Below are 72,089 nucleotides of genomic sequence, written 5' to 3'. Positions count from 1 at the left end.
CGTGTAACTACCATCACACACGAAATTATTGGTGCCGTTGGCGGTGGTGGGGGGTTGGGAGGGAGGGTAGAGGGGGGTTAGCCCCCCTCTACGCCCACCACCGCAGGCACTATAGATTCTCTGTCTTCCTGTCACCAAATTCCAAGTTCGTTCAACTTCTACGGTGCCAACGACTGAGTAAAACTATACTAAACTGCTTGGTGGACTTAAAGCACCCGCCTGTCCCACTGGAACATCAGCTGTGCCATTTGGGTCGTCATCTACCGACGTATATGATGTTGATTTCCCACCAGTAGGTCCATCACCCAACATATGCAACGGTGTTCAATGACATCGTCCGCGCAGCTCAGTTGCATCGACAGTGAGTTCACGTCTATTATCTTCCTCTGCGAGTTGTTGACTCCACTTCGTTCAAGCTCTTGGAACTGCTGTTCGTGAAAGGCTTTTCATGCACTACCTCGAATACAAGCACTTCACTATCCAACTACGTCCGGCATCCAGCACATGAAAGGCACCGAGAAGTTTCCAGAAGGCACCCTCTGCAGAATCTCTACACTGTTCTGAGTCCCTCCCAAAGACTCCCGTAACATTGCCGGTCGGCAGTTATGACGTGCAACGCTGTAGGACGTCTGCATCTGCTCTACGTCTTCAAGATGCCATCTCGCCAAAGAGCGAAGGAAGAGAAGTGTGAACTAGAGGCGCGCTCCATCTAGAAAATGCCCTCTCCTGCGACAGTTTCAGCTGAAGCCCACGACGGCACCACCTGCTCAGACAATAAACCTTTGCAACACGGCCACCACAAGGCCTGTCACGTCCTTCTATCATCCTGTTTACCTCCTGCACTATCTTCGCCCGATATTCCAACACACGCAATAGTCTTCGATTCTATCGTTAGTGCTGCTTTCCATCGACAGTGTCTTGACGTCCATGGCCTTCCTGTACAAGTCGTTCACACCACTTCGTCACGCTTGGAAATGCTACTACATGTTCGTGAATGACTTTTCATGCACTGCCTCCAAAGCAAGAATTTTACTGTCCTGGCTTTCTCGGCCACCTCCTTGTGGAAACCACTTCAGTCACCCAGTACATGAAAGACACCGAGAAGTTTCCAGGAGGCACCCTTTGCAGAATCTCTACGCTGTTCTGAGTCCCTCCCAAACACTCTCATACCATTGCCGATCGGCAGTTGTGACGTGCAACGCTGTATGACGTTTGCATCTGCTCTACGCCTTCAAGATGGCATCGTTCCGCCAAAAGAGCGAAGGAAGACGAGTGTGGACTGGAGGCGCGCTCCATCTAGAAGATGCCCTCTCCTGCGACAGTTTGAGTTGAATTCCACGACGGCACCATCTGGTCACACAATGAACCTCTGCAACATGGGCATCACAACCTTTGTAACGTGTGACACATTTTATCTTCCCAATATATTCGTGCCAAACCAAGTCAACCTTCGCGAGCAAAGCAAGGGAGCTTGTCATCAGGGAGAGAATGCACTTGCGTCTAGTATTTTGATATCACACCAGCAGCCCCACTCTCCAACATATGCTACTGTCTTCAATCCCACCGTTGGTGACTAGACGATTCATCAGACGAGATAGTGCATTTGTCGCGAGTACAGTAAGCAATTTATTGCGAAGGTACACGGCATGTATATTACAAAACACAGCAACGCCAACCACGCACTCGTTGAAATCACTTGGATGCGAGATTTTGCAAACAGCAGCGAGCACACGACACAGAGACGCGGAGAGAGAGAAAGGCCAACAGATGGCGGAGATCACTTCGCAGGTACGGAACTCGGACGTTTAAACGGAACTTCTCAAGCACTGCTGTTGTTCTTCGAAGAAAAAACAAATAATAATAAAAATAAAAAATAAAAAGTCTACTGGTAACTATTACGGCCTGAATTATTACGCTCTTCCCTATAAATGCCTATAAACGCATAAATGCAGCATTTTCGCGGTTGCCTGCATTATTATGTCGACTCTGTTGGATGGTAGCCTTTTTTAGCGTTTTCTTAGATGCCATAACAGCCTTTTGAGAGGTGCAAGTGCGAGTGCACCTTTCAGGCTAATGCTCAGTGCTGCATTTTGCTCTTCGTTTCTGTGTGTTTGCGTCTTTCGCTTCTTTTTTTTTTTTCTTTTCGTTTCCTTCAGTGTACCTTGCTTTGTTAGAATGGGTTCATGCATACTTCACCAAAATATTCGGCCTTTCAGTCGGAATCAGCGTTCCAATCGGTCTCAGTTTTTCGGAGTCAGCATTCGTGTTCCAGAAGTCAAAGCGTGTACCTTACCGTAGCCTTTGAGCCTGCCGTGCCAGCGTAGCTCATGCTGACTCAGAGCACGCTCTCTCGATGCAGGAAAATGATTTGTCGTTGGCACCAGGAAAGGCGGAACAGCTGAAAATTGCTCGCTCTGCGTGCGGGAAGACAGATTGGCAATGTCCCGTTAGCGGTGAATGGCCGAGGGCTCATCCAGTGCGAGTTCGCGGTACAACAGCGACTTACCGTAAAATGACATACGATGACGCTGCTGGAGTGCTTATACAGCTCTAATAATCTTATTTTACTATATATAAGGGGACCTCTCCAACACGCAGAGCCCACCGTGCCAGCGTAGCTCATGCTGACTGACAGGACGCTTTCTCGATGCAGAAAAATGATTTGTCGTTGGCACTAGGAAAGGCGGAACAGCTGAAAATTCAGTGGTCGCTCTGTGTGCGGGAAGACAGATTGGCAATGTCACGTTAGCGGCGAATGGCCGAGGGCTAATCCAGTGCGAGTTCGCGGTACAACAGGGACTTTACAGTAAAATGACATACGGCTCTAATCATCTTATTTTACTATATATATAACGGGACCTCTCCAACACGCAGAGCCCGCCGTGCCAGCGTAGCTCATGCTGACTGAGAGGACGCTTGCTCGATCCAGAAAAATGATTTGTCGTTGGCACCAGGAAAGGTGGAACAGCTGAAAATTCAGTGCTCGCTCAGTGTGCGGGAAGACAGGTTGGCAAAGTCCCGTTAGCGGCGAATGGCAGAGGGCTAATCCAGTGCGAGTTCGCGGTAGAACAGCGACTTTACTGTAAAATGACGTACGATGACGCTGGAGTGCTTATACAGCTCTAATCATCTTATTTTACTATACATAAGGGGACCTCTCGAACACACAGAGCCCGCCGTGCCAGCGTAGCTCATGCTGACTGAGGGGACACTCGCTCGATGCAGAAAAATGACTTGTCGTTGGCACCAGGAAAGGCGGAACAGCTGAAAATTCAGTGCTCGCTCTGTGTGCGGGAAGACAGATTGGCAAATCATTTTTCTGCATCGAGCGAGCGTCCGCTCAGTCAGCATGAGCTAATCTGTCCAATCTGTCTTCCCGCACACAGAGCGAGCACTGAATTTTCCTCTCAGTCAGCATGAGCTACGCTGGCACGGCGTGCTCTGCGTGTTCGTGCTGCCCCATTATATACAGTAAAATAAGATGATTAGAGCGGTATAAGCACTCCAGCATAATCGCATGTCATTTTACGGTAAAGTCGCTGCTGTACCGCGAACTCGCACTGGCTAAGCCTCCAGCCATTCGCCGCTAACGTGACATTGCCAATTTGTCTTCCCGCAGACAGAGCGAGCACTGAATTTTCAGTTGTTCCGCCTTTCCTTGTGCCAACGACAAATAATTTTTCTGCATCGAGCGAGCGTCCTCTCAATCAGCATGAGCCACGCTGGCACGGCGGGCTCTGCGTGCTCGCATGGTCCCCTTATATATAGTAAAATAAGATGAATAGTGCTGTATAAGCACTCCAGCGTCATCGTATGTCATTTTACGGTAAAGTAGCTGTTGTGCCGCGAACTCGCACTGGATGAGCCCCCGACCATGGGCCGCTAACGGGACATTGCCGATCTGTCTTCACGCACACAGAGCGAGCGCTTAATTTTCAGCTGTTCCGCCTTTCCTGGTGCCAACAACAAATCATTTTTCTGCATCGAGCGAGCGTCATCTCAGTCAGCATGAGCTACGCTGGCACGGCGGGATCTGCATGTCCGAGAGGTCCCCTTATATATAGTAAAATAAGATGATTAGAGCTGTATAAGCACTCCAGCGTCATGGTATGTCATTTTACGGTAAAGTAGCTGTTGTACCGCGAACTCGCACTGGATGAGCCCTCGACCATTCGCCGCTAACGGGACATTGCCAATCTGTCTTCATGCACACAGAGCGAGCACTGAATTTTCAGCTGTTCCGGCTTTCCTGGTGCCAACGACAAATCATTTTTCTGGATCGAGCGAGCGTCCTCTCAGTCAGCATGAGCTACGCTGGCACGGCGGGCTCTGCGTGTTCGAGAGGTCCCCTTATATATAGTAAAATAAGATGATTAGAGCTGTATAAGCAGTCCAGCGTCACCGTATGTAATTTTACGGTAAAGTCGCTGCTGTACCGCGAACTCGCACTGGATGAGCCCTCGACCATTCGCCGCTAACGGAACATTACCAATCTGTCTTCATGCACACAGAGCGAGCACTGAATTTTCAGCTGTTCCGGCTTTCCTGGTGCCAACGACAAATCATTTTTCTGCATCGAGCGAGCGTCCTCTCAGTCAGCATGAGCTACGCTGGCACGGCGGGCTCTGCGTGTTCGAGAGGTCCCCTTATATATAGTAAAATAAGATGATTAGAGCTGTATAAGCAGTCCAGCGTCACCGTATGTCATTTTACGGTAAAGTCGCTGTTGTACCGCGAACTCGCACTGGATGAGCCCTCGACCATTCGCCGCTAACGGAACATTACCAATCTGTCTTCATGCACACAGAGCGAGCACTGAATTTTCAGCTGTTCCGGCTTTCCTGGTGCCAACGACAAATCATTTTTCTGCATCGAGCGAGCGTCCTCTCAGTCAGCATGAGCTACGCTGGCACGGCGGGCTCTGCGTGTTCGAGAGGTCCCCTTATATATAGTAAAATAAGATGATTAGAGCTGTATAAGCACTCCAGCGTCATGGTATGTCATTTTACGGTAAAGTAGCTGTTGTACCGCGAACTCGCACTGGATGAGCCCTCGACCATTCGCCGCTAACGGAACATTGCCAATCTGTCTTCATGCACACAGAGCGAGCACTGAATTTTCAGCTGTTCCGGCTTTCCTGGTGCCAACGACAAATCATTTTTCTGCATCGAGCGAGCGTCATCTCAGTCAGCATGAGCTACGCTGGCACGGCGGGATCTGCATGTCCGAGAGGTCCCCTTATATATAGTAAAATAAGATGATTAGAGCTGTATAAGCACTCCAGCGTCATGGTATGTCATTTTACGGTAAAGTAGCTGTTGTACCGCGAACTCGCACTGGATGAGCCCTCGACCATTCGCCGCTAACGGGACATTGCCAATCTGTCTTCATGCACACAGAGCGAGCACTGAATTTTCAGCTGTTCCGGCTTTCCTGGTGCCAACGACAAATCATTTTTCTGCATCGAGCGAGCGTCCTCTCAGTCAGCATGAGCTACGCTGGCACGGCGGGCTCTGCGTGTTCGAGAGGTCCCCTGATATATAGTAAAATAAGATGATTAGAGCTGTATAAGCACTCCAGCGTCATGGTATGTCATTTTACGGTAAAGTAGCTGTTGTACCGCGAACTCGCACTGGATGAGCCCTCGACCATTCGCCGCTAACGGGACATTGCCAATCTGTCTTCATGCACACAGAGCGAGCACTGAATTTTCAGCTGTTCCGGCTTTCCTGGTGCCAACAACAAATCATTTTTCTGCATCGAGCGAGCGTCATCTCAGTCAGCATGAGCTACGCTGGCACGGCGGGATCTGCATGTCCGAGAGGTCCCCTTATATATAGTAAAATAAGATGATTAGAGCTGTATAAGCACTCCAGCGTCATGGTATGTCATTTTACGGTAAAGTAGCTGTTGTACCGCGAACTCGCACTGGATGAGCCCTCGACCATTCGCCGCTAACGGGACATTGCCAATCTGTCTTCATGCACACAGAGCGAGCACTGAATTTTCAGCTGTTCCGGCTTTCCTGGTGCCAACGACAAATCATTTTTCTGCATCGAGCGAGCGTCCTCTCAGTCAGCATGAGCTACGCTGGCACGGCGGGCTCTGCGTGTTCGAGAGGTCCCCTGATATATAGTAAAATAAGATGATTAGAGCTGTATAAGCAGTCCAGCGTCACCGTATGTAATTTTACGGTAAAGTCGCTGCTGTACCGCGAACTCGCACTGGATGAGCCCTCGACCATTCGCCGCTAACGGAACATTACCAATCTGTCTTCATGCACACAGAGCGAGCACTGAATTTTCAGCTGTTCCGGCTTTCCTGGTGCCAACGACAAATCATTTTTCTGCATCGAGCGAGCGTCCTCTCAGTCAGCATGAGCTACGCTGGCACGGCGGGCTCTGCGTGTTCGAGAGGTCCCCTTATATATAGTAAAATAAGATGATTAGAGCTGTATAAGCAGTCCAGCGTCACCGTATGTCATTTTACGGTAAAGTCGCTGTTGTACCGCGAACTCGCACTGGATGAGCCCTCGACCATTCGCCGCTAACGGAACATTACCAATCTGTCTTCATGCACACAGAGCGAGCACTGAATTTTCAGCTGTTCCGGCTTTCCTGGTGCCAACGACAAATCATTTTTCTGCATCGAGCGAGCGTCCTCTCAGTCAGCATGAGCTACGCTGGCACGGCGGGCTCTGCGTGTTCGAGAGGTCCCCTGATATATAGTAAAATAAGATGATTAGAGCTGTATAAGCAGTCCAGCGTCACCGTATGTAATTTTACGGTAAAGTCGCTGCTGTACCGCGAACTCGCACTGGATGAGCCCTCGACCATTCGCCGCTAACGGAACATTACCAATCTGTCTTCATGCACACAGAGCGAGCACTGAATTTTCAGCTGTTCCGGCTTTCCTGGTGCCAACGACAAATCATTTTTCTGCATCGAGCGAGCGTCCTCTCAGTCAGCATGAGCTACGCTGGCACGGCGGGCTCTGCGTGTTCGAGAGGTCCCCTTATATATAGTAAAATAAGATGATTAGAGCTGTATAAGCAGTCCAGCGTCACCGTATGTCATTTTACGGTAAAGTCGCTGTTGTACCGCGAACTCGCACTGGATGAGCCCTCGACCATTCGCCGCTAACGGAACATTACCAATCTGTCTTCATGCACACAGAGCGAGCACTGAATTTTCAGCTGTTCCGGCTTTCCTGGTGCCAACGACAAATCATTTTTCTGCATCGAGCGAGCGTCCTCTCAGTCAGCATGAGCTACGCTGGCACGGCGGGCTCTGCGTGTTCGAGAGGTCCCCTTATATATAGTAAAATAAGATGATTAGAGCTGTATAAGCAGTCCAGCGTCACCGTATGTAATTTTACGGTAAAGTCGCTGCTGTACCGCGAACTCGCACTGGATGAGCCCTCGACCATTCGCCGCTAACGGAACATTACCAATCTGTCTTCATGCACACAGAGCGAGCACTGAATTTTCAGCTGTTCCGGCTTTCCTGGTGCCAACGACAAATCATTTTTCTGCATCGAGCGAGCGTCCTCTCAGTCAGCATGAGCTACGCTGGCACGGCGGGCTCTGCGTGTTCGAGAGGTCCCCTTATATATAGTAAAATAAGATGATTAGAGCTGTATAAGCAGTCCAGCGTCACCGTATGTCATTTTACGGTAAAGTCGCTGTTGTACCGCGAACTCGCACTGGATGAGCCCTCGACCATTCGCCGCTAACGGAACATTACCAATCTGTCTTCATGCACACAGAGCGAGCACTGAATTTTCAGCTGTTCCGGCTTTCCTGGTGCCAACGACAAATCATTTTTCTGCATCGAGCGAGCGTCCTCTCAGTCAGCATGAGCTACGCTGGCACGGCGGGCTCTGCGTGTTCGAGAGGTCCCCTTATATATAGTAAAATAAGATGATTAGAGCTGTATAAGCAGTCCAGCGTCACCGTATGTCATTTTACGGTAAAGTCGCTGTTGTACCGCGAACTCGCACTGGATGAGCCCTCGACCATTCGCCGCTAACGGAACATTACCAATCTGTCTTCATGCACACAGAGCGAGCACTGAATTTTCAGCTGTTCCGGCTTTCCTGGTGCCAACGACAAATCATTTTTCTGCATCGAGCGAGCGTCCTCTCAGTCAGCATGAGCTACGCTGGCACGGCGGGCTCTGCGTGTTCGAGAGGTCCCCTTATATATAGTAAAATAAGATGATTAGAGCTGTATAAGCAGTCCAGCGTCACCGTATGTCATTTTACGGTAAAGTCGCTGTTGTACCGCGAACTCGCACTGGATGAGCCCTCGACCATTCGCCGCTAACGGAACATTACCAATCTGTCTTCATGCACACAGAGCGAGCACTGAATTTTCAGCTGTTCCGGCTTTCCTGGTGCCAACGACAAATCATTTTTCTGCATCGAGCGAGCGTCCTCTCAGTCAGCATGAGCTACGCTGGCACGGCGGGCTCTGCGTGTTCGAGAGGTCCCCTTATATATAGTAAAATAAGATGATTAGAGCTGTATAAGCAGTCCAGCGTCACCGTATGTCATTTTACGGTAAAGTCGCTGTTGTACCGCGAACTCGCACTGGATGAGCCCTCGACCATTCGCCGCTAACGGAACATTACCAATCTGTCTTCATGCACACAGAGCGAGCACTGAATTTTCAGCTGTTCCGGCTTTCCTGGTGCCAACGACAAATCATTTTTCTGCATCGAGCGAGCGTCCTCTCAGTCAGCATGAGCTACGCTGGCACGGCGGGCTCTGCGTGTTCGAGAGGTCCCCTTATATATAGTAAAATAAGATGATTAGAGCTGTATAAGCAGTCCAGCGTCACCGTATGTCATTTTACGGTAAAGTCGCTGTTGTACCGCGAACTCGCACTGGATGAGCCCTCGACCATTCGCCGCTAACGGAACATTACCAATCTGTCTTCATGCACACAGAGCGAGCACTGAATTTTCAGCTGTTCCGGCTTTCCTGGTGCCAACGACAAATCATTTTTCTGCATCGAGCGAGCGTCCTCTCAGTCAGCATGAGCTACGCTGGCACGGCGGGCTCTGCGTGTTCGAGAGGTCCCCTTATATATAGTAAAATAAGATGATTAGAGCTGTATAAGCAGTCCAGCGTCACCGTATGTCATTTTACGGTAAAGTCGCTGTTGTACCGCGAACTCGCACTGGATGAGCCCTCGACCATTCGCCGCTAACGGAACATTACCAATCTGTCTTCATGCACACAGAGCGAGCACTGAATTTTCAGCTGTTCCGGCTTTCCTGGTGCCAACGACAAATCATTTTTCTGCATCGAGCGAGCGTCCTCTCAGTCAGCATGAGCTACGCTGGCACGGCGGGCTCTGCGTGTTCGAGAGGTCCCCTTATATATAGTAAAATAAGATGATTAGAGCTGTATAAGCAGTCCAGCGTCACCGTATGTCATTTTACGGTAAAGTCGCTGTTGTACCGCGAACTCGCACTGGATGAGCCCTCGACCATTCGCCGCTAACGGAACATTACCAATCTGTCTTCATGCACACAGAGCGAGCACTGAATTTTCAGCTGTTCCGGCTTTCCTGGTGCCAACGACAAATCATTTTTCTGCATCGAGCGAGCGTCCTCTCAGTCAGCATGAGCTACGCTGGCACGGCGGGCTCTGCGTGTTCGAGAGGTCCCCTTATATATAGTAAAATAAGATGATTAGAGCTGTATAAGCAGTCCAGCGTCACCGTATGTCATTTTACGGTAAAGTCGCTGTTGTACCGCGAACTCGCACTGGATGAGCCCTCGACCATTCGCCGCTAACGGAACATTACCAATCTGTCTTCATGCACACAGAGCGAGCACTGAATTTTCAGCTGTTCCGGCTTTCCTGGTGCCAACGACAAATCATTTTTCTGCATCGAGCGAGCGTCCTCTCAGTCAGCATGAGCTACGCTGGCACGGCGGGCTCTGCGTGTTCGAGAGGTCCCCTTATATATAGTAAAATAAGATGATTAGAGCTGTATAAGCAGTCCAGCGTCACCGTATGTCATTTTACGGTAAAGTCGCTGTTGTACCGCGAACTCGCACTGGATGAGCCCTCGACCATTCGCCGCTAACGGAACATTACCAATCTGTCTTCATGCACACAGAGCGAGCACTGAATTTTCAGCTGTTCCGGCTTTCCTGGTGCCAACGACAAATCATTTTTCTGCATCGAGCGAGCGTCCTCTCAGTCAGCATGAGCTACGCTGGCACGGCGGGCTCTGCGTGTTCGAGAGGTCCCCTTATATATAGTAAAATAAGATGATTAGAGCTGTATAAGCAGTCCAGCGTCACCGTATGTCATTTTACGGTAAAGTCGCTGTTGTACCGCGAACTCGCACTGGATGAGCCCTCGACCATTCGCCGCTAACGGAACATTACCAATCTGTCTTCATGCACACAGAGCGAGCACTGAATTTTCAGCTGTTCCGGCTTTCCTGGTGCCAACGACAAATCATTTTTCTGCATCGAGCGAGCGTCCTCTCAGTCAGCATGAGCTACGCTGGCACGGCGGGCTCTGCGTGTTCGAGAGGTCCCCTTATATATAGTAAAATAAGATGATTAGAGCTGTATAAGCAGTCCAGCGTCACCGTATGTCATTTTACGGTAAAGTCGCTGTTGTACCGCGAACTCGCACTGGATGAGCCCTCGACCATTCGCCGCTAACGGAACATTACCAATCTGTCTTCATGCACACAGAGCGAGCACTGAATTTTCAGCTGTTCCGGCTTTCCTGGTGCCAACGACAAATCATTTTTCTGCATCGAGCGAGCGTCCTCTCAGTCAGCATGAGCTACGCTGGCACGGCGGGCTCTGCGTGTTCGAGAGGTCCCCTTATATATAGTAAAATAAGATGATTAGAGCTGTATAAGCAGTCCAGCGTCACCGTATGTCATTTTACGGTAAAGTCGCTGTTGTACCGCGAACTCGCACTGGATGAGCCCTTGGTCATTCGCCGCTAACGGGACATCGCCAATCTGTCTTCCCGCGCACAGAGCGAGCACTGAATTTTCAGCTGTTCCGCCTTTCCTGGTGCCGACGACAAATCATTTTTCTGCATCGAGCGAGCGTCCTCTCAGTCAGCATGAGCTACGCTGGCACGGCGGGCTTTGCGTGTTCGAGAGGTCCCCTTATATATAGTAAAATAATATGTCGTAGAACGTGAAGAAAAACAATCTACAAGTTTCCAGGGATGCAGAATCAAAAATTACAAAGACGGTTAAGAGCATCAACTGTTTGCTACATACATTAAAAACAAGACTTTCGTGCAGTAGGCTGCACTTCTTCATGTTTGAGGACCTGTTACACGTGGTGAAGCATATATCAAAAACGAAGTCACATGGTACAAGAGAAAAGGGTAAGGGTGAAGAGAACTACAAACGCAATACAAATATCAACAAAAAAGAAAAACAAAAATGAAAAACAAAACGTAACCAATAGGAGGTGGCTGGACAAGGTCAGACAGACACAGACGAGTCGGAGTTGTACGTGGAGGAAACCAATGAACATCACATGAATAGGCACAGCAGACAGTTGGCACAAAGAACTTTAGAATGCGTACGGAGAATTAGGGGGAATATGTTTAATCCAAAGTAAAAAAAGAGAAGGGAAAGGTTAGCCACGGTGTGGGCTTGCTATTCCCTAAAGCTTTCAAGCAAACAAAAGAAAACACAAACAGCTGGGAAAATTACGAAAAAAATCATCAGAAGAAACAGCTCCGTCACTAATCGTTGCGCATAGGACGCATCAGAGAATGGCCAGGAGTTTAGATTCCCGGAGGAATCGTGTCAGCGCAGACGTGACTTCAGCGTGCTGCGTAGGGCCAAGTAGCACCGCGAGGGAAAGCTCTCTGTAGCCTAGATGAGCAAGGCGGCGCCGGAGACTCGATCGGTGATCTTCGTACCGCTGGCAGGCAATGAGGATGTGTGGCACATCGGCTTCTACGTTGCACGTTGGGCAAAGAGGTGATGGGTGCTGATTCATCTTAAATGGGAGGAGAGGAGTTCCTGTCACATTCAGCCGCAGCCGATGAAGCAACGATTCTTCGATGCGCGGGATGCGGCCAGGTACAGCATATGTCATTAAAGGGTCAATGGATTTAAGGAAGGCATTGGTTTGTTTAGCTTCTCGCTGAAAGAGCTGTGGTAGTGAAGCGGCGGATTTCCAGCTGGCACATAGGGCGCGCAGGGGGAAATGCAGTTGGTTGCTCAGCGTCGTGGGCTTGCCGAGCAAGAGTGTCAGCACGATCATTGCCTGAAATTCCGACATGGCTCGGAATCCATTGGAACATCACTTCGTGTCCCAGTGAGACAAGTTCAGAGTGCAGGGCGATGATCGTGGTGTAGGTGTCACTGATGACTGCGGCAGAGTAAGAGGCCAGCGCCTCCAGAGCCACTTTACTGTCGGTGAGGATCGACCAGGCCCTGGGCGCACACGAGGAGACATGTCTCAAAGCGGCCAGTAGTGCGAATGCCTCGGCCTCAGCAGATGACATAAGAGGGAGCTTGAAGCCGTGCTCAGCTCCATTACAGTTTCTTTCATTCCCTCGTTTAAGGTCAATTACTCTCAGGCCCTCAACAACACGCCACTTATGCCGTGGTTGTTGTTCAAGCCAGACGAGGAAGTTTTGACAGCACACTGTACTTGTATCGCAGGCATTGGTGAAGCCTGCTTCCACATTGGTGTTGTACTGTTCTACCTAGAGGCGGCAGTGAAATGCAGGGATGGACAAACGTGTACGGACAAACCAAATGCGTGGCTCCCAACTCACATAAAAAAGTTGGAATGCAAGCCTATTTTTAGGGTTGAATTTTCATCTGCTGTGCACAAGAAGATGCGACTTGATCTTGCCGATAGCACCATATCACTGAAACTGGAAGCCAGCGCAAAGTAGCAGGGCCCAACTTACAGGAATGGAGGAAATTTCTGGAAGCCGTTGATGCAGCTGCCACGAAGCCAGCAATATTTTCTTTAATGGAACCATACTGTGAGAGATATGTACCAACAATGTCAAGATGCGAATCCGCTCTGCTGACAGGACTGCAGGACCAAGCTGTGTCCACTTGTGAGGAAGAATTGTTGACGGAATGCACGAGAATCGCAAGCACCCCTCAAGTGGATTCGGGGGTGAGTGAGGAACACTGTCAATGATATTGAACTGAGAATAATTTGTACATAATTCCAGGTTGTCGCACACATTGAAAGGGAAACCACCCATCAGACTGCCAGTGATCGATGGTTTCAGTTCAGGACAGGACGTATCACGGCATCAAATGCAAAAGCAGCTTGTAGGACATCATTAGTGGCCCCTGTAATCTCACTTGTTAAGAGGATCTGCTACCCAGGAGAATGCGAGTTTGAGACAGAAGCCACAAGGTGGGGGAAGGAAAAAGAAAAGGAGGCCCGCAAGGAATTCTTGTAGGCGACTTTTGCCCAGCACGTCTCATTCCTCTACGAGGAGTCTGGTTTGCACATCTCCACTGATTACCCATACCTTGCGGCAACGCCAGATGGCATGGTGTTTTGCAGCTGCTGTGGAAGGGGAGTGATCGAAATTAAATGCCCTTTCAGTAGCAGAGATAAAGGCATTGTGGGCATTGCTCTAGAGCACAGTGGAGTAATTGAATATGTCAATCAAGAGATCAAGCTGAAGAGGACACACGAGTACTGCTACCAAATTCAAATGCAGATGTTTGTGACTAAGACAGTCTATGGCTATTTCATCTTTTGGACACGGCGAGGCATCCACGTTGAGAAGATCCAGTTTGACAGTTGTTTCTGCACAGACATGGCAGTGAAGTGCAAAGACCTATTTCTTAATGTCATACTTCCAGAGTTGGTCTGCAAGAAATGGACACTGCACCATGTCGGGGGGGGGGGATATGTTTATTGAGAAAAAAAGCAAGGAAAGGTCAGTCAGGCAAAGGCCGACTTGCTATTCCTTTCGTAAAGAGGAACGGAAAAGGAAAGAAGGCGGCAAGAAAGAAAACGAAAGAAAATCGAAAGAAAGAAAGAAAAAAAAGAGAGAAAACGAAAAAGGGAAAAAGAAAGAAACGAAAAAAAGAAAGAAACGAAAAAGAAAGAAACGAAAAAAGGAAAGAAGCGAAAAAATGGAAAGAAAACGAAAAAAAGGAAAGAAAACGAACTACACACACAGATACACACAGACAGATACACAAAAGGGTCTTAGAGGCTGGTCGAGAGACCGGTTGCACGGAGAAAGGCTCAAGAGGGCAGTCGTAACTGCCCCCTGGTTGTGCAGGACAGGACCGAGCAGGGTGGCCAAAGAGACGTTAGGGTAGCCAAGTTGTCGGAAGTGGCGTTAGAGGACGAGTCTTTCTGGGAGGTACCGGTTACAGGATAGGAGGTAGTGCTCGATGTCGGCTTCCACATAACAAGTTGTGCAATCCGGGGAGTTCTTCTGGCGCATTTTATGCAGGAGTGAGGGTGTCCGTGCAACATTCATTCGAAGGCGGTGGAGGAGTGATTCTTCAGCTCTATTGCAGCGGCAGGCAATAGTGAAGTCCTGCATGGGGTCAATGAGACGTACGAAATGATGATATTTCATTTCATTTCATTTATTTACCTGAAAAGCCTCAGAAGAGGCACTACATCGGGGGGTAAAACATGCGCCCATAACCTATATTCGAGCACTAAACAAAAACTCTATTTCACACAAGGTAACAAATTCATCATGATTGGTAACAGTAGCAATATGAGAAGGTAAGCTATTCCATTCTCGTATACCACACTGGTAGAGGAGAGTTGAGAAAATACTCGGTAGATCCAAATGTCGACTGAAGTTTAAAAACATGATCAACACGGCCAGAGATAAAGCATGCCGGCCTTAAATATGTGGACTCTATGTGGAATAATTTATGCATGAATGACAAACATTTGATTAAGCGTCTATTCTCAAGAAGTGCTTAGAAGTGCTCAAGAAGTAATTTTGGTGTTTTAATGCTTTAATGCTTGTAGAATTATCACGAATATTAAAGATAAATCGTATAGACTTATTCTGTATACTTTCTATTTCTATATGAGGTAGAGTCCGCTCGGAACTGCCGGGTACGAACACAACGCCACCGACGAATGTGCAGGAAGCAGACAGATATCGTTAGGGGCAGAGGGGTTGCAGGAAGAACTCTCTTAGATGTTGCGTCTCTTGCTATTGTGTCTGCGCGGGTGTTACCCAGAAGGCCTACCTGTCCCGGGATCGATTGAAGTGTCACAGAATGGCCAGTTGCCGCAAGTTGTGTCAGAGCTTGTAGTATGAGCGTGTGGAGAGTGCATATGGTGCTGGGCGAAACGAGAGCAGCAAATCCAGTGAAGCCTTGCTGTCAGTCAGAACAACCCCCTGTGCAGCCGGCAGACCGAGCAGGTGCTGTAGAGCAGAGAGCATGACGAGGAGTTCCGTTTTCACAGAAGACATTGGGTATGGGAGGACAACGGCTTGCTGAAAGTCACTATCAGGGATATAAAATGCAGCACCCGAGCTGTCTGCCGTGACTGAGCCGTCCGTGTATACCTGGCGATGATTCTGATACGTGGAGTGCAAACAATGGAGAGCAAGTTGGAGGGCTACCGGTACGGGAGTGTCACGCTTGCGCTGAAGACCAGGGATGGTGAAGCAGATATCAGGACGCTCAAGGGTCTACATTGCTGGCGCATATGTGGGAGTGGTTCGGGAGGGAGGAAGATGATCCTTCAGGCGGGCGATGGTCTTGCCGAAAGCTGAGTCAGGGCATTCGTCGTCAATATGGCAAAGATAGTGGTGAGGGTGACGGGTGAGATAGCGAGAATATACTCGAAGTGTATCAGCATCCCGCAGAAGAGGGACAGGAGTCTCCCGTGCTTCAGCAAAAGTGCCGTAAGTCTCTGATGTTCGTGGTACTCCCAGACAAATGCGAAGGCCGCGGGCTTGGATGTTAAGGAGCTCGCGCTCCTGTGTCTGGCTGAGGGCATGCAAGATAGGGAGGCTGTAGCGTAGTGTCCCCAACACGAGGGCCTGATGGGCGCGATGAAGATCAGAGCAGGACGGGCCCCAGGTCGCACCAGCGATACGTCTGAGGACGTGAACTGAGGCAGCCGCCTTTGTGGTAATCATCTTCACATGGCGGGACCAAGTTGGGTCGCGATCAAGTATAACACCCAGGTATCGGCATGAAGTGGCGAAAGTCAGAGGGGAGCCGTCAAGGTAGAGCGGACACCTGCGGAAGCACTTGCGCGAGAACGCCATTGCAACAGTCTTCGCCGGCGACACTGTTAGGCCACGGGAGGCAAGATAGGTGGTAATCACATGTAGAGAGTTTTGCAGTCGGCGCTGGATCGTATCTCGACGGGTTGCAGAAGTCCAGGTGAAGATTTTGTCGGCGTCTGTTGTGATGGATGTATGAGCAGGGATCAACGGGGTAAGGGAAGCCATGATACGGTTAAAGAGGAAGGGGCTAAGAACACTGCCCTGCGGGACGTCACGGGTCACGTGGTGCTTGGTGGTGTCACCACCAGCGGTGCGCACGAAGAGATAGCGGCCTGCTAAGAAGTCTTGTATCCATCGCAGGGGGCAGCCGCCAACTTGAGCCGCAGTAAGAGCGTTAAAGCTCAGCTCCGCCGATTTTCGACTGCGACAGAATGGAGCCATGCTTGGGCTGTGCGTTCGTTTCCGCACAGGGAGCATACATGTGAAAAAATTTTACCCATTTGTTTGTAGTTTTTAAGAAAACTTTTTTTTAATTTCCCTGGCACGGCGGTCCTGTGGTCGGCAAACCCTGACCAATCCCGGCTTCGTCCTGGCTTAGCCGCGCTCGTGGCTTGGCTAACGCCAAATCGTCGATGCGATGGCGGAGATCTATGGGCGAAGGTGAATGTTTTGGGTGTGTTCCGTGATAATTGCTGTCGTTAATAGCCTCAAAGATAGTTTTGCCGGTCTTCTTTAACAAGCCTTACAGGATGGCCTCGTTGTGCAACGACGGCCTTCGTGAGCGGACATTCTGTGCCCGCACTGTGCTTCATGCTACCAACAAGACCTAACACCTAACGTGTGACGTACTCGTACGCATTCTCAATAGCTTTGGCAGCGCACTATGCGCGGACTTGCTGCGCGTGCAGAAAGCATCACCAAAGCTATTGAGAACGAGAACGAGTACGTGCTCGAAGACGCAGTATTTCTTATAAGAAACGTGATAAAACGGTGCGGTGGTCCCCGATAGCTCGTGACAGCTATTTCAGCACGATAGAGCGGCCATGACGGAGTGTAAACACAAACTGGTTGCCAGGCAGAGCTGGCTAGGTGTGGCTATCCAATCCGCGCAGTTCCAAGTATGACGTCAGAAGTGGAACCGCCGCCCGGTAGTTTTTCTCAAATTTCTCACGAAGGAGTATGGAAATTTGGAAAGCAATGTGCGTTTATGAATGAAGTTGGGACCACGGTTCTGAATATCACAACGTCTTCATACTTTCGGAACAGCAGCGGAGCTGCACTTTAAGGATGGCATGGTAAACACTGTCGTAGGCTTTCTTTACGTCGAGGAACACAGCGGCAGTCAATAATCCCTCTGCTTTGGTTTGTTGGACTTGACTGACTAGGTTGATGACACAGTCCAGCGCTAATCAGCCCGGGCGGAATCCCGCCATCACTTCCGGGAAATACTCAGCAGTCTCAAGGAACCAGCTAAGACGCGTGGAAATCATGCGTTCAAGTGTCTTTCCTATACAGCTGGTGAGGGCAATGGGACGAAAAGGGTCAATCTGATGTTGCGATTGGCCCGGTTTGAGTATAGGAACCACCAATGCCATCATCGAATTTTCTGGAGCTTGTCTGGTACACCAACTCTCATTGAGAAGCCGGAGGAGGTGCAAGCGGCCCGATAGGGGAAGGTGCCAAAGGGCCTTATAGGTAACCTGATCTGCCCTAGGTGAGGTGTGCAGGGGAACAGCTGCAAGTGCAGTTTCGAGTTCAGAGAGGGTGAAGAGCGTGTCCAGGACAGGATGACTTGGCGCATGGACTGGGACTGCAGGCGTTACTGAGCTGGGGGTGCTGGTGGTAAGTCTTACGCAGAAATCTTCGGCAATTTGTAGTTCAGGCTGTGATGTACAAAGGGACAGGGAGCGGAACGGATTCCGGTGATATACAGGGGAGGAGAGGCCTCGTAGTACTCCCCATATTCGGGAGAGGAGTGGTGTACCAGGAAATAAAGAGGACATGAACCTGCGCCAATGGTCCCGCGCAAGCTGACGCAGATGACGCCCAATAGCTTTCTGAACCCGCCGGGCTTAGAACCCGCCGGGCTCGTAGGGAACACCAGGGGGCAAGTAAAGGGAGGCAAGGAGGAAAAAAATGATGCAGAAAAACGAGCGAGCTTTCCCGGAAGGAGAATTCTGAAGCACCCAAAGAAAAAGAGAGTACGAGATTAACACGCGTATTTTTGCGTTTTATTGCCTGTTTGGGGGTTTGGGGGCCTAAACGCCTGCCTGGGACAATCAATCTGAAAATCGACCTGATAATCCGGGACCGACCCGAACCTTGTTCTTTGCGAACGTTAAAGGAACAGTCTAGAGGCACACAAGCTTGTTTCTGTTTTTGGTCGGTATGGAATGTTTGGTGGCGGAACAGAGTTTTTCCACAATTAGTGCAACGGTAGCGAAATTGGGACACCTGCAGTAGCCCCCTGGATCTCCCGTGCGTGAAACACCTCCTTCGCCTTCACGACAGACACGTGATGAGCGCCGCCACGCGCGTCACTATGTGACACAAGTGATAGGGACGCTCCTCATTGGTCGGGCCTGAAATCACATGATCGAGGTGAGCAACCCCGCTTCGGAGACGCCAGGCGTTCTCCGGCTGCGTGATGTCCGAAACGGAGGGTTTGAAGGCTGTCAACGACACGACAATGATTTCTTGGGACCGCTGACACCACGAGAAGAACGAGTGGTGCAGCTCGAAATTAACTGTGTTGTATAGCGAAGCCCCAGCGCTTCCCGACAGTGTACAGCCGTGCAGCTCTCCGACAGGTTCCACCGCACAGTTCGTTGGTTCAGTGGCTAACAGGTGGCGCCACAATACCGCAGTGGTCGATTGCTTTTTGCTAGTGTGAGTTCTGAGATTGCACGAAGCCACGGATATATTACTCTTGTGATTGCCAGCTTATTCTGTCAGGCTGCATATATGCTTTTCTTTTTTTTAGAAAACGTGATATAAATCACATAAGGAATGGAAGTCAACAAGATACAGCTCGCAATGTTCGTAGCAGACGGTTTTTCCTATCAATGAATGAGGGGGCTCTCTACCACAAACGTCACACCAGAGTGGGTGATTTGAGATAGTGGGTGGGCGATTTTGCAAATTAATTGTGCTGCGGAGAAACATCATTGGACAATAATGTTTTGTGGGAATGCTTTTCATGGATTGCTTTACAAGATGACAGTGGTTCTTGGCAATGTTAGACGCCACTTTAAAGGAACTATGAAATTTCCCGAACGCCCATACTTTTTTTCGCTGGAAACTGTTCTTCCCGCAGAGAAACTAATATGCCACAATCGCTCCACTCTGCGAGGAGCGCGCGCTGGAAATGTCTCTTCCGCGTTCCTCCTCTCCCGCCCATATTTCCCTGTCGATGGTGTAACTGTACGGACCGCACTTCGGTTCCCCGTGACGTCACCGGTGTTGCACAATGGCAAGTAATGCCGCGAGCTCGCGCTGTGGCTGCCGCCGTCCAGTCGCACATACAAGGTCACAAGGTCTCTGGTCGCGTCTGAGGGTTGAAGTTGAAGCATTACGTTTTCTTGGTTGGAGGCGTTCGGATAACACGCTATAATGAACAGCTTTTTGCATGTGCATCGTTTGCTACAGTTGAGCTGGCAAGTATGACATGTGAGCTGTACTTTGTTCGTCGAATGTATTCGTCGTCTGATCTGCGGCCGTTCACAACAAGGAACCCACGCACCTCCGTGTCTTTGATAGTTTTGCTGACGAGTTACGTGGGCCTCTAGCGATTCACCGCAACATATGTATTGGTTGTATCGCCGTCACCAATGGAAAGTGTCTGGTGGTTGCTTGGCGTTGCAGTTATATTTACGTCAGTTGCAGTTATGTTTGCATGTTAGCAATCTGACAACAAAGGAAGTGCGTTGTGAAGTGAGACTGTGATATTTGGAAGATACCCCCTTTGTTGCTCGATTTGTTTGCACGAATTATCGTAAAAGACTGGGTGACCTAATGGTCTAATGTTTTGTTTTACTTTGTTTCAACTCATTACATTTACATCATTACTGTTATTATTCAAAGGACCTTCGCGCCTTTAGGCGATTTTGATTTACTCTGCATTTATTGTTCTACAGGTAGCAGATTATGTTTCATGCAAGAAGTTTATTTATGAGCACGTCACGTATTCTGTATTAATGTTGAACACGTCGTAAATCTGAACATTTAGCGTTGAGAGACCTTTGTCAGCTCCAATAACTAATAATACTCACACCTTTGCGCCGTTTAGGTGGATGTTCTTTCCCAGGCGTGAACAGGTATTGTGATTGTGCTACACCTTGATTCAGACGACACTAAGCTCGTTATCCAGTACGTTGAAGAGGTTCAGCGTACGCTTCGTAAATTCGATCATGCAAATGTCCGCTACAAACACGAGCAGCTAGTCGATGGCACCGCATCGTCTTTCCACTCCGGCGGTCCGATTGCTTTGTGGCGTCAAAAGCTGTCCGTCTCGGCACTGATAAGCGTGAAACATTGGATACCAGGCGAATACGTGATGACGTAAATTGGGGCAACGAACTATCCAACATCGTCTCGGCATGTCGACGAAAACCACAGGATGCGACGGTCGCGCGAAAGCTGCCGTCATGGAGATTTCCACTCCCGATGAACGCATACGCGGGATCCTACGGCGCGTGCTCCTGGCGTGATTCCTCGGGTCGGCAACACGTCACGATAACGTGTTGCTGAGCCGGCCGTGGTCCCGTCAAGTTGCCCGCCGTGTCTCCGCTCGGTAGCTCGCCACGGCGCGGCGCCAGCTGTCCTCCCTTCGCGGCGCCGTTTAAATTCGCTCTCGAGAAAACCGCTTGCGCGACGAAGGTAAAATTTCGGTTCTAGACTCAGAAAAATGTCTTCTTTCGAACGAAACGAAGAAAAAAATCGTTTCATAGTCCCTTTAATGCTCCTTTAAGGGTGGCCAAGTTTCAGCTTCTAAAAGTGTTCCAAATTAATGAGTGCGATAAGTAAGTGTAAGTAAGTGAGTGCGATAAGACCTGAGAGGTGATGACATTACGTGTGCGATCACATAGCTAAGTTCTACACGATGACACCTTGAAACATTGTAGCTGTATTGGCGAAGAAATTGCATTTTGCGTTGCTCGAAACCCTACTTCACTTGTCAATCACTCAATCGAATGTACCAGTGTGCAATATTTTCGCTGTAAAGTTGTATTGTGCATGCGCTATTGCATTTACAAGGGCGCCCTGAAAAAGCAGCCATGTGCGGTGCGGCGTGTACTTGGAGGTCTTGATGCCCGATCTCCTTGGCATGACATAATTAGGTCCACGTGATGTAGCTGTGCAGGAAATAATGCTAAACAAAGTGACGTCATGCCGAGAGAGGACGGATATTCTCCCATCGCCATTCCATGTTTACATACACATGTGGGTTCAAGCATAGGAAACGCCAGTGCTTCAGTCATGTCTAACGCGAAAGCATAGGTTGTGAGGGAGGCTGGCCTGCACAAAATACAGGCTGAGATTCTTTCTTTTCTCTTTGTTTCTTTTTTCATGGTACAACGTTTCAGAAAGGTCGCCGACTGTTTGAAAGCAGACACGTATTGGCGCCATGGAAGAAACGATGACACAACAAGCGCGAAGAAAAACTGACATCAGTTCTCGGAGACCAATGAGCATCCACATATTTCACGCTGTCAATTTGGGCTTTTTTTTTTCGCGTGATTGCGCCAGTACGTTGTTTTCGAAGCGGCGCGTTTCGCTAAGCTTCCGACGCCTGGTTTACGACGCCAGCACGACGTGTAGCCGTACGCCTCATGGTGTACCTCAGTTTTCTCACATTTCTCTGCAGTTTGTAAATGCAACGCGAGCGTTATCGAAGCGAGCAGCCACGCGACCTCATTCCCCACTGAAAATTCATCTACTACACAGACTAACGCTATCTCCTGCGGACGTTCGAAATAGATCCCAACGTCCATGTCCTGAAGTAGATATAAGGTGGACATCTCTCGGAGATACATGAATGGACATCCCTAAGCGTACATCCGCAGGATGTACCGTAACGACCATGTGCAGAATTGTCCGAATAAGGTATCAGACGGGATGTTGCATGGAGCATTATCACAGGAGATAGAAGAACGTGGCAAGGTGTGTCGCAGCGTGAGCCCGACTTTCGCTGAACCAACTGAATGTCTCAAACCAAAAGCAGTAAGAGACACAGACGTCATCGTTATACTGAGCTAATACTCGAAGCAGTTCTTCAGTCCAGTGTTATCTGTATACGCAATCGCATTAAATCTAAACACCTCACCCTTTAGTTTGACTCGCAGACTCTCGAATTCGTGAAGGCTCGCGAGACAAGCAATATATAGTATTCGTTTTCGCATTGGAAAGGTGTGCCACTGCATTTCTAAGTGATCGGTTCTAAGAGCTTTTGTTTTTTGTCCTTCTCCCAGTCCTTCTCCTGTCCTTCTCACTGTTCTATATTATTCAATTCACTTAATGTGGCTTTGTACACAGGGCGTTTTTTTTAGAGTTTAGATATTTACGTAATTAAACTTACGTTACATGACATCAGGTGTAGGCAAAAACCTAGAAAGAACAAATACCGTTGACCTCATGATTTTAGGTGGTGTATTTTTTTTTTTTTTTCATTATAATGCAATGACACGTTTTCTGGGATACCCCGTAGGTTGGACAAACCTTCCCGTATTTAAGTGAGCGAGCGGCCGAGCATGGGACAGAAAACTTGCATTCGAAGTTAACTGCCCTGTGATTGGTGTTTGTCTCGTGACCCTCCTTGCTCGCCCAAGGTCAAGCTTCATCTTAGTAGTATATGTAACATAATTGGAGTAGATTTACGCGGATGGTGTCAATGGGTTACGTCCACTACTGTCTATGCCATTTTTTCAAGAACACGTAGACGTAGGCTGCATCATGTAAGGGATTAGTTATATTCAGGGAATATACCCTAGTTCTTTTTGTGAGATTATGATTGGCTGCTAATCCACAGAAACCGAAGCGAATGAGTACCCAGTCCTGTAAAGGAACGCATTACATTATTCCGTTAATAGTGTTCGATTATCTTTTCGAATAATTTTACGGGTAATTGATTAGTTTTGCGAACGAGTAACTTTAACAATTAGTAACACTATTTACACGAGCCATGCATGCCGCCCAGCGGGTTGGAAGCCGAGTTGCTCCCATTCGCTATCGAACGCTCTGGGTGGTTCTGCCACGTTCACCGATCCTCTTGTATTTCACAATGTTGGAGATTGTCCCAAGGTTGTGCTTTTCCAATATTCTCCAGTGATCCTGATCTCCGTCATTACTGTTCACAACTCAGGGAGTAGTTTTGTATGAAAGTGCCACCGTGTCGGCTTGAAGTCACTCTTGCACTCAACGTAATCTGTGCGGGCTCTCCATATTGCATGAAGTCCCTATCAGCAAATCAGGAAAACTTTCAGTACCTGCAGTATGAGGGTCCAACGCTGTGCCATTCAATGAGAATTACTTCAGTATGGTCCAGCCCACTTGAATGTATCTTCCCAAGTGAAACAAAAGAACACAAAAGAACAACACAAAGCCACATTTCGCTTTGAGCCAGGTTCTTACGGGGAGTACCTCACAGTGAAACCTTGTGAGAAGTCTTTAGACGCTGTAGAGACAGAAAGTTTCCTTGCGCTTTTGAGCACGTCCCTATAGCAGATGATGCGACAGGGAGGGTTCGGTAGGTCGGCTTGCGAGCATCGACGACGACGTATCCCTGTATATCTCCGATTTTGTAGACAGAAGGTAGTCCTAGGGGTACCACTCCTCAAAGAACCTGAGAGAGCCCGCTATTTCCTTGTAGAAATGCAGCACTTGCGCCCTGGGGGGCTTATGACCGCTTGTAAAGCAGTCTTCACATGTTTACGTTCACATATAGCGCAATGTGTTAGGAATCTAAAAGCGCGTGCAACGCAGTCGGCTGGCAGAGCTTTGTATTACTCCGCTAACAAAGCAGCACGCCAATATTGGTCCAATATTGGATACATATGGGCTGCCGAGATTGCCAATACTGGTCCAATATGGGCTGCCAATATTGGACCAATACGTGGAGTGCAACCAGGCTCCATATTGGACCAATATGGGCTGCCCATATTGGCAAGCCCTTTTTGCGCCAATACTGCCAATATTTCTGTGATAACGCATTAATAAAGCATGAACGCATAATAAAGCATTGTCAGGTTTAATATCCACCAATGATGTTACTTCTCTCTTCTTTTTGCTTTTTCATTTCCGCAGATCTCATTGATCCACGTTGCATAGAACTCCAAAAGAAAAAAGAACTGCATCGCCCCAAAAACGAAGAACGGGTGGTACGCCCGTCTTGCTGAAGGACGCAACCAGTCCCACCGAACTTCCAATCCCAAACATCCCTCAGAACCCTTCATTGGGATCGCAATAGTATATTAACCAAAAATGTCAAACCCTTACAAACAATTTCGTGGCGGTGACGGACATACGCTAGAGCAACGCACACTGCTTGCAGCAATTTGAAACCACCTAAAGTTACAGAACAGCCATCCCTATCTATCAAACATTGTCTTTTTTACTTGACCTACCGCAATTCCGTTATCATTGCAAGAACTAGCGACATTTTAGCCCGTGTGAAACGTCCGATCCGACTGTCGCGCATGCGCATTAGTTGTAGGACACGTGATTTCGCTCAAACGACCACGCTCGCTCTCAGTCGGCTCGACCGATTGGCGTCGGTATCGCGAAGCAAGATGGCGGCTGCTTCCACAACGTGGAAAGTTGAGTTGTCGGGTGAACGTTACAGTGCGATTGCCACGTATGTTGACTGTTTCGAACAATTCATTCTATCTATCACCTGGGGGAAGTTGTTGGATATAACGACGTACTGAATGGGGCATTTCACACCTTGGAGTGAAGCCCACCATCATCGCAACGCCATGTGTTCCAGGTACAGGGAGCCTACAGATACGCAGTAGAACCTATCATACACTCTGCAGAACTTTGACAGTTTTGTAGAACAAGCGATATTTTACGCGGTAGACTCTCGCAAGGACATATTGTCATTAAACATCAGTTCAAGTAGAGAGTAAGAAGTAGCAATAGTAAGTCCTACGGAAAGCTGTAAATTCTAAATAAGTGAAAAATAAGACAACACTGCGAGAACACGGAGCAGGGTTAAAAGAAAGCAATTCCCCTTTCTATTCATTTGCATTGCTTTCTTACGGTGTCTTCGCCTGGTTGGTTCCGTTTGTCATTCCGTCTCAGACAGTCTCCTGTGGTTACCATCTTTCGCACAGAACAGCATCTACATGTACCTAGCTCTACGCCATTATCTTTGGTCAGCAAAAACGCCAGCCCTGCTCAGTCCTGGGTCGTACTGACTGACTCAAGGACCCGCGCTGTGTGGTAACTTGGACAAACGCGGCTCCCTCAGTACTGTTGTCTTTGACATGCTGCAAGTTTATAAAAAGGCGGCCGTTTGCATTGCACACTGTCGCATTGCAATGGATCCCCGCATCCCAGGCGTCAGCGGTAATGAAGAAGCAGACAGAACCGCTTTGAGCGCCCATCAGCACACAGCTCTTTCGCCCATAAAAATGTCTCCGGGTGACCGTAGACACCCCCTTTCGACACCCCCAAAATGTAGGCTCAGTGGCAACAGGACGTAGCTCACTCCCTTCTCTCTGCTGTTGACCTCACGGTTTCTCTTGAAATTCCTCCGCGACTACCGCCGCGCCCTTTTACTGCACTCTTCCACCACAGGACAAAAAAGTAGAGAATCTCCAACTTAACAAAACAAAATTAAAAGGTTTACTCAGACGTTTCGTCCGCCATGCGACGGACATCATCAGTGAATGAGAGATTACACAACAGGTCGCAATTTAAGGATATAGGAGTATTGTTCGGGGAGGGGGCCACACTTTTTGTTACGCGGTTGTGCGGTTGAGCGGTTGTGTAATCTCTCATTCAGTTTGGCACTGATGATGCCCATCGCATGACGTACGAAACGTTTGAGTAAACCTCGTTATTTTGTTATGTTAAGTCGGAGTTTCTCTACTTTTTTGTCGAGTCATGTCGTCTCCCGGCTTTTGGAGTATTTTTGCATCTCTTCCACCACATGCGGCTGAACGTTGCCTTTACAGCTGCCTTTAAACACCGTCTCCGCTCCACCTCGTCTTTCCTCTGCTCCCACTTCTGGAGTACACGGCGACATCTGCCACGTCATCAAGGCTTATGGTCAATATCACAAGAGCGTGCACTCATGGAAGTTGTTATGCCAGGTATTGACAAACGGCCGTTCAACTTCGCGAAGATTCTCGGACCGTGGTCGAACGGTGCCCACCAGACGCAAAGTCTTCGTCTTGTCGCAGAGTTCTTGGGCTCCACCGGTCTGGCTCATCATTATCCAATGTATGTGTGTATGTGTGGTTCTGGTCGGAACAGAGCACACTCACCGCATTCGACTAGTTAATTTGGAGCTCTTTGCTCCAACTCGGACTGCTCTAGAGTGCTGTCACCAATGCCGTTGGAGCAGTTGGGAAATGTGGTTGGGTTTCGGTGACGTGACTGCGCAGGCTTCCGCTGAGAAGTGTTTCTGTTCCGCCGTGGCTGCCAAGTTCAACAATTTGCGTCGTCGTTCTCACTACGTGGGAAACACTGCAAGTCACGTCAGTTAACATTCCCTCTACGCTCCTCTCCACGAACATGCCGCGTTCGGCTTATGCACGATTCCTCCGTCTCGGAGCTGGAGTAAGATGCGGTCTGACCAGCTCCAGTTCGGAATATCGGGACGATCACACGAAAACACCATTAATAAAGCTACCCCGGCAATGGCGAAGGGGGTGGTGGATATAAAGTATATAGCCACAAAGAATCTGAGCGGCAACAGAGCCGCCTGCACCTTCAACAGTTGTTATCGATGAGACCTTCATGACATCGGTATTACCTACGTGCCGGGGCTCAAAGTCTTGGACGGGCAGGTGAACACATGCTATAGGATACAGTGGACTTGGGGTGTGCAGCGTATCTTATATAGTCCGCCATACAAAGGCTCACTGATACTACACACTTTTCGTCTTCCTGGTCCCTCTAGGCTAGTGAAGGTTGATTAAGACTGCATCGGATAATTCTAGCGTTTTACCGAATGTCGAATCTATCAAATTTGCCAAATTTCTCGTAATTACCCCTGTTCATCGCTCACTCTAAGAAAAAAAAGGTATGATTTTCTACCCATTTCGGTAGAGCTGCATTACAACCACGTTTCTACTCCAACCAGTTTTACCTTCCAGGTATAAATGGAGGGTAGAAACAAACTACGCAGTAGACTCTGTCGTTCTACCACCTTGGGTAGGAAATTATACAATTTTTTCTTAGAGCAAACGTGAAAGAGAGGAGCAATGGAAAGGGTCGCCTTGCTTATAGCCGCTGGGCAGAAGTCGCGTGTCGATTGGCAAGAAATGGTAGAAGTACCGTCCCGCTGCAACTCTGGGTAATTTTTTCTTAGATTAATTAATTATTTTTTTCTTTTTCTCTACATTTTTTTCTTCGAGTGCACAGTTAAGCATGCGGTACACAGTCCAGTACCGCGTTTTTCGGCAGGGTGCACCTGGCTTTTCTCCGCGTTTAGCATGTCCAAACCAGCCAGAAAATTTGCAGTATTGTTCCTGACAACGTATGATGTTGGGGTCCATGAGCAGCAAATATTTCGATGGCCAAGATTATGCGCTGCTGTAGCATCTGCATATACCGGGTGGTACACCAGCAATGTTAGAAATTCATAGTATATAACGCAGGCAACGGAGAGACATGCGGTCAAGGGATTTTTTTTTTTCTGCCAGGAACGCCTGCCACACATTGATGCCATTTTTATTGCATCTCAATTGATGGAAGTTTAATTTATTGAACTGAACTCCGAAATTTCCCAAGTCGACCTAACGTTTTCTTCGCAGATGTGGGTTCTTCGTGGTCGTTTTGATCATTTTAACCAGTATAGCACCTGTAACGCAACGACAATTGCTGAAATAAATTGGCCGAAAATCCGCGGAAATGAGTCATTTGCTCCACCTCCCTTTTGTTTTTTGTTTTTTTTTTCTGATGTAGTCTGAGGGCGAAAGTGCGACGAAAGGAGGTTACATTGACAATACCATACGGGGGGACAGTGTTAGAATCCCATTCCAGAGAACAAATATGCGCGGAGAGTGCGGGAATCAGGGCTATCTTATCAAAAACTAGGTCACCCGACGTTACGACAGGCAGGTGTTTTGTCAGGCATTTCGGCGCTCAAACTAGAGCCGACAAAAAACGAAAAAGAGGCGGAGCCAAGGACTCGTTTCTGCCCATTTTCGGTCAATTTATATCAGCAATTGTCGTTGCGTTACAGTTGCCATACTGAGTAAAATGACCAAAATGACCAAGAGGAACCCATTTGCGATTGAATTGAACTCCGAAATTTAACCTAACCCCTAACGTTTTCCGCAAAGAAAACGTTAGGTTGACTTGAGAAATTTCGGAGTTCAATTCAAGAAATTAAATTTCCATTAATTGAAATGCAATAAAAATGGTACCAATATGTTGCAAATGTTCCTGACAGAGAAAATCTCTTGACCGCATATCTCTCCGTTGCCTATGTTATTTACCAGGAATTTCTGTCACGGTTGGTGGACCACCCTGTAGATCGTGTACCGAGGCGTCGGAAGTCCTTCACGGCAAGGGGGGCGAGCCCTAACCCAACCCAACCCAACCCAACCTACCCTAACCTATGATTTCGTCTGCAAATGGTCTTAATGGTTATGGTTAAAAAATCGTACCAACGATTTTTTTAAAACCTATCTACATGAATAGTTGGAATAAAACAGGCAAAACAGAACAGGCTAGAACAGGCAAGAATAAACAGGCAATGTAGAGGGCGTGACTTCTCGTATAGTACTGGTCACGTCCAGGTCTTCTTGATGATGTCAGTTTTCAGGCGCGAAAACTGTCAATGCTCTCCTTCACGCAACAATCGCTGGGTCCCGTGTCTGACAGTTCGAATTGATAAAAAAAAAGGAACTAGGGTTGCAGGACAGGCATTGCTGTAGTGAAATTATCCCGGAATCACCCCGTCTTCATGGCAAATAGGAATAGAATGGTGGGAACGGTTTAAGAATGGAATAGGAATAACACATGGTTGTAATAATTCGTGGCTTTACGTCGCGAGACAACTCTGATCATGAGCGACGCCACAGTGGTCGGTCTGTGGATTGCTTTTGCCCACCTGAGGGTTCCTTAAGGTCCGCCGAAAGGCACAGGGTAGTGATCGAAGGAATAGGATAGCGTCAACATTTATCAGAAGGGATTGTGGAATTAGCGTTTCCACAAAAAGGGCAGATGTTTTTGGAAGAAAGCAACGTGCTCCTATATGGACCTCGATTAGCCTTATTCTGTTTGTCGTACCTGGACCCCCAGGGATGCATGGTCCAAGCCTCACACGTGTAATGCTTTCGAAATCTTGCGCTGACGACTTTTGCAGCCCCATCTCTCTATATAAGTCTCAGTACTCTCAATAGCACTCGGTAGTGGTAACCTCGATGAAAATTGTGGAAAAGCAATACCACTGCAGCAGAGGCACAATATAACACAGATTTATCTTCTCTTCTGCACTAGTAAAAATGCAATTTGACTGCTACATAACCCAGAGAAGTCGTAGGCGATAAAACCCCAGTGCAGGGGACACGAAAAAACGGCACACACACGAAGCGGCGTGTTTCAGTGTTTCGTGTGTGTGTCGCCTTTTCGTGTCTCCCGCAATGGGGTTTTATCGCTTTTAAAATGTACCACCAAACAGCCCGGTTTTTATCGCTTTTTAAGTTGTAGGTAATGCGATGACCGCAGCTCTGAATTATGTAAGCTCCAGGCTCATTTCAGGATTATCGCTCAATACCGTAAGAGGCACGCGGGTCTTCCGGCACTCGCGAAAAGTGTGTGTGTGGGGGGGGGGGGGCGTCGCCACCCCTAGTCTTTGGTCGGGGGGGGTGGCTGCCCCCCCTGCCCTCACCTTCCGACGCCCATGATCGTGTAAGGACTAACCAGGGGTCAAACTGCGCCAGGGCGTGATGACCCCAATTTAACACTATTTACGCCAAAGGTATAATGAGAACAAATTAAAGAAGAACACTCTGTGTACGTGATGCTGGGGAATATTAATCAAGTAAAGTTACGCGTGGATATATCCAAACACAAGGACATACAAGGAAAGCACGGAGCGAAACTGTTTTTCACTTACTCTCAGCTTTTTCTCTTATTGTTTTCTTTGTGAAGGGACTATCGTCACTCATCCTGATACGACATATGTTTTAAATATCCTGTATAATCCAATATTAAGACAGAAAGGGCATCTAAAGGAAGGAAAGAGCTTCCGAAGCGGTATATGACACCTTCGGGGGTGGATTCTGTCAGTGGCGCATTCGGGGGGGAGACTGCCCCCCAAAAAACGTCAGTTTATACATTAGATTTTCATCTCTCCCCTCCCCCACTACGCGCGTCAATAAAGAACCCGCCCCCCCTCCGAACCCAAGGGTCTCGATCCGCCCTCGGATCCTGCGGGTTTACAACATACATTTGGCTGATCGGTGACAGTTTCCACATCGAGCACATGAGAGAATTACCAAATTAGATAGAATACCAAATAGAATACCAAAATTTCTAGTACTAGTAATGATTAAAGGTTGGTTAGGAATAAAGGTTCAAAGTTAGGCGTTAGATATATTCGCGGCGACTGAATTTCGCGAGCTCCTCGAGCTTCTCCTTCTCTGTTTTGAACTATTCGCGTGCCCTTAAATTTCTCGGAGTTTCTCGATTCGAAAATTTAGAGCTTACGAAATAAAAGGGATTTACCTATCTTTATCCTAGCTGTACGCTTTCAAAATGCGCGTCTGTATTCGCCCCTGAATTTGTAATTGCATAGTTTTACTTATTGCACTTACCCTTTTGTTATCATGACACAGACAGCATGGCTTTGAGCTGGAGGACACCGACGAGTCTATACGAACCGGAGAACACACCGAGGACTCATTATTGAATCATTCTTGTGTGCTCTCTATCCGTCTTGCTTTGTCGCTGTCCTGAGACTCGGTCATGTTGTCCCTGTCATGTGGTACAAAATAATGGGCACACGACGCGGCACGTTGGACCGCTTACCGTAGGCGGTTTTTCGTGCTGCATACCCTATAGGAAGCACAATGTAACAGGTATGCCACGCGCTACACCGTATCCACGTGTGCAAGCGGCACCGTGTAACACGTGCACCTCATATTACAGTGTAGACCTTTGTGTAGAGAGCAAGCGGTGACGCCTGTTCCAGCCGGCAAATTGTTTCACAAAAATGATTCTTATTAAGTGTCACACGTCTAAGAGCGTAGTCAATTGAGTGTATAAAACTCTAAGAAGCGGAAAAGAAGCAGAAAAGAAGCAATTAGAAGCAAGACGAACGTCTAATGGCAACGTATTGTCATCACATTAATTACCATTATCGCCCAAAAATTTTCTACTATCCCTCTCTGGGCTGGGCTTAGCAACCTCCTTTCGTCGGGCTGCGCAAAGGCGCTCAAAAAGTAGTCGAGCGAGGCTCTCTGGAGGCTCCAAGAAGCATGATCTTCGGCATTTTTTTGCTAGCGTGCCACGCGGGCCGTCAGTTCGGCACCTGACTTATAGCCAATGTATGTGATTTCACATTGATCTTGATCTTGAGATGATGCGCATTTATGGCATAATTTAATGCACATAGCGCATGTACCCATTAATAATTTTCCTGTCAGAATGTTTCGAACACAAGACGATTTTTCTGCAACGACAGTATTTGGTCCGAGATATCCGGAGTCCCAACCTCAAAACGTTCCGTCTGCTTCCTGTCCACGGATTGGTCAATTTTTCCTGTAATCAGGTGGCGCAACTGCCATCACAGGCGACCACTAACGAGTCAGGCGCTCAGGGAAATTATTACCGAATCGTGGGACGCGCCGCTCATTTGAATTATCTTGTCGAGCCGTGTGCGCCACCCTCCAGACCGAAACATCCCCGCCATTCATCTGGCCCACATCCTTACTTTGCCGAGAGATGTTGTTACGAAGAGAGAGAGGAGGAAGAAATTCGCGCTATTTTGTTACGTTCATTCTGTCCTTAAATTCCCACGCGGCTGTGCCCCGCTGCACATTTCCTCTTCACAATACCAAGGAAGATAGGCCCGGAAATCGAACCTTGACGGAGACCGTGTGAGGCAAACGTATGGCTTAGATAGAAAACCCAAGCCACGTACAAATTTTTAAACATAATCAGCGAAAAACGGACAAAGATATTCTCCTGCACCGTGCCGATTCGCCTTACGCAGCAGTGCAATAATGTCACGGTAAATCGAAGCAAGCAAGGTAATTGAAAAAAAAAAAAAAAAAGGACAGTCCTGTTGACCACCAGTTTCAACTACACGAGCAACAAGATTCAGAAACGAGGCTAAATTGGATTGTGCTGAACGTCCACAACGTAAAGCCGTGCTGAGTTGCAGCAATTATACACTTGAAACAACATGAGAAATGCTTACACGACATAGCTTCAAACACTTTGGGAAAAGGAGATAAAAGGTACACAGGTCTGTAATTTTTAACGTCATCATTATCACCGCGTTATGGATCGGTACTACAATGTTTTTTTGTTTCCTTTTCACATCATCCGAAATTAACAACTTCGTATACATATAAATTAAACATAAGTTGAAGGAGCAACAAAGAAGGCCTCGCACCCCTCAGCACAATACGATCAATAAACCCCTACGTGAATTACACATAGACCTGTCTACTTGCATCGCATGAACTTTGGTTTCCGAATGACGAACCCTGTAACAACATATTATAAAGCAGGAGCTCCCACCGCACTCGTGTTCTCAGATTCCTGTTCGCTCTTCTTCCTCCTATTCGCAACGCATGTTGAACACAACGAGATTTACATATAGAAAGGCAATAGAATAGTGCTCAGCTGTGCGCAATTTAGTCAATCCTTTAACGAGAGACCGTGCGCCCAAACACTAAGAAGCACGTCTTTGCTTTAGCACGCATACACGTAGTGCGCTTATACTATAAACTTTTGGGCACATAGAAAAGATATAGATCCCCGCCACAGACACGTAACCTTGCATTACAACTCGGGTTTTAGTATACCTGCAATCCGTATCCACTTCCTTCGGAGTAGTGGCGCAAAACAACTTCTGCCGTTCAGCTCTGCGAAGCGCTTCTGAAGTGCTTTTCGCAAACAAATCTAGTTGCACAAATGGCTCCCACCGGATATACCAGACGCCAATAAAAAACGAAGGCCTTCTTCTCTTTCTTTCATTATCTCCTCTACTTCTCTCGGCATTTCCCGTCGGACGAATAATTGATGAGCAGCTCCTTCGTGCAGCCGGGTGCTCCCTTTAAAGACGTATGGACACATTCATGCTACCACGATGCGGTGGAGTATGTTGCCGCAGTAATGAAATATTGCTCCTGTTATTTGATAATTTCGTGGTTCATTTACGCTACGGGCGCTGTGAGTCCTCCGTAGTATACGTGTTACATGCTGCTCGCATGCACACTCATTTTCTGACGCTGTCAGCAACAAGAATAAGACATGGAACGAAGACCACATGGTTTGTTTGAATGCAAAATAGAAAGATTAAAGAGCTTAGAGACAGTTTTCTGTCTTCTTCAATTCCCTTCTGTCTTCAATCTCCACGTTTTCGTTTTCTTACTTATGGCTTTCTTTCTTCTTCCTTCGTAATTCTTATTTTTCTTGTTGCTATTGGTTCCTTCTATTTCTTCGTTCATTTTCTTTCTTTGTATTGTTGGCTTGATTTTCTCAGTCAGGGGCGGATCCAGAGCGTCGGGTTCGAGGGAGAGGCATATCACAAAGCGCATAGTTGGGGAGGGTAGAGATGGAAATCCAATGTATAAACTGATGCTTTGAGGGCGATCGCCCCCTCACCACCAGGTCTTCATGACTGCGACCAACCTCTCCCTATATTTTCAATTTACCCCCCTCCCCCCTTGTAACCCTCTCACAGTTTCTCATAAGCATTCTATCATCAGAATTGCCCCCACACTCTAAAAACAGAACTTCACCGCATAGCACGCCATGTTCCAACCGTTGCGAAGAATGATACGATTATCGCTTCTGATTCGAAGAGAGAGGGAGGCGTACGCCTTTTTGTGGCAATTTTCATATATCCAAATTGCCACAAAAAGGCGTACGCGCACCTCGCTATTCGAAAAGCAGTCGGAGATGTGAAAGGCAAAGGCAAAGTAACCACTTACAACTTCCCGATCCGTTGAGTAGCTGTAGTTCCGGACCACCGACAGTGTCGATAGGCGAAGCGATCGAGGGGGCTTGAACGATACATGCCACTTTTGGTATTTCGGGTTACGTCGGGTTAGGATGGCGCGCTTGCGTTATTTACCATCGTTCAGCCCGTCGACGTGTTTAACGCACGACCTACTAGATTATAACGACCATGTCATAATCGGCAACCCCTATGAGGAGCCCGTCGGCATGATCCGTTAGGGGCGCTACTCATCGGCACGCGAAGTCTGCATGACGATTGGACGATGGAAATTTGAATTCTGAACGCGTAGAAGCGTACGTACGACTACTGTAGCAGACGACAGCAATAGCTCCTATGAAGACGCGTAGAATGATGATGGTGATCAACCTCAGAATGAAATATCTTCCGTGGAATATCCACCGCTTGTACAGAAAGGTAAGCTGAAGTACAAAGTGTTGTAGACGTTGAGGAAGCAATAACTGGGACGATGAGTAGCGCCACCGCTGGCTTCCAAATGCGGCGCTGGGAAGGGGTGCCATGATATGGTCGTGATAATCTAGTAGGTCGTGGTTCAACGTCACCGTTGGCGCATCCCCAGGCGACGACGAAGCGACTGCAGGAGCGCGTTCGAAAATATCACTTTGTGCATTGGAAAGAAAAGTAAATATAGGCAATAAAAGACGACGAGAAAAAAAAAAAACTGTGGTTCTCTTTTTCGCATAATTTCCTGTATCTGCGATGGATTCACCCGTACGCGCTTCACGTCCCACCTCGGAGCAGTTTCACATTTACACATTTACACTATATTGGGGAGCACCGTAATCTCTTTACGGGTGGGCTGTCCGCTGGCTACACATCGCAAGACAGAAATAGGGAGTGGTGCGAGCTGACTGCACGGTTGAACGCCAGCGGTGTTGCAGTGAAACCCGTCGAGAGGTACAGAAAGGTGCGTAAATTAGCATCAGATACGAAGCACCAACAAAAATATCAAAATGCGCGGCAGCAGTGACGACCGCAATATCCCACTGCTTCATTGAAGTTGTGTTCAATGGGAACGTTTAGACGTGGACTGACTGGAAAAGTGCCACCAAAGCAAAGGCAGCTCGCACATCACACCACACGCGGGGGACGGGAGGAGGTCCTCCTCCGAAAGAATCGCTCTCTGAGCTGGAGGAGCGGCTCGCCTCTATGATTGGGCAAGTGGCGACGACGGGGATGCAGGAGACTCAGGAGTTCGGGATACATACACCACCGGCCTCGGAGTCCGCATCAACGGTCATTTATATGGCACCGCCCGAGGCCGCTTCTGCCTCACAGAGCGATGAAGGCAGGTCTAATCAGGATGATGTAAGTCACGAGTAACCTACAAACAATTGTTCCTGTGCCACACATATTTTAAGGATCACGAGATTTGCATCTAAGGACACGGATGTGCTATATATTGACATTCTCCATCGTTCTACTTTTTCTTGTTTGCTAGTTAGCGCCATCACAGCAGGAGCTCTTGAGGGGAACGAGAGGAAGGGGCCGGCAACGCATGTTACCCGCATGTTTATGGCGAGCTGCACGATGCTATGAAGGGTGGGCACCCGATTTTTTTTTTCTTATTTCTGCTAGGACTACAGAGCCAAGCACGGCAACAGGCGCCCGTATAGAGTACGGGCAGAAATTCTTGAGAATCCAGCAGGAACAGCAGCAGGCTTTGACTTCACTTGCTCGCTCCATGGAGCGTGTGGCCGCAGCTGCAGAAAGGCAAGCAGCAGGGCTAGAAGCTCTCGGGTCCATGCAGTCCCCTCCAGCGGTCCAAGGTACGTACCGCGCGAGGTGCATTTGAAAGTATTTCATAGCACACGTGATAACTTTTAAATTCTTTTATTAATAAATGTACGGAGCTACTATCGCAAATGTCACGCGCAGGCGATTACGAAAGCGACAACTGTCGGCAGATATTGTCACGCAGGTGTTGTGCTTCGTTCCTAAGCGCCACTTGGGAAACCTCTTGGGCAGGCCCTGTGTCAAACAGTTCACCTTGCACAGGTTCGTCGCTCAGATAGATGTTGTTCCACACGCAAATATTGTGTAGCGCTGCGCACGCATTGACTATCTTTGAAGCGAACGTATAGGGTGGTAGTGCAGTGTCCTGTGTCTCAGAAGGCATCTGAACCGATCCTTCAGTACGCCGTTGCACCTTTCTATAACGCTTCTTGCCCACTGGTGTACTCTATTATACCGTGCACTGTCCCCGCCAGTCTCGCTAAGTGAGGGGTATGGCAGCATAAGCCACGGCTCCAGTGGGTATCCGCTGTCGCCTGGATCAGTAAGTTCGTGAAAAGGGAAGAAATAGTTAACTGCGCTGTTATGTCACATAGAGAAGGTGCTTTCAGTTCAATTGTATTATCACGAGAACGCGCACATCTAACAAATAATTATCAAACCTTTGTTAACTAAGTTTTAATTAACGGTTTTGGAAAAACCGGAGATAGCCTTAGAAACCCCCCTTATCACTTGGTAAATTCTTTATATAAACGCGCACAGGCTCTCTTTTTGTGCAGGCCATCGCGGATCACATGCAAATAAGGCAGCAAAACGCGCGTACTCACGGCCATAAAATTTCCGCCGCGCCGTATAGACAGTGTGGACAAAAAGAATTCACATCCCCCATATAGTTATGAAATTAGAAATCTATATGGAATTCAGAAAAATGCCTTGTATAAGTGCAAGTATCATTATAAGTGTAAACTTGTCTACGAGCCAGCACCCTCTCTGTGGTATCATCCCCGCACCATATCCCCGCAGATATGTGCGTCATGGGTTCTCCCTGGGTATTTCGCGTTAATGCTCAATATCTCGAGATCCGCATCGCATAGCTGTGAGAGGATTTAGAGATGTCACTGATATGCAAAGTCACAGTGTGATGACTCGGTCCTGTAAACGATTGCAGTCTGTACTGTTCGTGTCGTCCGAATTAGTGCATCTCGACTATAGTTCCTAGCTGTGCTAGGTGCTTAACCAACGAAATACGCTCTTTCTTCCGACGCCGTTTCACGTCTCCACTAATATCTCATTACTGACCTACACTGTTTCGTTTCCAGATACCTAGCCCGAAAACAGGAGGAGACTATTGGACCCTTTCAACTTCGCTGTAATCCGTGTTCAATAATAGCAGTTCTCCCATTTGCTCGTATTTCGTGTTGGAGGCGTACTCACGGTAACATTATCAAAGTTTGATAAGTTCCCTTTCCCTCTTGTTTGCTTCGCGCTCCCCTTTGGCTGATAAAAGCGCATGTGTATGCCTGTACAGCCGTCAGTAGGCGGTGACTACCACAGAATAAACTTTGTTCCGAGACCGCTTGAATGCGTGACACTCACCAATTCACGTTTAGAGATTGATAGCACTTTCGGTTGAGGAACAGGTGCTCTGGGCACTCAGGGTCGTTCTTTGGAGGTGCTACTTTGGAGGGCAACATGGGTGCAGTCAATGGCACCCACAACACCAGGGAATCGATTCCGTTAATAAAAGCCCTCCTTGATCTCCTGGAGGCCCACCACATCAACTGGGTACCGTATCCTCCTCTCGACGACGTGCATCTGGATTGCTTCTGTAACTTGATGCAGGTATTTGCTGACTGTTCCTTGGGATATAGCGATCCGCATGTCGTTCCCGACAGGTTGCTGGTAGGAGACGGTTCCGAACAAATTAAGGCACATAGCGCCTATTTGTCAACGAGAAGAACCATTTAGGAAATAGTGAACCCATAACACACAACTGATATCGGCAGTGCCACTTAACACAAGTTGTGGCCATAAAGGGACGGAAATATGGTAACCTTTGTTTCCGGAGACAAGCTGGTATGGACGTAGATCCTCACATAGCTCCCGTGCTGCGGACTTCGATAAACGGGACAGCTCCATAAAAGATGTCTCGTTGAGTTCAAACGCATTATCCCGCGACCTGTACGTAGGTTCCGACCGCGTTGGCCTCGATAGCAGCCACGCGAAGTAACTTGCAGCCATCTCCGTTGAGTGCTCTCCGCTAGGCGACAGGCCAAACAACTGGGTCCAAGCAGCCGCTCGTGCACCGACACTCAGCCGACAGCGCCGTTCACAAGCGACGCGTTTAGAAGGCAAGGAAATACCAAATGCTGGATGCCGTCGTTACGTCACATCACGCATCACGTGCCATCGGTTGCAAGCAACTCGCTTGCTCGTGCGGTGCACCTCGCGCACCAAGCACGCCATCGTTAGACGCGCCGTCGGAATATCAAAAGTTGCATGGGTCGTTCCTGCAAGGTCGATTGAGAGCGAGCGATCCTCGTCTACCGACAGTGCCGGTCACGCGGAATCGGTAGCTTGGAATAGGGCTCCTGGGCTGAGCGGTACACTTGAGGTGCAGTCCTCATCCGGCAGGTACATTTCTCGACCACCGCGAAATTAAAGCTCCACATGGGCTCCTACTGACTAGGTATACCGCTTCAGCGCGGTGTACCAGATGTACCTCGACTTACCACAAAAACAATGGAAGGACCCGTAAACCAACATGAGCTCACCTGTGTTTCAGAGTCACACCACTCATTACAAGTCAACATGGTATGCAGCCTGAAAATGATAAATCAATTGACCTCCCCGAACGAAGTTATGAATACGACCCGGGTTTACGGAGCCTTACTGTATACTCACAAACATCCCATGTAAAATTGCGTAGACACAGGCTAGCTGGTGGATGAACTCCATAACGGCAGGCATGAGACAGCACAACACAGGATCTGGCTGTGCTATCTATGTGCTTTTGTCGCGCTCAGTTTTGCCGTTATGGAGGTCACAAACATCTCTCACGGCCGTAGGGTCGACCTGCTACCAAATGTATTCAGCGGTAACGTTTCGGAAAAGTTTCAATTCATTGAAAATGCCGAGTTTCACATATAGGACCTTCAACGTCTGAGCCACAGTGAAAACTTGCAACCATATGTAAGTTTTCTCACTCAGGGTTCACACAAGTGACAAGTCACACAAGTTTATCTCACAGGGATTGCTGCAAAGGTTTTGCTAGAGTTGGTAGAGCTGTATATCTGTTCCACCGCAGTGGAATACGGGGCTAAGGTATACCGGCAGGGTACGGGCATTTGTATCGATTCATTGATTGCTCCCGCTCTCAGCAACATCTTTTTAGTTCGTGTGGATGCCTTAATTGAGGGAAGGTTGCGTGAGGCGAACTAGCCGATGGTGCACACGTACAGGTATGTGGATGATTACTTGCTGATTGGCACGGGCGACATGGATTGGGGGGGGGGGGGGTCGACATTTTCGCCAGAAACCCGTTTTGGCTTCTCTTTACTTCTGACAGACCTGTGGAGAGATCTCTGCAGTTTTTCGACATTAGGATTTTGGTGTGTCCCTGGGGCGTCTCCCATCCTTGCTTGTACTACGCCAATAGCTTAGAGAAAGCCGTCTTGCCCTTTTCTTCTTCACATTCACGGGGACTAAACGTTCATGGCGTGGGGACCAAACGTTCCTCTGCAGGTATTCAACCCATCATCCAGCTAAGCTACTTCATTCACCTTCCGTTCTTAGCATTCTTAGCTCCATTTTCCCTTCAGCCCATAAGGTCACTCGGACCTTCCCACGCAGTTCAACAAAAGCTGTGTTCTCCACGTACGCGGCTAGACATCCACTTGTGCCCCCGTTTTTCACCACCAAATCTTTTGAACCCCAATTCTCGGAATGTCTCATTTCCTGATTCTTAGGTGACGGTTGCTCACGTGATGCATTGTATTACTTTCTGGTTGAAAGAAGTGTTTTCTGTTTACTTGGTTCTGGAAACCTGTTTTTATTATATCTGTTCTCTTGGGTTCTACTTGTGTCGCATTTGGTTGCGTAACCTGAAGAAGTGCTGTCTCTTGCACGAAAGTTCTTGTTGAAATAAATCTTAGTTGCTCCTAATCATTTTTCATGTTACGTGTGTGATTCTCACATTCAAAAACTGTAAAACGGGTGTTGAGTCTTCCATGTTAAAAAGCGCTTTGGATCGTTCGTGTCAGCAACACGTTGATGCTTGCTTTCATGAGCAATCAGCTAGTTTGCAAAAAACGGGGTACCCTGACCATTTTGAGAGAGGTGCACTCCGAAGAACGTTGGGGAAGTGAGGACCGGGGAAGAGAGGAGGTCGTCTCCTCGCGTCTTATGGTAGGCATCTCCTACCATAGGCATGGCACTTCACATTGGCTACGAGAAAAAACACTGAATTAATATTATCTTTAGTGTGAAGAGTAAGTTGTCCTCATTGCCGGCTCTTGGGGGTTGCCGCTTTCGCGAGTGTAGCTGTAGTTTTCAGCACCGGGACAAGCTTATGCCGTGCCGGACGCGTGTGGCGTGCTCGGTCCCTCTCTCACGTGGGAAATCTTACATTGGAGAGACGGGCCGTTGTAGAAATGGGCATGACATTTATAGGGGAACATAACAACAAAGTAGCGAACCTTGGGCAAGATTTGCAGTTTGCCGTGCACGTTGGGCTTTGTGGGTGTTTCCCATTCTTCGGATCGACGGAACTTTTGTGCAAGTCAGCAGATCGCCATCTCAGGCGCGTGCTTGAGTCACGTAAGATAAATAAGTTAATTAAGATGTGTGTTAGCACACCCACCGCTATGTCTCGCACAAACAAAATATGTTAATTTAGAAAGGCGAACGGTATGGCTGATAAGGTGTTGCGTTATATCTTGGGTGCTAGACAACGCTGTTATCGTGTGTGGTTTTTCCCTACTCTTCGTTATAAAGGTTGAAAGTTCGACGTCCACAGTGTTTTGTCTTTGTACTCCTCCGTCGACGTTACGTCTTCAGCAGATCGCGAACACATGACTTACTCTTCACACTAAAGATAACACTAACGCTACATGCGTTGCAAACTACCGAACGCCTACCTGCGTTCACCAAATACTAAACCGACGTGAAAGGGGAAATTTCGTAAGGGTACAAGATTGCGGCAGGATTAACATGTTCATAAATAAATTGCTTGTGTTGTGTGCGGGTGTTGGTGAGGACTGACGACTAATGAGAGACAGAGTGCACCTATTTTATGTCATCACGAAGGTGTACATTTGAGATGTAATACGGTTAAACGTTCCAAAATTTTGGAAACTACACTGTTATCCAAAAAGGTAGACATGAACTCGGGGAGAGGAGTAAACGGCTTTTCCCATAGTGAACCACTCCAGAGGAGTTTTTTTTACCACTTCTAGAAGGAATGAGCATGTACTCTTTCTGGGCTGTAGCAGATATGCTCCTTCGATGGCGTTCTGTAGCCCACAAGATATACCAAATGAGGAGTGAAATACGAAATACCGAACGAGAGAAGCGGAACACGACAGTTTGGCACCACATTACAAGGAATGTGAACTGTTACACACATTTATTAGACATAGAAACACGAAACAGGTACCAAGAGTGAAAAAGTACATACGTCCAAATTCGTATCCAAACCGGCTTGGTCATTAGTATTGAAGTGTCCAGTATCGACCACCACAGACGAGAAAAAGAAATGCAAATCGGGAAAGTCACAGCACCTACAGAAACACTGCAAGTTCTGACACGTTAATACCATGACGCCTTTGTGCACAATTTCGTTGACAATATGTCTTTTCCAGCGTTCGAACGTCCAGCGGCGAATTTGCACGATAAAACTGCAAAACAAATAGACGTATGTCGTAAGCGACTCACCACAAACACAATGCAGGGACCTGTGAAGCAACATGACCTCGATAACCTGTGTTTCAGTCACGGTTATACGCCTCATTAGCAGTCAAGCTGGCATGCAACCTGAAAATGATAAAAAATTCGCGGAATTGATTCCATCGAACAAAGATTATGAGTATGAAACGGTTTTGTTAAGCCTTACCGTATTCAAGAACGTCTCTCACGGCCGTGGGTGAACCTATACTGCCGAATGCATTCAGTCCGAAGAATTCTTTTCGAGAAGTATCAATTTCTTCATAACCGAACACAAGCCTTCGTTCACCACACTCCAGACCGACGCGAAACGAAATAGAACAATTCCCACATCGTCCCCTACTCCTGGGAACAATGCTAACCGGAAGTCGCGCGTACACTGGTAATGAATTACGCTGTTATTTGTAAATTTATAAGTGAGGTTAGGTTGGTTAGACTAACAGACGGCGAAATAGATCGGTGCGCCATGGCAGAAGCCTTGCGGCAGGCGATTGGCGAAACAACCATTGCTGCATTAGCTGCACCTCCGGCTAAGCCTCGTTCCCAGTGCTAAATCTGAGGGTGTCCAATGTGGGATATATTCCGCACTCCGACGTGAAAGGTCGCGTAGGGGTACAAGAGTGCGGTAGAATCAAACATGTCCACTGATATGTAGTATCAAGTGTGATAACATGCGCGCTCGGCACTTGTGTGATAACGGGCTACGCCCACCACCTTTCCTATTTAAGCACATGTCACGATCTGTCTCTTCATTGCAACCGCTTCTCATGTAATGTTCAGTTGGGGTCCGCACGCCGCGTACCAATAAAGTATGTTGTGTCTGTTACTGGTGTGCTGCTTCTGAAAGACATGACATAAATGGCGGCGAGAGTTGGACACCCTGCCTTGCTCAACGTCGTGTTCAGCAGCGTTTTGGATATTGTGCCTTTTGGGATACTATAAAGCTACAACATGACGTCCGGTGAGGAACCCTCTACAGCACACCGCACCATGAGCACAGGTACGCCTTTAATTGGCAGTATCGAGCCATTTGATGGGTCTATATCAGAATGGACGACGTACGAGCAGCGAGTTTCATCGTATTTGGCAGTAAATTCAATACCTAAGGAACTGGAGTTCCATGCTTTCATCACTCTCATAGGACCAAAAACTTATCGTCTCATAACCGACCTTGTTGCACCGTCAGAGCCTATTGCAAAGACTATAGACGAATTAAAGTAGGCGCTCAGAGCACATCTATCACCAAAGCCCTCCGTCACTGCGGAAAGAGCGAAATCCCACGTAAGAAAGCAAAAAGATTCCGAGACTATTGCAGATTTTGTTGCTGCTCTCAAGCATCTGGCACAGACCTGCAAATTCGGTACAAACTTAGACGAAACCATGAGAGACCGGTTCGTAACCGGACTCCAGCGAATGGATATACAAAAGTATCTTTTTACTGAAGACGACACTCTGACATTTAAAAGAGCTGTAGAAAAAGCGCTCTCACTGGAGCAAGCGAGTAAGAATGCTTCTAGCTGCCATGAAGACCATAACTTAACAGCAGAAGTACAAAGACTCCAAGTAACTCGCCGAAAGACTGAACTACCCCAGCAAAAACTACAGCGCACATCGTGCTACCGGTGTAAAGCGACCGCACATATCAGCAAAGACTGTCCGTTCAGCAGTGCGAAATGTTTTCGATGCGGGAAGAAAGGTCACATTCAACGAGCGTGCTTATCAAAACCAACTGTGAAAGGAATGCAAGCAAGAGGCACGGCGAAATCTTTCCGAAATCTTAGCGTAACGAGTAGCGACTGTTCGCCGATTCAATTGAACAGTTTGGAAGGCAGCATTGGTCCCATACGTTTTCAAGTTGACACTGAAGGCCAAAAGGTGAACATGGAGCTCGGCACCGGCGCTGCGGTGTCAGTCATTTCGGAAGAAAACTATCTGCGAATGTTTTCTGATGTCAGCCTAAATTGTACAAATGTCGTTCTGCGCACGTACACAGGCGAAATGTTGAAGCCGTTGGGAGTACTGGAAGTGACAGTGGAGTACAGAGGTCAACGTTACAGTCTTCCTCTGCATGTCATCCGTGACCATGGTCCATCACTGATTGGGCGCGATTGGCTACAGCATATCAAATTTGGCTGGACTAGCGTGCATAAACTTGACGCATCAAGAGCGCAGGAAAACAAGAATTGTTCTAGAGCCATATCGGAACTGTGTTCAAAGTACTCTAGCTATTCAAAGGCGACCTGGGCCACATGAAGGGAGAAGTTGTAAAGCTGCACTTGAAAGAAAATGCTCGACCATGTTTTTTGAAGGCGCGCCCTGTAGCGTTCGCACTAAAGCCAAGGGTAGAAAAGGGATTGAAAGACGTGGAAGCAATGGGAATTATTACTCCTATTGAAACGTCGGAATTTGCGGCACCCGTGGTGCCTGTCGTTAAAAGAAATGGACAGATACGATTGTGTGGTGACTACAAGGTCACGATCAACCCAATCTTAGACAGTGTTCAATACCCACTACCACGAATCGATGACCTGTTAGCCGACCTGGGTGGTGGAAAAAAACTTTTCGCGCATCGATCTCAGTCGCGCATATCAACAACTCTAAGTGGATGACGACTCTAAGAAATATTTGGCCATCAACACTCACTCAGGCTTGTACGCCGTGAACCGCCTACCATTCGGGATAACTCCAGCGCCCATGATTTTCCAGAAAGTTTTGGACTCAATGCTGAAAAAAGTTGCCTGGTGTTACGTGCTACCTAGACGATATTCTAGTCACTGGCAAGACAGACGAAGATCACCTGCGCAACTTAGAAGCAGTTCTAAAGACTCTGTTGGAAAAGGGGGTCAGAGCACAACGCGACAAATGTGACTTTTTTAAACCAAGAGTGGAATATTTGGGACACTGGATTGATTCTAAGAGCATCAGGCCAACGCAAGGAAAAGTCAAAGCTGTTTTGTGTGCGCCCACCCCAAAAGATAAGCGACAACTAAAGCCATTTCTTGGAATGATAAATTATTATGGAAAGTTCCTTCCGAACTTATCGTCTGTGTTGCATCCGCTGAACAACCTTCTGTGTAAGGACAAACCGTGGATTTGGGACTCAAAATGCCAAAATGCGTACAAAGTGGTGAATGACATGCTTGATTCGACGGCAGTATTAACACACTACGACCCAGCAAAGCCGATTCAGCTTGGATGTGATGCCTCCCCGTACGGTGTAGGTGCCGTTCTGTCGCACATAGGACCAGGCGGCATTAGACTCATTGCATACGCGTCAAGGACGTTGTCAAGTGCCGAAAGGAACTATAGTCAGCTCGAAAAAGAGGGTTTGGCATTAGTATTCGCCGTCAAGAAATTTCATGCGTACATATACGGCAGGCATTTTCAACTTCTGACGGATCACAAGCCACTTCAGTTTATTTTCGTGCCAAAACGAGGAATACCAACCATCGCCGCTGCACGCCTGCAGCGATGGGCGGTTTTGTTATCTGCTTACGATTTTTCACTTGAACACCGTTCGTCAGAAGATAACGTTGAACCCAACTGCTTATCAAGGCTACCACTGCCGAGCACAGAAGGCGAACAGCATGACGATGTCAGTTCTTTTTTTCATCTCTGGATGGACACGCTTCCTGTAACCTGCAAAGACATCGCCAAAGAAACAAAAAGAAATCCCGTGTTATCAACCGTGATGGCGTACACACTCCACGGATGGCCTGCGCATGTCACAGATAAGGAGTTAAAACCTTTCTTTCAACGTCGCCATGAGCTGTCCGTGCAGCAGAAATGTCTTCTTTGGGGACTACGTGTCATTGTTCCACCAACACTGAGGAGGAAAATGCTTGACGAACTACATAATTCCCACCCAGGAATCGTGCGAATGAAAGAATTGGGACGCAGTTACATTTGGTGGCCATCGATTGATGTCGACATAGAAGAGACTGTAAGAATCTGCTACCAGTGCCAGCAGCAACGCAACAATCCATGTTCAGCGCCAGTGCATCCCTGGGTATGGCCAACGAAGCCGTGGCAAAGAGTGCACATTGATTTTATGGGACCGTCCATGAACAAAATGTTTCTCATTTTAGTTGACGCGCATTCCAAGTGGCCGGAGGTGTGGGAGATGTCTTCCACGACGTCTTCAGCGACAATTCAGATATTTCGGGAAGCCTTCAGCAGGTGTGGATTGCCAGAGACTATCGTATCAGATAACTGTACACAATTTACCTCAGAAGAATTCAAAAGTTTTGTGCGCGCTTACGGAATTCGCCACGTGCTAACCGCGCCGTATCATCCTTCGACAAATGGCATCGCAGAACGATTTGTTCAGTCCCTGAAACAAGGGCTTAAGAAAAGCAACGTTCATCCTTTACATCTGCGACTGTACAATTTCCTGATGACTTACCGCAACACGCCACATGCCACTACAAGGGAATGTCCGGCAACACTCATGATGGGTAGGCGTCTACGATCCAGATTGGATCTTGTAAGGCCATCGCTGCACTCCGAAGTCCAACATCGACAGTTCAAGGGTGCCATCAACAGACGTGCTCGCGCAAGAACATTCAACGTTGGAGATGCAGTGCTTGTGCGAAATTACCGGGACCACCCTAAGTGGTTAAGAGGTGTGATTGTTGGACAGTTGGGGCCAGTGTCTTTTCAGGTGAAGGTATCACCCCGGACGGGAATTCATGTCTGGAGAAGACATCAGGACCTGCTTCTGACCTCTGGGTATCCTGATCAAGTTTAGCACAAAGGATCATCAGGAAACGACCTGTGGTGGGACTCTACTAGAAGTTCCGAACCTGGCACATGCAACGCGCCTATCGAAAGACAGGCTGCGGTCGCCACGCGACGATATCCTCAGCGTCAAAGACGTCCACCCGACTTCTATCGTCCAACATGAATTGCTGCAAATTTTTTAGTATTAACTCATTAAAGGGGCACTAAACAGGTCGCCAAATATTTTCCAGTAGTGACTCCATGAAACAATGCACCTCACACTACCCTAGTATGCCCTTGGTTCAACTCAACAGCGCACATTGACCTAGAACAATGCTATCAAAGAGGAGCAACCCGCGTGCGTCTCTCCTTCGCCTCTGACGTCATCCGGTTTCGTGGAGGCTCGCAGGCGTATCATACGGCAGCAGAGCGCAATGACGTTTCGGATTGCTGAGCCAATCAGCTTAGGATCAGCTGTAGCGCGGAGTTACTGGTTGTCCGGCTGTTGTGCCGGACTACGTTGTGCAGGTTTCGGATTCAGCGGCATGGCGTCCCTGACCGAATTGAGCGATGTTGAGCGTGGAATTATTATGCGCACTTCGGCAATTAGTTCATTATACGGCATGACCCCAGAACGCTCAGGGACGCTCGCATCAATATTGGAAACCCCGTCAACTGAGAATCTCGCCGAAACGAGTCCGGACCACGTTGATCGGGTCGGAAACACAAACTGGTAAGTGGAAGTTACTACGTCGCATTGTGTATTGTGCAAGGCATTGTCCCGTCTTAGAGCTTATCGAATTATGTCGTAATCACCACATACTATCAGGCCATAGGTGATGGGTTGGTATACTTGACGGGTGACCTAGCCGTGAGGTTTCGGTACTTGCCGCTGTCTCGGGTCTTCGCCGACTGTCATATTCATTCTATCATGTTCTTTGGCACCTTGATGCTTGTGTTCGTCTATTTGTGTTCCAGACTCAGAATAGTTACTTCCCATAGGTGTCGATGCGGGAACTGCGTTGGCATGCCAACATCAATGGAATCTGTATGCTGCCACGATTACGCTGCCGTAGAAGAGATGAAGAAAACGGGGTGAATTGTATTACGGAGCATGATGAGTTTGCCTCCGCCTGTATAAACGAAGTGGTTCTGCGCCTTGCAAACAGAGATCTGCGACAACGTGGAGTAAAGACTGGTAGAGCAAGAAATGAGTGAGTATATAGGGATGCCGTGAAATTACGTGCGTTAGACTCAGCACAGCCACTCGTGTACTTTTGTATTGGAACACGCAAGCGTGCATGTTTCCTTTCTTATCAAGCTGTTACATTCTTTCTTGCTGCAAAATCTCCGTCGTTTGTTTTGCGAGATTTAGCATTATGAATCAACTTTGCAGAGTTCTTTCTCTTTCTAGTCCATTTCTGCATTCAATATTCTTCTCTGTCACTAATATTTACACCTCGCCTCGTTTCAGACAATACCGTTTTGCTGCATACCGCTAGTTTGTCCTGTGGGTGTGGGAATATTTGGGGAAATATAACCGAAAGCCTCTGCCATCATGTGCAATAAACATAATCAGGAGGCGTTTCCCTTCAAGAGCATACAGGGAGTTTCGTTTCCCCAAGAAAAGCACAGCACAATACATTTATTTGCACGTCCCTCTTTTCATGTGTTTATTCTTTTTTCTGACATGACATCCATTGCTCTAGATACATACCCCGTCTATGAGCTATACGTACGTGGAGTAAGCATGTATACAAATATACATATACAGCATAAACAACTATGCATTTTATCCTTGTGTGCAGACATAATATGCCACAATTGTCTGTTGTGGTTCTCGAAGGCCAAAAATCACGTATCGCACGAATAATGGAGCACAGTTAGCACACTCATTCTTAGTTTGCGGTGCAATTCAGTTCCTTCCAATAGCGTACATGCAAAATGTGTAACATGTGTGTATGTCTCTACTCTTCATGCATATCCTGCTAGCATCATTGTAGCATCATTGCTAGCATCATTGTAGGGTGTATGACATGGTAGAAATTGAACAAAATCCAGGATCATGACATATCCCCTTTTTCAATGCAACGAAACAGGCACAGGAGATTTTCATGCAGGAAAAACAGTTTTCACGTGTCTGACTTTGATAGTCATAGGTAGGGCAAAGTACTAGGGCACAGTCACATCTGTGCAGTGGAGCAGCCAGGATTGCTGCTGAAGCAGCACGGTCTTGAAAATGGTGTTCTGGAGTATACTTATCACATGAGTACACACTTTTTTATTACAATGCTCAATAACGGTGCTGACAGTCACGGAAGGGAAGGAGAACATGTCTCTTGAATGCATGTCGAACTTCCTGTCCACATCATATATTAGCTACACCATTCGTATGCATGTGTAGAAAAGGGGCCTGATCTCTGTGTCCATCCCACTGGCATATGTACATGTCCTGTCTCTTACCCGCCTGTAGCGGGCCAGTAAATTGCAATACAGTCCTAAATTTTCTTTGAGAGGTACCTAGTGGTATGTAGATGTCATTGCAGCAAAAATACTAAACAGAGAACAAGTCTACTTATCCCCTCTTGCATACAGAGACTAAATTGACGAAGGGAAGGCGTGTTAGCTTAGCTCAATTGTTAGAGCCCTGGACCGGTAATCCAGAAGATGTGGGTTGGACTCCTACAGCTGGCTAACCTTTTCAGTGACTTTCATCGTTAATTTCTGAGGCAATTGAGGCTTTGTATGTATTTGTCCCATCTATGTTGTTCCACCCTCAGAACATCAGTTCTCTCGTGTTCAACAGTTGCCGCTAGCGTTGATCCCGTCGTATGAATGTGTGTATGAGTGAGCAAAAATGTAAGAGTGAAAGGAGGATGAGTGAGAGAGAGAGTGGCTGGTTTGTACCTTCAGATGACGCACCCTGAAAGTCGCTCGGAAGGCGTGTTAGCTTAGCTCAATTGGTAGAGCCCTGGACCGGTAATCCAGAAGATGTGGGTTGGACTCCTACAGCTGGCTAACCTTTTCAGTGACTTTCATCGTCAGTTTCTGAGGCAATTGAGGCTTTGTATGTATTTGTCCCATCTATGTTGTTTCAGCCTCAGAACATCAGTTCTCTCGTGTTCAACAGTTGCCGCTAGCGTTGATCCCGTCGTATGAATGTGTGTATGAGTGAGCAAAAATGTAAGAGTGAAAGGAGGATGAGTGAGAGAGAGAGTGGCTGGTTTGTACCTTCAGATGACGCACCCTGAAAGTCGCTCGGAAGGCGTATTAGCTTAGCTCAATTGTTAGAGCCCTGGACCGGTAATCCAGAAGATGTGGGTTGGACTCCTACAGCTGGCTAACCTTTTCAGTGACTTTCATCGTCAGTTTCTGAGGCAATTGAGGCTTTGTATGTATTTGTCCCATCTATGTTGTTTCAGCCTCAGAACATCAGTTCTCTCGTGTTCAACAGTTGCCGCTAGCGTTGATCCCGTCGTATGAATGTGTGTATGAGTGAGCAAAAATGTAAGAGTGAAAGGAGGATGAGTGAGAGAGAGAGTGGCTGGTTTGTACCTTCAGATGACGCACCCTGAAAGTCGCTCGGAAGGCGTATTAGCTTAGCTCAATTGGTAGAGCCCTGGACCGGTAATCCAGAAGATGTGGGTTGGACTCCTACATCTGGCTAACCTTTTCAGTGACTTTCATCGTCAGTTTCTGAGGCAATTGAGGCTTTGTATGTATTTGTCCCATCTATGTTGTTTCAGCCTCAGAACATCAGTTCTCTCGTGTTCAACAGTTGCCGCTAGCGTTGATCCCGTCGTATGAATGTGTGTATGAGTGAGCAAAAATGTAAGAGTGAAAGGAGGATGAGTGAGAGAGAGAGTGGCTGGTTTGTACCTTCAGATGACGCACCCTGAAAGTCGCTCGGAAGGCGTGTTAGCTTAGCTCAATTGGTAGAGCCCTGGACCGGTAATCCAGAAGATGTGGGTTGGACTCCTACAGCTGGCTAACCTTTTCAGTGACTTTCATCGTCAGTTTCTGAGGCAATTGAGGCTTTGTATGTATTTGTCCCATCTATGTTGTTTCAGCCTCAGAACATCAGTTCTCTCGTGTTCAACAGTTGCCGCTAGCGTTGATCCCGTCGTATGAATGTGTGTATGAGTGAGCAAAAATGTAAGAGTGAAAGGAGGATGAGTGAGAGAGAGAGTGGCTGGTTTGTACCTTCAGATGACGCACCCTGAAAGTCGCTCGGAAGGCGTATTAGCTTAGCTCAATTGTTAGAGCCCTGGACCGGTAATCCAGAAGATGTGGGTTGGACTCCTACAGCTGGCTAACCTTTTCAGTGACTTTCATCGTCAGTTTCTGAGGCAATTGAGGCTTTGTATGTATTTGTCCCATCTATGTTGTTTCAGCCTCAGAACATCAGTTCTCTCGTGTTCAACAGTTGCCGCTAGCGTTGATCCCGTCGTATGAATGTGTGTATGAGTGAGCAAAAATGTAAGAGTGAAAGGAGGATGAGTGAGAGAGAGAGAGTGGCTGGTTTGTACCTTCAGATGACGCACCCTGAAAGTCGCTCGGAAGGCGTATTAGCTTAGCTCAATTGTTAGAGCCCTGGACCGGTAATCCAGAAGATGTGGGTTGGACTCCTACAGCTGGCTAACCTTTTCAGTGACTTTCATCGTCAGTTTCTGAGGCAATTGAGGCTTTGTATGTATTTGTCCCATCTATGTTGTTTCAGCCTCAGAACATCAGTTCTCTCGTGTTCAACAGTTGCCGCTAGCGTTGATCCCGTCGTATGAATGTGTGTATGAGTGAGCAAAAATGTAAGAGTGAAAGGAGGATGAGTGAGAGAGAGAGTGGCTGGTTTGTACCTTCAGAAGACGCACCCTGAAAGTCGCTCGGAAGGCGTGTTAGCTTAGCTCAATTGGTAGAGCCCTGGACCGGTAATCCAGAAGATGTGGGTTGGACTCCTACAGCTGGCTAACCTTTTCAGTGACTTTCATCGTCAGTTTCTGAGGCAATTGAGGCTTTGTATGTAATTGTCCCATCTATGTTGTTCCAGCCTGAGAACATCAGTTCTCATACTAAACTGATGTTTCCAGAACAACACTTGCATCATCACCATACCGATGTTGCAATGTTGAGGGATGAAAAAGCTGCGTCCACCTCAAGAGCCGACATCAGTTGGCTAATCTGGAAATTCTGGCTGCCACGATGTCTTCCTTCGGCAGCCTGTCTCTGCAGTGGGTCATTGGGAGTGGGAAGTTTTGTGAATTTCGTCTCTTCTTTGCATCTTCAAATGATGTGCACGAATTGCATTGTTTCTGCTTGTGCAAGCAGCTTCACAATGTAGTCTGAAAAAGAAGAAGACAAAATAAGGTGGTGCCCAACAACTTTTCTTGCATTTACTCAAAAGTGGGGGTACATACTGAATGTTGGTGGAGTTTTAATGGGGCAAGCAACTTGGTGGCCCTGCCTTGCTTTACAGCTTTTCACTTTCCACCGTTGTACTCCAGCCGATGTCTCCGCTTGGCAATGTTCAGCGTTTTCATTGTAATGGAGAACTGCCAGTCTCGTCCTGTAAGAATATTTCCTTTTTTTAATTTATCTGTCATGAAGTATAGCATAAGCAATAGCTAACGTGCAAAGGTTGCCTTCAAGGGAAAAGGCAACTAATTTTGGCGCAAACCTGATAAGGAGGCTGTGAAATGATTCCAGGGCATAGGTTTGGATGTTTGGCGACATCTGCGCCACATCTTTCAAGATGCGCGTGTTTCCTGTCACTTCCTTGAACTTTTTATAAGCTAGTGAATCTGGAGTGACAATAACAGTGTTATTCGACATTCCCCAGTGTAGTTCAACAAAATTGATTCACATCATTTCACAGACTAATATGAAAATGGTAGAATTTCTGGCCCCTCACCAGGTTCAAGCCAGTCTCCATTTGGAATAGGGCCATGGAGGTAACGCAAATATGATCCAGCATGCCCGTTGTGAATGTTGATCACATGATTATGGATGCTGAGCCATGCGTCGACAGTCATTTGGAAATTTCCTCCTCCAGCCTTTGCGCACCAGTATAAGTGGTTTGACGTTCCCTGAATCCAGCCATCTAAGCTGCGACAGCTAGCGCTTTTACTGATAGCAGTCAGTTTTTCCTTCACACATAAAATTATACAGTATGGTGAATACTGTGAAGTCCTCCACAATTCAACCTACTTTTTGATATGTGCCAGATGTCGAAAAAGCGCTTTGTCTCCTGCTCATGTGTCTCCATGTGCTTTCTGATAGCCGGGTGACGATCGGTAGTAACAGACTTCAGTGTTATGCCTGTCATGGACAATGCCCATGGACAATGTTATGCCTGTCATGCCTTCATGAACAAATTGTTATGAGCACAATGATGGAATAAATTCTGAACAAACACAATGACATTATGCGAATAGTAGGAAAGCATGAGCTACTGGTACTAACCATGCTCCTTCAAGAACCTGAGGCTTCTGATAAGTCCATCCTTCTCCATTTGGACACTCGCAGTGACCCTCTCGTTCTACACAGTGTGTATAGGAAACATATTTTGAGTGAATAATTTTGTTTATTTGATCAACGTGAATACTGTATGTCATGTACTTTGCGGAAAAACCTGGTGAATCGCACCTGCCATCCCCTGACACGTCAACAGCCTGGCCTTTCAATTGGTCGAGGAGCTCCTTTTGCTCTGCACACCATACCTGGCACAAAAATATTTCTCACATACTTTATCATCATGGCCAGACTTTTTCGGGTTACACCGGATTCCTCCAGTTTATATCACTAACATTTGAATTATGAATACGCCTCAATTGCCTACTAACCTTCTCAACAGCTGGAACAAGAAAGCTGCTCTGGTACTTCTAGAATGTTGTCAGGCTGAATGTTTGGACATTGATATGCTTGAGCATTCGCAAAGTGGGAGCAACATTAACCCCGGAGAAGAACATGGCACCCGAGAGGAGGAGGTTTCCAGTTGGCCTCCCATTTACCATAGGCTGACTGTCCCAGCTTCGCACATGCCCATGACGACACTGGCTCTTCACTGATATCATGGTGCCTTGCGTGGTGATTTTGTTGGAGCAGGTGGAGAAGCATTGTGGGCATGTTCGAAAGAGCTCAAGCAAGCAGCTCTCAAACACCAAGAACTTTCTTTCTTGCTGTGGTGTACATGGCGGGAAGGCATCATGCTCACTGCGGAGTGACAGGGACATGAATGGTGAACACTATGTTATGTAATTATGCACTTGCATGCTGAATTATGTTACATGTAGATCGAACGGTATATGAGAACTTTCTCATTTTAAAAGTGTGCACATGACTCTAATTATTACAAACAAGAAAACTCACTCGCTACTACTCTCTTCCTGTGATGGAGAGTAACTGTCACTTGTGTCCTCGTCCTCAGTTTGAATCAGGCTAGGGACTGGAATGGGTGCTGTCGTGTGCTTAGGGCTGACCATAACATTTCTTTGAACTGGTTGTTCCCAGGGTTCTGTCTGACAGCCACGCTCTTGGAGGGCTTTCACAGTCGTGTCTGTCTGTGTAGCTATGGGAAATCATAGCGGTATTGGTGATTTGGAGTCCAAATACCGCATATACACCATGCTTGCGTCACACTTACACGTGGAGAGTCGTACTGCAAGTGGCTTCAATTGCTCTGTAGTTAGAGAGGAATGGGCCACCTGCAAGAACACCACACTGTGAAAGTGGTCCTTGATTCAACAAGTACCTCAAGACACAGCTGTGTGCCAGCATCGTTTTCGTGAATTAGTTATTGACTCTGTCAACTAGGCACTTAGAGGCTCCATGTGTTGTGTTGGTTCCTAGATGGACCTTGCCTTGGCTCGTTCGCCGATTTGGCATTCCTAGCTTCCATTAATTTTTTTGTACACTGCTTATGCAAGATGCAAGTAGGACATAGCTGAATCTCTTCAAGCAAAGGTATTGCACAACCAACTATGACAATAACAGAAAAAAAAAGAAAAAAACTTACGGTTGTTTGTGGAAGTCCATAATATGTGCATAATGCAGTGTGATTTTGTTGCAAAGCAGAACTGGCATGTGGTGTAGACAGCTGAAAAAAGGATACCATTGTTTTGCTAGTCAGTGAAGTGGAGAAGCGAACAAGAGAATGTTTACCTTTTGTAGGGAGTTGACGGGTGTGAGCACTTGTTTTGGGATCTGTACAGTGATAAACGAAAGTTTGACTGCTAGTTATTTTACAGCAAATGCTTAGCTAATACTTACCAGTGGTCTGTATCAGCCAGAAGGGCTCGATCCCTGTGTCGTCACGCACGGTTGTGCCTGATGTGATTTGGAGGCTTCGAGTTCCTGGGAAGCGAGAGGGTCGATGTCCAAAGTGTTCGTCATATTACTAGAGTGTTTACGAAACCTTACATGCACATCCTATTACTATTATTCTCTCTCTCTCTCTCTTTTTTTTTTCTGCAGTTACATACATGCACTTCTGTCATGCGCATATAACATCAAGCTGAACCAATTGCAGGGTAGTAGGTTAGGGTAGAATACTTACGAAAGTCGCACGACGTTTCGATGGTGCATCCTTCGGAAGCTTCAACGATGGCACTGCATCGTCACGAAGTTTTCTACTGACTGGCCTCATGATGGCCATACGATACGAGTTTGGAGCGAAGTGCTCCTCACAAATGCGCATGGTCCTCGGCAAGTTCTCTACCGCATTTCGCTGTCCCGCAAGATCTAACCACAAAGATCTCCGAGGTTCATCACTGGGTACACTGTGAAAAGTTATCCCCGCTGGCTGGTTCTTCGACCGTCTGTACGGGCACGCAGTCACAATACACACTGATGGCATGATGCCACTAGTCCCAACCCGAGTAGGGGTTGAAAACTTTCACTTTTAACGAGACAGTTAAATTTCACACAAATTTCACAATTAAACGATAATCACCAGCAATATATATACAACGTACTAGACGATTACATGAAGGCAAGGAACACAACGCAGAAACGAAAGCACGACAGCGAACGCAGTAGTGAGCTCTTCGAAACCCAGAGCTACCGAGCGCACGTGGTATTACGGAAGTAGCGCTGCCGGATGTTTATCCGTGCCTGCGATATACTACTGCGCAGAAAACATAGTGCGCACGTGAAATGAAATATACAATATTTCCGTGAAGTTCGAACTCCACAGCTTGCTTGTTGTAAGTGGGCGAAAGTTTTCAATTTATCTCAGTTCGTGTTATCGTAATAAATTGGGGAAAATCCGTCCTGTATTATGGTTGGTTGTCTAACCGCAACGTCAAAATGACGTCTAGCTATTGTTGACAAGGCATGGCTGGGCGGGCCATATGCACGAAAGAGTGCGGTAGATATTTTGTCGATTTGTATGTACACGGAACTTTTCAGCGCCAATAACAGGCGGAAAGGTTTCACTGTTCCCTGCGAAATACAGCAGAACAATAAAATGTGCACCCTGTATACCAGTTTATTGCCCCTTTAAGTGACTAAGTTGTGGCATCAAATGAATGCTTTATTCAGTGTTTGAAGAAAGTTTCGTGTATGGTTTATGGTTTCTGAACTTGTGCGCAGTATAGCATTTAATGCGTAAAGAAAAAAAAAGTGACGAATTGTATAAGTGTCTTCTGTATAAGGGTGGAGAAGTGATATGTAGTATCAAGTGTGATAACATGCGCGCTCGGCACTTGTGTGATAACGGGCTACGCCCACCACCTTTCCTATTTAAGCACATGTCACGATCTGTCTCTTCTTCATTGCAACCGCTTCTCATGTAATGTTCAGTTGGGGTCCGCACGCCGCGAACCAATAAAGTATGTCGTGTCCGTTACTGGTGTGCTGCTTCTGAAAGACATGACATCCACAAATAATTTGCTTGCGTTGGTGACGACGGACGACTAACCAGAGACATAGTTCACCTATTTTATATCATCACGGAAATATACATTTGAGATTTAATATGTGAAACTTTTAAAAATATTGGGCACTATGTGCACAGCGTGCGCGGATGAAAGTGCGCGGCGGCAGAGCAGTCGAGAAGAGAAGATGGAAGTATTATTATGCACGGGTTATCACTTCTTCGGGAGGTCCGTACACCTCCTACGTATACGCCTTCCTCTGAAACGAAGTGGAAATTGACCATCTTTTCTCTTTTTGTGGGGAGTAAATCTGACGTGAAAGGAGCATATAAATGGGAAATGAACCTTTTCACCCTTTCAAAGCTCCTTGTCGCCTAACAATGCATATATCGAAAGGTACACTGCAGGGGGGAATAACGTTTACATGACTTTGATGTTGGTCAGATGGTACCCCTTTAAACTGTTGACTCTCTGGGTATCCCTCGCCGCAAAAGGACTCCTATGCGACCACTGTCTTCACAGACAGCGAGTGGAATCCTCTGTACATTCGGCCGCGGTGAGGCTAAAGAGGTCTGGGCCTTTAGGGACGCTCGACCATCAGTTCCACGCCATGCAGGCATTTGCGATCCATCCATTGCGATTTTGCGCAGCCTCCAAATTGGTGGACACAGTGTGACAAACATTGTGTGTGAGTGATTTTGTGACTCATTCGTTTTATTGTAGATAGCCATCTGTGTATTTCTAAGTGATCTGGAGTAGCCGGCCTTCGTAATGAGTGCCTCTTTCTCCATTTCCTTAGAGCCTCTTTCTCTTATCAACTCAACTCAGGACTGAACAACAGCGAGACCACAAAGAAATGGCCACATAATGTCAGGTTCTTTACTCCCGTAAAGTCATTCTATTATTGGCAGTTCCCAGCATTCTTGGCATTCCTGACGAGCAATTGCCACTCGCCGCTGAACATATTTTCACATCACTCCGGTATTAATAATATTGTGACATGTTTGGTAATCCCATAATTTGTATCAATACTTGTTTCTCATAAGGTTCCTGATATACGTGTATGACGAAACACAGAAGGTATATATGTAAATTTCTCAAACGGCGACTTAATATTTCCGGAGTGCACATTAAGTGCAGCACAAATATCGCTCGCGCAAAGATATTACTATCGAACGGATACTTTCGCGTTTTAGCCATAGAACGGAATATTCTGGTTCTCTGTTTTCTTTCAAGATCGATCCACTCATCCTTTACCGTGCAGCCGTTCTGCATGCTTCAATCGAAACTGCGTCCCTTAGCCCGCTGCACTCAGTCTATATTACTTTCAAGATTAAGGGGAATCTTTAAGTGAAATCTACATTTCCACGCCTTACTATAGAGAACGGTTCCACATTCGCTCTCCCTCAGAACTCGAAATATAATGATCGCAGCACCTTACTAAGCTACCCCGTTTGTGTCATCCGGAAAATGAAATGGGGGCGAAATGACCATAATACATTAGAAGTATCCAACGACTGGGACTACTGTTGAAAAGGCACCATCACAGACGAAAAAGAAATCAACTAGGAAGCCAACTGCTACCAGTTCGTTCCTAGTTTGCGCCAAGTGGTGTTCAACTGGAACCAACTTGTACGAAACTTGTGGCAGCTCGAAAGTGAACTGGTACAGGTTCAAGGTGGCCTGGTGGCAACTAGAAAGTGAACTGGTAGCAGTTGAAGCTGGACCGGCGGCAACTCATGGCGGTAAGAAACCATAGAGTCCCGCAGCCCTCCGTATTTATAGCCCTCTCATTATAATGAGAGGGCTATATAAACACGGAGGGCCGTGGGACTCCTGTAGCAGTCGCTCCTGGCAATGCCGCACCTACAGTCACTAAATAGGGGTACAGAGTATGTTATCCCTTTTCCGCGGTGACCGCCATTTTGTGTCCACGATTGGGCCAATCGTTTCACATGGTTTCTCCTTTCATGTTGAGTCACCTCCATGCAAAATCGGTTTCCTGGGTTGCGAGCTGGCTCGACTGCGCGTTGTCCTCCATTGAAGAAGGGGGAGTTGGCGTCCCATTGCTAGGCGACGCAGCCGCGCCTCACTCAAGATGGCGGTCTCGCTCACCGGCGTGACTCAGTGTCGCTACTCTGCTTCCTATTTAGTGACTCTAGCCGCGCCCATCTAGACCGTTCACGTAATCCCCATCTGTTTCGGTTACGGCGGTCTGCGCGGAGGCTTCGAAGCTCAAGAAACCATCTGTAGCAAACCTCTTACCTTCAAGGAGCCCGTTTTGAAAGTTATAAAATTACACTTTGAAGGCTATGGGGTGCTACATCAACACTTGCGGCGTGATAAATCACAGCTAAATTTCAGCAGAACAGAAGACGTTCTTCTGACGATTTAGTGATCCATTGCTTCCACACTGAGATGATCTATTTTGTGCTTCAACGGGTATGATAACTTCTTGCTCCAAAGAGGTTATGAAAGCGGAAGCAAGTTATTCGGCCGCTGCTCGTCTCCGTATTCAGGTAAGATACAGTTATGGTGAGCGAGAATGAATGGTGTGCTGAACGGCGACTCAGACCGGGTCATGGCGGCGGGCCGGCCCATAGGTGGCTACCAAGGGCTCGGCTCGCTGCCGCTACTCGCGCACTCACGGCCACGTGACCCCATGTGCACGGAGTACCCGGGAGCACTTGGGAGTTCCGCGATGGGTAAAATTGAACCAGGCGAATACGGGGGGAAAGGAAAAGATGTGGGTGTGCTGATACGTCACGCTTCGCAGATATAATTACGACAGACGAACGAGTTTGCGTTTCGAATGTTGTGGTGAAGGCAGCGTCTCACTGCTTTCCAAGAGAAGGTTACTCAGCTTATCTTCCGTTTTGGGGAAATTGTGGAAGGTTGCTAAACTTTTGGCTGGTTTTTTTTTTTTTTACAGGATTTTTGTACACCCCATTGTCGTACAACCCAACAAAACTGAGCTTGATGCAGGGTGCAGTGATACACTGGTGCACTATGTTTAAAGTTTTGACTTTGACTAAAGACTGACCATCGTGATACACGCTCTAAAAGTCACACAAATCCTTGACATACTCGTGCTGAAATTTTGTTTTAGCCCCCATTTCCGAAAACAGCTACACGTACTAATGCACGCAGACTATTTAGAAAATGAATCAGATATCTAAGCCAGTTCTTGACTATGCAAGCTCAAGAACATCTCCTTATTAACCTCATAACATGCAATCGCGCCGTTTGACAAGCAAAAGACACGGTGTACTATGTGTGTGTCGCGAACATCTTACTGGAGAGAGTGGATGTAGACATCCTGTTTAGCAGAAAGTCGCACTCTGTCTCTTTTATATCTTCGTCGTACAAGCAAACACTTTTTCTTAAGAATTCAGAGCAGAATTTATACACTATGTCACTGCTCTCCCCCCTTTCCCGGCTTTTCGCGATGCCACAAGCATTCTTTTGAACACTATGAACACCGATACACAAAACTGACGATGAAATTTTATTTGACAGTTAATATACCGGGTGTCTTTTTTTTAGCCGATACAGATTTTTCATCAAAAAGCTATAAAGGCTATGGACATGCTGTTTTCACTTCTATCATCTCTCGGCCGGCGGACGTTCTTGGCCATATGTTGCTCGACTGTCAAATGGCTAATTACCTAAACATCGTTAATTAAATTTTAATTATAAAAGCTACGATATTGTCCCATTGAGAACATCTGTACCTTTCGGTGAGCCGATGTCGTAGCCGTTTTCAGAACAAAATCCGTTCGGTAGATCGTCTGCAAAAAATTCTTGAAGGAACATAATTTTTGTTCTTTACTTTGTTCATTGTGCATCTTTGGAGACCCGTCTTTCCTTCACCCCCAAACATGAGATGGTGAAGGAACCTCCTGCCTCGAAGATGCCACCACAGTGCCGCCTCATGCGTCGAAGATGAGCTTTAACTTGGGGAAACAAAACAAAAACACATGTATCGGGTGACGCTATCGCAACTGCCCTTATCTTGTGTTGCATTTTCTGTTAATCTTTTTCCAGGACGCAAAAGGCGACAGTGTGCCTTTCACCCTCTCATATTGGAAAAGGCAAAGGAAAGGCAGTTCTCCCAAGATGTGCAATGAGCAAAATAAAGAAAAAAAAGGTTGTTCCTTCACGATTTTTTTTTGCGGATGATCTACCGAACGGATTTTTGTTCTGAAAACGGCTGCGATATCAGGTCATCGAAAGGAACAGATGTTCTCATTGGGACAGCTTCACGTAGCTTTTATAATTCAAAAGTTAATGAACGATTTTTAGGTAAAATTAGTCATTTCACGTTTGAGCAGCATATGGCCAAGAACGTCCGCCGGGGCTGAGATGATAGAAGTGAAAACAGCATGTCCATAGCCTTTATAGTTTTTTTTATGAAAAATATGTATCGCCTAAACAAAAACGCCCTGTATATTCAGAATGAATCAGCTGGGCTAGAAAGTATCGTACCAAATGGAAGAACAAAACAGTTCCAGCAGAAGCCACTCTTCCTACTGGCTGAAGTGAGTGTTTCTGGGGCGCACCGTCAACGCAGCAGCTCATAGTGCTGGCTCCATGCTGAGCAGTGACCTGTACTTTGTTTTCATCGACGCCACCGCAGAGAAGCCAAGTTCGCAAAGTACATCATGACGAAGAAAAGGAGAGAGCTTTCATGACTTTAGTGCTCAGGAGCAGGTACCCTCCTACCAAAGCCGCCCAAATTCTGGAAGATGGCTTCAGAACCAACGGCCCCAAGCGGGGTCAAATCCAAGCTACTTCGCGAACGCTGATGAAACTACGGTGACACTCCTGGAGCTAAGGGTCACTATATGCGTTAGAATGTGAGGTGCCCTATAATGCTCACATACCATGCCGAGACCTGGAGGTGACCCGCTAACCCGGGTCTGTGCCCGGGAGGTGACCCGGGCGCAGGCTGTGCTGTCTGAGGCTGGGCTTTCCTCAACCACTATAAGACAGATGTCAGCACAGTTCCCTATGAAGTCGGTCCAGGACACTCCCCTCCACAGCATGAATAACACGCGCCGCCAGATAGGCAGGCACATCGCTCGGAAATAGCCACCACCTTTTATGCTACACAGACAGTGTATGCTAGGGCTCGGGATCAACACATTTTTCCGACTTTCGTTTAAAACGTTTCCGTTTAAACGTTTTATGCGCCGTTTACATTCACGTATAGTCAGGAAAACGTTTCCTTATGAAACGTTTAAACGTTTTGTTTAATGCGAAACGTTTAAAGGTCTTGTTAATGCGAAACGTTTAAACATGTCGTTAATGTGAAACGTTTAAGCGTTTTGTTAAAATGAAGCGGTTGAACGTTGTCATGGTGAAGCGTTTAAACGTCTTGTTAATATGAAACGCAAAGCCTTTTGAAACGAATAGCTATTTAAGCAACTTCTTATCTTTATTAATGGGAAACATGGACGCGCCAGGCATTACGGGGGGAGAGACAGAAGATGTCCCCGTTACGCCTGGCGCGTCCATGTTTCCCATCAGTAATTGCCAACTATGCCAGTTTCTCACTGTCTTATAAGTAGCTTATTACTTCAGTTCATATTTCGCTTTTAAGCAACCCTATTTGTGTTCAGTTTCGTCGTGCATTTCATTATGAACCGAGGTGTTTCACTATAGTTTTAAACATGTCGAGCTCGTAATAGCGGTGATGACGTTTGAATCTTTTGGTTAGTTTATACTAAATATTCCGTATTTACCTTCTTTACGCGAGTAGTATTTTGGTGAAAAGACCAACGCGGAAGATTGTCGCCTTGATCGACCACTTTATCCTGATGCATGTAACCTGCTCTTTCCAACTGGTTCCCACTATTGCACTCTAAAACCAGAGCATTTGCCTATTACGAGATCCAATCACGATCCAATCACTGTCCCGAATGATACCATTCTTGCGCAAGAGTGGAAAAAAAGGGATGAGCACGACTTTTGTGGCATGCTGCGCTGACGCCAATTCCCACAAAGAGCCGTACACCTCCCGTTATGAACAAATTGGGATGGAGAAAAGGATAACACCCAGAATTGTGATTCTGCCGGACGATGTCGATGAGATAAAGCTCCGTTTTTGGAGTGTCAGCGATTCCAATGCCATGAGTGCACGCGGAGCGGAGTTCGGTGTACGCTGCGAACGGGGTCGTGGCAACGCTCTATTACCATCAAGAAACGGAATAAAATGCGCTCTGCGCTGTGACTGTTCTTTGTTAAACATAAGACGGTCACAAATGAGCGGGACAAATAGCACGCCACTTTAACGATACCCTGCACTGCCTTTCAAGGAAAGTAAGCTGTAGTGTTTACAGGAGGAAAAAAAACGCTTAAACGTCTCCTAACAAAACGTTTATATATGTATACATGCCGCTGTACGCTTATGCGAACGAGAACGTTTAAATGCGTATACGTGCTGTTGAACGTATATCTAACAGAACACGTGTTAAACGTGTTTTAAGAAAACGTTTAATCTGTGACACTTGTTACAAAACGCGTTTCTTAAGAAAACGTTTAAACGTTTAACATAGAGCTCTAGTGTATACCATCCTGCTTTCATACAGCATCCAGGGTTACCCCCATAATCTAATGATCACTAATCTTTATCACTTACAGAAAGACATCGTCTCTCTCTGTTATCACGTATCATGATACATGCCGAGCGGTGCTGCTCTTTTCTTCATGTTCGTTTTTAAGGAAAGTTTTGTGCGTCCGCTACGAACGAAACTGTTCCGTAATTTATATTTCTTTTTTTTATCTTCAGAAATTAGATTATCAGTATTCTTTTCTGACTACCCGTACTTTCACGCGTTCCTGCTGGTGAATATTTGGGGAACAAGGACGCTTTAATGTTCATTTTATTTTGTCGTACTTACTTCCAACTTTAGCGACGTTCTTCCATTGCTTTTTATTGAGTGCTGGCACTCAACAAGACAGTTATAAATAATGAAATTTTATTACTCTGATCTGATGGTATGTACAATAAAAGCAGTGGAATATGTACACATACAGGATATGTACGGATGTCCCCTGGTCTCTGCCGGTACCACCGGCATTTGTACGCCTCCCAAACCTTCTGGAAAGAAGAGATCAGGTTCCCCCTCAAGTCCTCCGAGCCCATTTTCAGGCTCTGGTAGACGAGGAGTTTTCTACGTTTACTGCAGCATATACTGATGGCGCATCCCGAAACAACAAGTCCGCCTCAGCATTCGTCATACCATCCGATGGCTTAGTGCAGGGACGACGCCTTTCACGTCCAACCTCCTCCACAGCTGCGAAACTCTATGTCATCCTTTTCTTTCTACAACACGTCACTGATTTTACACCGCGGGAATGGGCAGTCTTCACAGACTCCAAATCTGCACTTCAAGCAATTGAAAATTCCGGCATACGAGGCCCCTCCGCACTCCTATAGTCACAGATGTGTTAATGGCTTACCACACTATCTACGCAGCAGGCCACAGGCTAGTTCTCCAGTGGGTTCCAGCACATTGCGGTGTCGTGGGCAACGAGCAGGCCGACAGCGCCGCAGAAGCAGCACTCTCGTATCGGAAACAGACCAGTATTGTTATGCTGAGAGGAGACCGCCGTTCCATTCTGCGACGCCTCGTGACACCCCTGGCTTCCCGCCAATCGACAACCGACATTCTCTCCCCCTCTATGTTGAGCAGAGTTGATCCAACGCTCGCTTTCCGCATGCCTCGACATACCTCTCGTCAAGATGCCGCATTAGTTCATCGAACGCGCCTCGATGTGGCTTTTACAGCGCAGTGGCGTTACCGCTTGAGACAAGTTGACTCTTCCACCTGCAGCAAGTGTGCTATCCTTGAGGATCTGGAGCATATTCTTCTTCATTGCCCCCACTACCAACCTTCCCGAACCGCACTCTCCGAGTCTCTTCGTCAGCTGGATTCTCGCCCCTTCTCTCTACCGAAACTGCTTGGTCCCTGGCCCAATCCAGCCCTGCAACGCTCTGCGCTCAAAGCTCTTTTGACATTTCTGCACACCATCGGACTTCGATCGTTATTGTGAAGGGGTTCGTTATTTTGTACCCCACATTCCCACCAGCAATGGGGTAGAGTATCGCCTCTGGCGATGAACCTCCCCACTCTCCAAAGTCAAAATAAAGTTGTTGTTGTACAGGATATATACGGCCCAAAGCAAGTACTGGGTTTCCGAAAACCACTTCTTTCAGTTCTTACATGGGGTCTCATTTCTTGAAGACAGCGTGCAATAGCCAGGAGTTATGATGTGAATCTGAGCGGCAGCCATATTATCGCCGAAGTCCTTTCCACTTGTACGTGCACCAGCTAAGGGATGCAGAATAGGGTGAATAAAAGACAAGGAAACGTCGGGTGGCTCATCGTTAAACGATAACAAGTGGAGTTGTTGCCGCATGCTTCGCTGTAATTTATATCACATGAGATACATCGAGGTGTAGTAATATGATATCCGTACTTGACGAGGCAATCGTCTGTAAAGCACTGCGCCATCCTCAGCCGGCCAGTATTCGAATCTGCCCATAGAGCCCATGACCATGAGAGCCCATAGAGCCTATAATTTGATATGGTGGTGGTGGTGATGGTGAACGGGCTCGCTGTTGTCGACCTCACAGAGGTGGGCAATGTCACGACTGACGCCCTGGGGAATGTGCGTCCTGGGCCGACTTCTATGGGAACTGTGCTGACATATGTGTGAAAGCGTCTGAGGAAAACGCAGGTACCCGGATTCGAATCCCGGTTTGAGTTAATTCAGGCAACACTGGGCATGCAACCAATGAAAATGTGCTATGATGCCTAGCAGCCAGCCAATCAGGAGCCTCTTCGTGTGGCTCGCCTTTCGGCTGGTCTTGGCTAACATGGACTTCTACTAAGCACGTGCAAAACCGTGGGGCTACTTTATCTGCGCCCAGTGATTTATCCAGACCCCCCTAACAACCCCCCAACAACCCCCCAAATTTTCCGACCCCCCCCCCCTTAACACTTTCCCCGCTGCTTCCTCTCCAAGGGGTAAAAAATTAGTAGTTATACAACGCTCTCTTTCTTTTCTTAATCGCGTAGCAGGTGAAAGAAATTGCAGCTCGTTGTGCTTCACAGTGTTTTTAGACTCATCGCCGGGTTTTGATGTTCAGTGAGACGCTTTGTAACTTATTTTCTTGTTTTCTTCAGCCTCTGTAGAATGCGCTGCGATGGCATCGGAGCGGAAAAATTTCAAAGCTGCAGGCAAAGCTCAGGCTCAGGCCTCGATGTGCTGTGGGAAAATATGCTTAAGCACATTACACGGTTTACCACGAGAGACCACAAGGCGCGTCTCCACCAACCACCATAACCCGAGGCCGCGTATCGGAAGCAGTACTGTACTCTTTGTCTGACACGCGTCCTCGTCGAACACATGCAGCTCATGGGCATAAGCGCGTCGCAAGTTTCGACAGCATATCGTTTCTTAAACACGCGGAGAAAAACTGAACGCTACTCTCGGAGGAGTAGACGCCGCGCCGCGTCTCTTCGACGAGCATCTTCGAGGCAAAGGTGTGAATTGGTGGCAGTGGCTTTGCTCTGCTGCAGATAAAATGAAACAGGCTCACGGCCAAGGATCCATTGAGGCTTGGTGTAAGAAACAGGTTCCAAAAGAGAAATAGGAAAGGCAGCGAAATGTGTCGAGCACGGTAAGCGTTACAGTGACTTAGCGTTAGTTCGCGTGAGCAAGTGATGTCCGCCGCTGCCTGCTTGATTGTTTAACGGGGACAACGGGGGCTAAGGCGCATTCTAATTACTAATCACTGATAGATCGAAAAGTCAGGCGACAATACGAGTACGTCCTAGGGTAACTTTGCGCTCAGGTCGTCAATGCTATGGAGGGCACTCTGATTTTCCCCGTTTCAAGTCAAACCTGTAAGCAACTACTTGCTTTCTCTGTGCCGTACCATAGGACCAAGAAAATCCATGTGAGAGGCCTGTTGATGCATTCGCTGCCTGCGCCGACTTACAGCTGTCGCCTACATCCGGAGAACGACCTGAAACACAAGGAAACAGCTACCATCGGCCCAGGAAGTCGGGACCTGCCAAGGCTACACCCGAAAACCATCTCTGTCCGAGAGACACAAGTGGATGGAAAGGACACCCCATGTGTACAGGTGCAAAGGGTCTTGAAAATGCGGCGAAGAGGACAGGAACACGGGTAACGGAGCTGGTTTCCTTGGCGTCATCAAGGAAACTGACTGACAAAGCTCTGAAGCATGAAAAAAGCCGGGTGCATTTGATGGCATTGTCATCTATGGCGTCTCGATCTCAAGCCCCTGACGTGCAGACGCAGCTGATCACACAGGCGAACAAGCAGGAAGATATGCAAACCGATGTGCTGAAGAGTTTGTTTAAGCTGGCCTACTACTTGTTTCGGTCAGAATTCCAGCTGACCACTTCAAACTGGCCAGACCTTGTGGCATCGGCTGCATCAGTGGACAAATCAAATGCACTTGCAAGTGCTGTGAGAAACCGTCCGCGGAACGCTCATCGGCTGTCATCGACGAGCCTAACTGGATTTCTTCATGCCTTCGGCGAGGCTGTCGCCAGTACTATCACCAAGGACCGCATTCCGACGCGGAAGCCCTATTCCGTTCTCGCGGATGAGTGCACTGATATTAACAGACGTCAGATACTTAGCGTATGCGTGTGGTACCTCCCCTCCGCGAGTGGCCAATTTCGAGTTCAGGAACATTTTGTATCTGCGACACCCCTTGAGGCAACGAATGCAGAAACAATAACCTCTGTCATGATTTCAGAGCTTCGAAAGCTCGCTCTGGACCCTAGCGACATTTCTTCAGCTTCGTTCGATGGGGGAGCAAACTTTAGTGGGGCTACTAACGGAGTTCAGGCACGACTTAAGGCCTACTCACCGTATTTAACCTTCGTGCACTGCAGAAGTCACGTACTGCAACTCACTCTTGTGCACTGCTGCAGGAAAAGTCGCGAAATTAAGCGCGTACTTAGTACAGTCGGAAAGCTCTTCAGTCTGTTTCGGGGAAGCCATAAACGGCTGTCTGTTCTCCAGGAGACAGAAAAAGCGCTTGGCGGCATGTCGCACAAGCTAGTCCAGCCGGGGGAAACACGATGGCTCTCCTACCACGGCAGTATTAAAGTAGTGGTCCAGCATTATGCCGCCATTTGTGCTTTCCTTGAACATATTTATGTGGAAGCTGGGGACCACTCGTCTGATGCTGGCGGCCTTCTTCTTGTGTTCCGAAAGGTCTCCACAATCTTCATTCTAGTCTTGCTCGCAGCGCTACTTTCCCGACTGGCCATCCTCAGTGGGACGCTGCAGTCATCCAAGGGGAATATCTCAGAGGCCACGAATGCGATAAATGCCGTGATAGAAGAACCGGAAAATATCAACATTCGTGATTTGAGACGTGAGGCGGATGACATCCTACAGGAACTGCAAGGCAGAAGGCAGCGGGATTCATGTGGAGCACGACGTACCCGCTGAAAGCGCTGTCTTAAAGTTTGCGACGAATTATAGAACAACAGTTAGGGATAACATGAAACTTCGTTTCTCAGATAAGCTTCAAGAACTAGCGAAATTCCACACAATGCTGAAGAATAGAAGCGAAATGACGGATCTCACTGGCGTTGCTGATCCGTGCAGAACAAGCAAGGATGAGATGTCCACAGAATTCATAATATATAAACGGTATCCGGGTGACATCGCCAGTCATGAGAGCCTCGTCACATTGGCGTGTACAGAAGAGAGACGAGAGGTGTTCCCTGCCTTATCGGCAGCCGCCGAGATTCTGCTCTTGCCAATAGGAACGGCCGGTGTTGAAAGGAGTTTCTCTGTAATGAACAGAACTTTGTCGTCCGAGCGTTCTCGGCTTCTCCCTGAGCACATGGATGTCCTCATGAAGATATTTGTTGAAGGGCCTTCCATTCCATGCATCAGGAACGGTTCTGAAGAGGAGAAGAGCGGCTATGAAGACATGATTGACAGAGCCCTTGATATATGGTTAAATACACTGCACAGAAACCTTTGAGAAGACGGAGAAGTAGTCCCGTTGAATGACAACCACAACGCCTATATTTCGCGTTTTCTTAGTTTGGATGTGGCGGAAGTCCTACCTTATCATCGCCGCTTATTTGTGTTTGTCACATAACTTTGCGATGTACGAAACTGAAAGTAATATATTGCTCCTGTTCCACCGTAAATAAAGATTGTTCGAAATAAGTGTTGTGAATGTTGTCCGCACACCCACTACCCCCTACACACTCGCAACAACCCCCCAGACAAAGAATTCTGGATAAACCACTGTCTGCACCCACCCTATATATTCATACGTATTTCGTCTTGCACACATTTCATTCCGCCTAATGTTAAATTGTACAATGATTGTTAAAGTACCTGGCACACGGATCGTCGCAAAGGTTATGAGCGACGAACTACAGGATAGGGAGGTCCACAGCCAGCATTGTCATCCAGGATACCTATGAAGCTATCATGAATGATAACGAAAGGGAAGTTAGGTACCAAGCGAGCTGGTGGTGACGATCCATCACTTGGAAACCCAAGCCGACGATACCTTGGAAAACCAAGAGGACGATAACAGACAAACACAAACACCGTCCCAAACTCAGCTGAGTTTGAGACCGTGTTTGTGTTTGTCTGTTATCGTCCTCTACCTCGTCTCGGATTTCCAAGTCACGAATCTATCATGAATGCCCTGCAATTAACCTATCTACCTGCCAGTATGTTACAAAATATGCTAGTATTATTTGAAATTGTAGCCCATTTATCAGTAGCTTTACACCAAAAAGCCGCCTGATCAGTGGATCAGGCGGCATCCCCAGTATGCGGCCACATAACCTCCCGCTGCCCTTCCTAATTCAGGTCATATCAGTTGTCAGCGTCTCAAGGACAAACACCGTCAACGACACGCTCTTCACTTCCGAAGTTGATTGTCTTGGTTTGATTTTCCCAAGACACGGGTTACCACTGACGAACTGCGGCAGCCTGCCTCACCACAGTCTTCGCCTTCACCCTTCGCTGCCTTAACATCGCAAGTGGTCGTCTACGTCAACGACTTCAGCGCCACCGTACCCTTCAAAAGCGATTTTCAGCGGCTCCATCGTCAGTGGATCAGGCGGCATTCCCAGTATGCGGCCACCTTACCTCCCGCTGCTCTTCCTAATTCAGGTTGGTCCTAGCCCACATTACCATTGTTTAATCTCTAACGACCTGTGTTTGGTGGTGCTGCCTGGTCCAAAAGTGTTATCGATATTGTACAGCGATTGTCTTACTGTCTTGCGCCAACTCCTGTTACTCTCTGGCGACATGGAGCTGAATCCAGGTCCTCGTAGTGCTCCCACGTATAGGAGCAGGGCAAGCAGAATTACTCAACGAAATACGGACTATCAAATCTAAACTAGACGCCACTGACAAGAATGTCACCGAGCTATCGACTAAAGTCGCAGCAATCGAGGGCGAGCTTTCGTCATTCCGCGATGTCCCCAAGAGGGTACAGGACCTGTCGAATACAACTGCCTCGTTATCTGGCGGTGTCTGCACCATAAAGGATCAGATTGACAACCTTGAGATTTGAATGCGGAGGAACAATCTAGTGTTTCATGGCTTGAACGATAGCTCTTCCGAGACGTGGGCCAAGTCCGAAGCTCTGGTAACTGACCTGTGCAAAAATAATCTAGGTATGGAGATTCCGCCTCACGCAATCGAGCGCGCCCATCGCATTGGACGCTATCAACCAAACAGACGCATACCAATTATTGTCAAGTTTGCGTCTTACAAAACGGATGAGTCTGTTATGAGCGCTGGCCGATTTTTAAAAGACACCGGTATTTCTGTCACGGGCGACTACTCATTAACAGTTCGCACGGCCCGCAAGCACCTCTTGGGCTTCGCCAAATCGCAATCTGCGCCTTTCAAGCTCCGCTTCGACAAGTTGTTATTGAATGGCAAATTGTATACATTTAACCACGCCACCTGAAGCATTGTTGAAAAAGGCGCATAGCAGCAAGAGTCTGTCGAAAGGCGCATTGTATCGAGTGTATCACTTCCTGCTTGTATCAACCCCGCGTCCCGCCCTCTCTCGGTCATTTTTACCAATATCAGAAGCCTCCTACCCAAGCAGGATGAACTTAACAACCTTATGTCCTCCAGCGATTGTGATATGACTGCCTTAACCGAAACATGGCTTTCCGGTGACATATCTGACACGGAGCTCCTGCCGTACGACACCAAGTACAAAATTCATCGCTGTGACAGAGAGGGCCGACGCCGGGGTGGCGTGCTCCTTGGCGTTCGAGACTGCTTTTCGTCGTCTGTCATACGTGTGCAATCAAGCTTAGAGATTGTAGAGGTAAAAATTGACTGTTGTAATAGTCACGCCATCATCGGAGTATGCTATCGCTCACCAAGTTTTCATGTTGGTTTCATCGATCAATTGCGCTGCGACATGTCTGTCGTTACTGCTCGCTTTCCTAGCAATACTATCATCCTGATGGGCGACGTACTTGATGGGCGACTTGACATTATAGAAGCTATCTCCGATATCGGGAAACTTAGCGACCACAATGTGATAGACTATATCAACTACATGTATTCGTGCCTAGGCGCCCTCGTTCCACGAAAGTTATTCGTCCCTACGACAGAGCCGATTTCGAAGCTATCAACGAAGAGCTTCAGTCTGACTTCTCCACATTCTGCCGGGACAGCGCCAATAGGTCGGCCGAGGTCAACTGGCTTTTCTTTAAAAACAAACTCTGCAACCTTGCAGAGATTCATATTCCCAAGATCACTATTCCATGCTCGCAGACCGCTCCATGGTTTAATCACTCGCTCAAGTATCTGGCTATTAAAAATAAGAAAATGTTTCGCCGTGCTAAACGCTCCGACTCCCAGCATGCCTGGGAGAGATATCGTACGGCCCTTTCGCTGTATTGATTTCGCTGGGATTGATAACATTAATACTAAGGTCTTGAAGGGCACTAGGACAACCTCGGCAGCTGACTTAGCACTCATCTTTAATCAGTCACTAAGCGTATACCAAGTCCCCTCTCACTGGCGTACAGGTAAAGTGATACCTATCCATAAAAAGGGTGATCGATGTTCCCCTGCCAATTACCCCGCCCCATTTCACTAACTAGGGTTCCCTCAAAGCTTCTCGA

General features: G+C 47.4%; 2 protein-coding genes across 2 annotated transcripts; one reads left to right on the top strand and one right to left on the bottom strand.

Annotated features, from left to right (window-relative positions):
* Positions 1-52,297: 52,297 nt before the first annotated feature.
* Positions 52,298-55,709, bottom strand: LOC135400419 (uncharacterized). The gene is made up of 10 exons (XM_064632257.1): positions 55,569-55,709; positions 54,657-54,717; positions 54,383-54,581; positions 54,025-54,226; positions 53,477-53,552; positions 53,222-53,332; positions 52,926-53,168; positions 52,644-52,815; positions 52,432-52,580; positions 52,298-52,356 (listed from the first exon to the last, which is right to left on the bottom strand). The coding sequence occupies exons 1-10, from the start codon at positions 55,707-55,709 to the stop codon at positions 52,298-52,300; spliced, it is 1,413 nt and encodes a 470-aa protein (XP_064488327.1).
* A 14,353-nt stretch (positions 55,710-70,062) lies between these two features.
* Positions 70,063-70,909, top strand: LOC135400418 (uncharacterized). Its single transcript, XM_064632256.1, has 2 exons — positions 70,063-70,274; positions 70,516-70,909. The coding sequence occupies exons 1-2, from the start codon at positions 70,063-70,065 to the stop codon at positions 70,907-70,909; spliced, it is 606 nt and encodes a 201-aa protein (XP_064488326.1).
* The last annotated feature ends 1,180 nt before the right edge of the window (positions 70,910-72,089 follow it).

This window comes from Ornithodoros turicata, chromosome 7 (genome assembly GCF_037126465.1).
Source record: "Ornithodoros turicata isolate Travis chromosome 7, ASM3712646v1, whole genome shotgun sequence".
Lineage (NCBI taxonomy): Eukaryota > Metazoa > Arthropoda > Arachnida > Ixodida > Argasidae > Ornithodoros > Ornithodoros turicata.
This window is presented reverse-complemented; position numbering and strand designations above follow the sequence as displayed.

Coding starts and splice junctions, on each gene's coding strand:
- LOC135400419 (XM_064632257.1), bottom strand. CDS start 55,709: ATGCGCATTTGTGAGGAGCACTTCGCTCCAAACTCGTATCGTATGGCC. Junction 53,553..54,024: donor GCTGGGACAGTCAGCCTATG/GTAAATGGGAGG, acceptor CACACTGTGTAG/AACGAGAGGGTCACTGCGAG. Junction 53,333..53,476: donor CAGGTTCTTGAAGGAGCATG/GTTAGTACCAGT, acceptor TGTCCATGACAG/GCATAACACTGAAGTCTGTT.
- LOC135400418 (XM_064632256.1), top strand. CDS start 70,063: ATGCGGCCACCTTACCTCCCGCTGCTCTTCCTAATTCAGGTTGGTCCT. Junction 70,275..70,515: donor GGTCCTCGTAGTGCTCCCAC/GTATAGGAGCAG, acceptor TTGAATGCGGAG/GAACAATCTAGTGTTTCATG.